This window comes from Nicotiana attenuata, chromosome 1, assembly GCF_001879085.1.
Source record: "Nicotiana attenuata strain UT chromosome 1, NIATTr2, whole genome shotgun sequence".
Classification (NCBI taxonomy): Eukaryota; Viridiplantae; Streptophyta; class Magnoliopsida; order Solanales; family Solanaceae; genus Nicotiana; species Nicotiana attenuata.
In genome coordinates, this window is record NC_031989.1 from 32,190,847 (window position 1) to 32,262,935 (window position 72,089).

At 39.0% G+C, this 72,089-nt stretch overlaps 2 protein-coding genes across 2 annotated transcripts; one reads left to right on the top strand and one right to left on the bottom strand.

Annotated features, from left to right (window-relative positions):
* Positions 1,105-7,357, top strand: LOC109224039 (vacuolar protein sorting-associated protein 36). Its single transcript, XM_019388582.1, has 9 exons — positions 1,105-1,878; positions 2,221-2,424; positions 2,679-2,772; positions 2,956-3,013; positions 3,209-3,278; positions 5,082-5,217; positions 5,286-5,370; positions 6,654-6,707; positions 6,815-7,357. Exons 1-9 carry the CDS (start codon positions 1,282-1,284, stop codon positions 6,816-6,818), a joined length of 1,302 nt encoding a protein of 433 aa, XP_019244127.1. The 5' UTR covers positions 1,105-1,281; the 3' UTR covers positions 6,819-7,357.
* Positions 40,655-59,257, bottom strand: LOC109224049 (DNA gyrase subunit A, chloroplastic/mitochondrial). Its single transcript, XM_019388591.1, has 27 exons — positions 58,630-59,257; positions 57,565-57,634; positions 57,380-57,445; positions 56,551-56,652; positions 55,630-55,674; positions 55,436-55,534; positions 55,229-55,315; positions 54,545-54,615; positions 52,309-52,417; positions 52,153-52,215; positions 50,470-50,535; positions 50,234-50,322; positions 49,086-49,134; positions 48,710-48,796; positions 47,458-47,551; positions 47,205-47,275; positions 47,023-47,112; positions 46,299-46,424; positions 46,056-46,213; positions 45,673-45,754; positions 45,433-45,597; positions 45,252-45,353; positions 44,399-44,535; positions 43,444-43,564; positions 43,245-43,299; positions 43,042-43,141; positions 40,655-41,113 (listed from the first exon to the last, which is right to left on the bottom strand). Exons 1-27 carry the CDS (start codon positions 59,061-59,063, stop codon positions 41,002-41,004), a joined length of 2,850 nt encoding a protein of 949 aa, XP_019244136.1. The 5' UTR covers positions 59,064-59,257; the 3' UTR covers positions 40,655-41,001.

Here is a 72,089-nt window from a genome sequence, read left to right on the forward strand (position 1 = left end):
CCTTCCATATAAAGGGGACCCCAATCTTGGTAAAAAATGATCTGAATCACTGCAATAGAATATTCTACTCTGCTTTTCTCGTTAGCCGTGCTCCCTAATTGTTCTTCAGCATTATTATTTTTACTTTATTGTCCATACTTTGCTTACTCTTAGCTCACCTCGAGGCCCCCGAGATAATCGAGCTCGAGGTCCCCATTGCCCCAACAAGCTGGTTTGGTTCATCAATTCTTACTACTTTAACTTAATATAACTTATATATTCGCTGGTATTAGAATAAATCACATATCTTTAAAATCACAAATCATCTTTAATTGTTACTGACGTTTTCCGAGGTAAACATAAATCACATTAGCTTGATAGATTAAAAAAATATGTACATACACCCCAATCAAGTAAAAAAGTAAACTCATCTATAGATAGCCAATGGATATTAGGTTTTCAAAACAAAAACAAAAAAAATTCGCATAATAAAAAATTGATCTTTATTTACATTCCCGTTTCAATGCTCTACTATTTATTCATTCTCATAATCTCCTTTTGGTAATTACAATTGTGTATTCAAATTTCAACACCTTATTTTTTATGTATCATTAATTTGATGAGGCATCTTATATGTCATTTTGTTATTATTATTTTTCATTAGGTATCTACTACTTTCCATCGGTAAATGTACCAAATAATTCTTATCACCAATAATTAACTTTTTATCTATTTTTGATCACATTCTTAAGTGCTTAGTCATTTTATCATAACTATCAATTATTATTTTTATTTAATTTTTATAGTATTTGTTCGTTTTAGTTAAAAATGACAACATCATCCATTCTTCTACTTTACACAATAATTTCCATTAAATTTTTTAAGCTATGATTATTTTGTCCATGTATTCCAATTTGTTTGCCATAATTTGTCTCTACACAAAATTGAAGAAATAATTTTTTTTTTAGAACTTATAATTTTATATATACCATAATATTTGTATGGTTGTGAGACCTTAAAAAGGTATACCATACTATTATGTGGCTATAAAACATTAAAAATATAACATTCTATTTTTTAATGAGCTACAACTTTTAACATGGCTTGTAGTTGACTTGGAACAAAAAAGGAAAACATTTTCTAAAAGCTGAATCAATTCCAAGCAAGTACACTACAACCTGCTAACCGTAAAAACACGTACATAAGCATTTGGAATATTATTATTATTACTATTACTACTTGTTTGGAAGCAAACGACCGAAGTGAGTTTGGTCTGAGTTCAAGTTTATTCAGTTTGGCAGTATGGCCGGGAATTGGCTACCGGCGGCAAAGCTAACCGGAAGTGGGCGGCCGGTGCTTGAACCAGGCGAAGTAGAGTGCAGCCTTCTCTCCTCCGCAGACCTCCTTTCTGAAGAAAACCCAAACTTCCCTCACCTTAAATCGGGCCTCCTCATTCTCACAACTCACCGTCTTATTTGGGTACAAGAATCATCCACCACCTCCCCTCCTATTGCCGTATTCATCCCTCTTTCAGGCGTCACTCACATCTTCCCCCTCAAAAAATCTATCAAGTCAATGTTTGCAAGCCCTAGATTCCGATTTCAGGCTTCACTTAAAGGGACGATGGTTGTAATTACTTTGATTTTTAGGGGTAAATCGGACATTGATTCGTTTTTAGAGAAGTTTTGGGAAGCATGGAGAAGGAAAGGTTGGGAAGATGGGGTAGTAAAATCTGGGCCGGAGGCTTCGGGTTCGGGTCATGTGTCGGGTGGTAATGGAGGATTTGCAGTGAGGATGCCGGTTGTTGGTGTAGCTGGGATATTGAGGAAAGAGCAGGAGATGTGGGAGAATACTGATAAGAGCTTGCAGGATGCTTTTCAGGATTTGAATGCTCTCATGGTATGCTAAAGTTCATGTCTTTTTATTTTATTTAGTTATTTTATGTGTTGATTTCAGTGATTTTGTGGATATGTAACAAATGAGTGCGATAAATTTTGGTATTAGCTTTAACATGCTCTTGTCTTGGCACGAATAGAACTTCCCTTTTTTAGTTTTCTGATATGTAAAGCACTGAAGGAACTTCTAGTGTTTACAAGTTGGATCATATGCCATTTAGTTTCTGAAATGAAGGGTGAAAGAGTTCGTCTGTGTATAATTTGGTTTCAATTATAATACTAGTGGTAGATAAGTTTGTTACGTGTGCATCTCTCCACTATCAGTTGATATAATTCTCATACACAGGGTAAGGCTAAAGAAATGGTGATACTAGCTGAGAGAATGAGAACAAAGCTTCTCTCTGGCTCAACTAGTCAGGCCACTGGCACAAATGATGAGGAAATTGGCACCAAAGAAGAGATGCAAGAATTACTATTAAGTGTTGGTATTGTGTCTCCAGTTACTAAAGAATCTGCTGGTGCTTTGTATCATCAACAATTATCTCGGCAGGTATTTCTTCCTGGTAGCTATACTAGTAAGTGTATCCATTTTTACGAGCTAGCCTTGATTGTAATCGCAACTAAAGGGGACACCAATCTTCACAAGCACATATGAGGCATGGGTAGAAGAAAGCAGACTTATCAGTTTCTTAATTTCTTTATTATTCTTGTCAAGGAAATGTAATATTTCTAATTGGCTTGTAATCTTGCAAATATTTGCTTTTCAGTAAATTTGCAAAAAAATAATAATATGTTGGTACTTAGTTGGCAGATTTTGTCAAAATTCCACTGGAGAGATCTGGAGGAATGATTAATCTCATTGACATCTATTGCCTTTTCAATCGGGCTCGTGGAACAGGTAATCCTGGAAACTTTTTCCTTTTCCATTTTTTTTATAACCGTGGTGTCCGGTCCAACTTGTGTGCACCTGACCTATTGACTAATTAGTCTTCAACTCAAAAGTCTGTCACTTTAGTTTCTTCTTCATTCTTTTGGTAGTATCATTACAACCTGTTATAACTTTATTGTTGCGATTTTACAGAATTGATATCACCCGACGATTTGCTGCGTGCTTGTTCTCTCTGGGAGAAGTTTGACGTGTATGCCTTCCTTTATTCCTTACACATACCCGTGCTGCAGGCACACATGCGCACACACATATTCTCTCTCTCAATATGCACACACGCACATTCATCCTTGAACTAGTTCTTAACCATAGGTTAAATGTAACTTGGGGTTCGTCTCGACTACTTGCTTGCATTAAAGAAAAAGGAAATAACATTTTACTTCTACAGACCAGTTATGCTTCGGAAGTTTGATAGTGATGTCATGGTCATCCAGAGCAAAAGCCACAGTGATGATGAGGTAAAACTTTCATATTGACTTCACTTGAGCATCTCCTTTTTGCCAATACAGTTCTTGCTTTCTCTGGTCTTCTCTAATCTCTCTTACTACTACCTATTGCATTTCTTGAACTTAATGTAAGGGTCCATAGTCTTCTAAGTAATTCACTGCCATTGTCCTCCTTCTGTATTTTGGTCATACCGAGTTCTTGTGATTATATCCGTCATCAATCATTCTCTCTCAAGTAGTAGATTTCTGGTTGTATTCATGATGCAACTTATGGATATTTAATCCATCGTCAAAAGTAGAATTGCTATACAAGTGATTGCTGAAGGAGACTATTATACTGAATAGGTAAACAGGTCTTGTTTAACGTATTAGACTGATAGGGTGTTGGGAGTGTTGAGTTATATAATAGTATAACATAACGGTAATAATGGCATTTAGAGAGGAATTTATAGGTCTTGGGACACACTATGCATTGCTTTAAGGTTATCGGTTTAACACTTAGATTCTAGATTCTTCCTGATGGTATTGAAGACTTAACAATCTTGATAGAGATATAAGTGGCTACTTCCTACTGATGGACAGCCTTGTGCCGCCTGTCAAAAGCCGTCTTCCAGGTCAATAGTCTTCATAAGTTTATAATTCTTGTCCTTTCTGTCTAAGTTGCTCCGACACGGCAGTTTAGGTGCCGCAACCGTGTCGACATGACACTAGTATGGGTGTGGGTATGGGATCCGTACCGGATTTGGTCAAACAGTTTTGGGTACTTTGACCACGACGAACAGAGAAATTCGAGACGAGATACAATTTGATTCCCAAAATCAGAACCAAAACTAGGGTAATTCTGAAGAAAATAGTATACCTTATCTAAAAAAATCAATCATTTACTTATCTACAACGTGAGAATAAAAAGGAAATCCACACTTTACAAGCTATACCTAAGTATTCCACAAAATTTCGAGATATTTTTATTTTTTTGAAATTTTTCGCCGGATCCCCGCACCTATATATGTATTAGGATCCGTACCCTAATCTTAGAATTTACATCTCGAAGGATGCAACCTCTAGACTAGCACCCATGTTGGACACCCGCACCCGTGTCTGAGCAACTTACCTTTCTGGTGACCATTCCAGTAGCACCACTCGTGTTTTTCAGTATCTGCTCCGCTGGCATGATGCTTCCTCCCCTGACCATTCTGCGGCACCAACCTTTTCTCAGTGGTCATTCTTACGGCACTGTTTCTTCTGGCCACTATGCTGGCTGTTCTGAAAACCTAGTCCCCAGAACTTCTCTCTTCTTTCATTGTGGTATCATAGACAACCTAAAAAAATCAAACTCACACTTGTAAGTCCATATGTTATTACATGTGTGAACCCCAAAGCTTAGAGGATCTTAAATTATATAATGTCCAATGGCATCTAATGGGGTACGAGAAGGTCTTAGACCATTCTACATTGGACAGCCAGCCAGCAAGAGGATGATTTAAGGAAATAATTGTTCAACCAGGAGAAAATAAGTTACTTAGCAATCTCAAGAAGTAGTTAGTTATTCATAACGTAGGACACGGTTTTGACATCACTATATGATCACTTATGTCATACTGAGATCCATAGGTGATGACGACTTTTCATGCCTTAAAGGGCTCCTAAATGAATTCCAAGAGTACCTCTCCTTAACATAACTAAGAGGACAACTACAAAATAGACTTTTTAATAGTCATTTGAAGTTTGTCCTTTTTCAATTTCCTATTAAATAGACCTGGTGTACAATATTTGTTTCTATGCCCTTAATGCCCACAATTCTGCTGTCAACTGCAGGTATTTACTAGAATAAGATCTTTGGTTACCACACCGGACACTTTACGAGCAGGGATCACTGCTAGTGATGCTGCAATGACTCTGGGAATTGCTCCAGCTATGGCCAAAGAGCACCTTCTTGCAGCCGAGGCCAAAGGTATGTTCTGCAGATTTTAATTCTTAACTCATAGAAAGCGGTGCTTAAGTTGTGATCTTATTTTGCAGGACTTCTGTGTAGAGATGTTAGTCCAGATGGATTCCGCTTTTTCGTCAATTTGTTGCAAGAAATTGATGCTGATGATATATTCTTGTAAGTGACTTACAGATGCAAACTGTTCTAGTCGACACATATAATGTTGGTGTTATTTCTGTTGGGGATGTAGTTAGGCCCTTTTTTTTGTTTGGGCCTTGATTAGAGCTATCCTTAATTACGTTATATATGAATGGGGCTGCCCACTAATCAAGATGTTGTTTTACTAGAGTGCTTTTTGTTCATCGTCTGGGCACCGAAAAGTTTTCGGGACCACTATAGGAATCCATCTTGGTTTCCTGATCCCGAAGGAACCTATTTCTAGAAAATTGTAGGAGGATATCTGTTGAAAGATATAATTAAGTAACTAAAAGTGTGTTCTCTCTTACAACTTAAGCTTTTGATAAGATTGTCGCACGATTCAACAATATCCGATAAGGTCTGATTGGTCCAATAACTAGTGTTTGTGATGGTTGGTTCTCTAAAGTGTGGTATTAAATTGGGTCACATGGGAAGCTGGAGTTGTTATGATGCTATCCAACTAAAACTTGGTGCCTTAACTCCTACTGTGTTTTGATTTCAGCAAACTGTGATGTTGATGGATAACCAAAGGATGTTTGTATAGCCAACAAAAGTCGATCATTTTCTTATTAGAATTCTAGGTAATTTGTTGTTATGTGGAAAATCTATGAATCATGATCATCTAGATGGTAGAACCCTTACATATGTTTGATTTTAGCAAACTATGATTTTGAGGGATAGCTAAAGGATGTTTGTGTAGCCAACACAAGTTGATCATTTTCTTATTAGAATGTTAGGTAGTTTGTCATTCTGCCGAAAATCTATAAATCGTGATCATCTAGCTTTGGTTATATGTGTAAACGATGATAGTTAAGTTGGTTTTAATTCACTATTCGGATAGTATTTAGTTAATTCAATTGTAACATTTTAGTCAACTATGTGAGGTCGTGTTTGTTTTAACTTGAAAACATAGACAAAATTCCATCTAGCTTGTGTTAACTTAACTTAAAATGTCTCATATTGGTTGAGGGAGTGTGTTGTCTCCGTATATGGTTTTTGGGCAATCCTCATCTCATGACTAGCTTTCGGGTTTGAGTCAGGTCCAACATCTATTTTCTTACATGTTATCTGAGCTTTGGTGAAAATCTTCACCATGCAACTTACTAGGGTTTCCAATTTCTGCTTTTGTATGTTATTAGAAGTTCCTTGACATGGATACGTATTGTTTTACTTTTTATGCTGTCAAGTTCTTTCTTCAGTGTTCTCTACTAATCTAGGAATAGTTGAGAAACTTGAGGTAATCCTCGATTGATCTGTTGCAGAGTGAAAGAATATGGAATCTATCATACATGGATCAAAGCTATCTCTGCTGCCAGGTTTTCTTCTTGTAACTTCTGCGTTTAGTTTTTAAATTTGTAAAGAGAACAGCAACATAATGACGCGCTTCTCACATTTCCCTTTTTAAATTCTGATAATTTCCCAGGTGAAATAGAAGCAGCATGATAAAGAACTTCATGCATCAGGATGCTCTTTCAGGGCTAGTTTGCTGCTTTAGGTGCCTCGTGGAAATTTATTTACTGCAAAGCTTGAACGGGAGACTAAAAATAGGATGAATAGTCCCCGTCCCCATTTGAAGAGCCGGAAGGGGAGATCACAAGGCTGGAGGTTTCCCTAGATTTTGCTTGTTAGGATACTCGTGGTGGAGGAATTGAGTTGAAATTACATACTTCAGCATGATAAGGACAGAGAAATCCACATTAGGTGCAGGCATTACAAGGTAAAGGCAATATATCGTGGCACATGATTCTAGTTACCTTTCTGCAGAAATAAAGAGTTGATCTAGTCTGTATTATAGTTATTTAAGCACATTAGCATTCCTTTTGTTTTGAGTTATCATTTTGTATGCAAGGCACGAAGATTCTTTTCTGTACATTTGGTAATCGAAAGCACAATGAGTTCATTGCAACCAACCAGATCTCTAGTTGTGTGTGGCTCATATGCAGTTTAGCCGACGAAATATTCAATATCTCCAGTTATTTGGAAACAAAGATTGAGCTTTTAATTTTTGAGCGAGTCAAAACTAGTTGTATGGATAACTAAATGAGTAAAGGACTTGAGTAAGGTACCGTCTGTTTCGAAACAAGGTGATTTTTTTGGCTGCCATTGTCTTTTGTAAGTTTTGTTGTGTTTGCTTGATAGTATAAGTGTGCATTGTATAATTTATGTATACTGGTTAGAAAAAGTAAATAATGAATCTGTCCAGCTATTTGTGTAAAGAAGATATATTTACATCCAATGATACCGATTAAGTTGGAAAGAAAACTCGATATCACTAAATTGAATATTTTTGTATCAATATAATAATACCATTTTGATAAGATGGCTAAAAAAAGTACCAACAACAATTTCAGAATATTGTGATACTGGGTAAATAAATCCCAACAAGAATTTCAGAAATGATTTTGATACGTGGAATTCTACCAAATGTGAATATCAAGTTTTTAGCAAATTCCATGTTAAATACGCATTCCTAATATATCCAACATCTAATATGAGAAACAATTGCTTTTTCCAAACGTTCATGTTACCGGGAAAAAGCTCCGAAACCTCTCAAACGTGAATTCTAAGGGAAAATTTTCTGAAAAACATACTTTGATAATTGATAACTAATAACAACATATGCAACAGTATACGTAAAACTGTTCTTGTATTACACAAATTACAGACTCTTAATTACAATCGTTTCAGGTAGAGGTAATCATTTCACGATAATTTAAACTGCTTAAATATTTAGCTCTCCCTAACTGCCGTCTCCAATCTCCTCTCATCTTTACTCCACTATTCAACTTTATGCTACGAAGTACTAATAACATGAAAATAAAGAACGAATCAAAAACAAACCACACTAGAAAAGTAGACTAGAATATGCGAACTCTTTAACTACCAAGAACTTGTAGCACCGATGATCATCAAGAGTTCTCTTTCGGCTTGCATATATCATCAAAATATCAACCGTCCTTTTTATGCTTTCAATGGCAATCCGAGCCGCTTCTTTATCTCTTTTCCGTTGTGACTTGGCTTTCTCTTGCAACTGCTTTTCCCACAGCTCAGTTTTCTTCTTCATCTCTTTTTCATCTCTTTCCCGAGAACTTGTTGTTGGGATTTCAAGATCACATTGGCGCGTAGCGTTTCTTCAACAGGGGCGGCTCAAGGAAATCGGAGGCTAAAGTCAAAACTTAAGAAGACGTGTGGAAATAACATTAGTAATGTGACAACGATTTGACAAAGATACACGATTAATTTAGATAACTAAGAAAAAATTGTGTGTTTTTAATAAATTTTCTTTCAAGGTTCGTTTTCTTTAGTATTCCATAGTATAACATTATCTAATATTTTAAAATTTTTTGTTAAATTATTTAAATATTTATATCTACTAATAAAATATTTGATAACTAGAACCAATGTAGGGCATTGGAACAAAATGTTAATATTTTGTGAACTTAAAAAAATCTTACTAGTATAAATAATTATAACTAATAAAAAAAGTTTTGGGGGCCTAAAGCAAAAGCTTTAATGGCCTTACCCTAGAGCCACCCACGTTATTCAATGCTGCAACCCGCAATTCCTTGATAGCCTTTTCCCACTTCAGTCTTACGAGGAGAAAAACACGTGATTCGAGAAAAATTTTGAAAAAAATCTATGCGTTTTGAAGGTGAAGCTTGGAAATAGAACAATTCCTTCTGTCGTGTATCCTCGATTAATGCATAACATCAATCATATCGTTGGCGGTATTCGAGATGTTCCTCTTCTTGCAACAAGCCAATTTATATTTGACTTGGCCAAAAACTTTTGGCTGAGAACGACAAAGCAACGCCATGAACCCTAAAGAGAACGTATAACTATGAACCCTAAAGAGAACGTATAACTATTGACGTCGAAGAAGTAAAAGCCCTAAGCTCTACGTTGGACGAAAGAAATTATAGGTATTATGGGTACTAAAGACACTAACGAGGGGCATTATATATACATAGGCAAATTAACCATTTCCTATGTTATATGGGAAAAAGGTTTTTCATTATGGAAGTTTCTAAACCAAAAAAATTAATTTCTTTTTCGGAAAGTATGAAAACTTACAATGCAAAATTTGTTTTTTACCATTTTTTTTTTCACCTAGTGCCATTAATTTAAGTTCTAAGTAAATTATAATTTAAGTAATTTTATTAAAATATAAAAATAAAGTACTATAGTTCTTTTATAAATTTGCTATTAAATCGACCATTATTTTTATGATTACAACAGCAGCCCAGTGTGGTCCCACAAGTTAGGTCTGGGGAGGGTAGGATGTACGCAGCCTTACCCCTACCCTGGAAGGGCAGAGAGACTGTTTCCGATAGACCCTCGGCTAAAGAAGGTGAGAGAAGCCCTGGTAGCAAGTAATAGCAAAACAATAATTAGAAAACTAAATCGGAGATAGCAACAGATAATATGAAAGGGGTACTGATAACAAGTAGCAGCAAGATAACATATTTAGAAAACTAATTCCAAGGCAGCAGACGAGAATATGAACGAAGTACTGCTAGCAAACCACGAAATTACCAATGGCAAGTAACAACGAAACGAGACACGCGAATATAGAAAACTAAGGAAAAAAAGGGTACCGAACTAGCGCTAATACTATCGAGCTAGAGAAGACAAAGGGAGATGCAGGACTACCTACTAACCTTCTACCCTAATCTTCAACCTCCACACCCTTCTATCTAGAGTAATGTCCTCGGTTAGCTCAAGTATCGCCATGTCCCGCCTGATCACCTCTCCCCAAGACTTCTTTGGCATACCTCTACCCCTCCTCACACCTCCTAAGGCCAACCTCTCACATCTCCTGACCAGGGCATCTGCGCTTCTCCTCTTAACATGCCCGAACCACCTCAACCTTGCCTCACGCATCTTTTCCTCCACAGGGGCCACTCCCACCTTGTCTCGAATAACTTCATTCCTAATTCTATCCAACCTAGTATGCCCACACATCCATCTCAACATCCTCATTTCCGCTACCCTCATCTGCTGGACATGAGAGGTTTTGACTGGCCAACACTCTGCCCCATACAACATAGTCAGTCTAACAACTACCTTGTAGAACTTACCTTTAAGTCACAACGACACATTCTTATCACACAAGACACCGGAAGCGAGCTTCCACTTCATCCACCATGCTCCGATACGGTGTGTGACATCCTCATCTATCTCCCCATCATTCTGAATTATAGATCCCAGATACTTGAAACTCTCTCTCTTGGAAATGACTTGCGTTTCGAGTTTCATATCACCGTCCGCCTCCAGGGTAACACCGCTGAACTTGCACTCCAAGTATTCTGTCTTGGTCCTGCTCAACTTGAAACCCTTAGACTCCAGGGTATGTCTCCAGACCTCCAGCCTCTCGTTAACGCCACCTCGTGTCTCATCAATCAGGACTATGTCATCCACAAATAGCAAGCACCAAGGCGCCTCCCCCTGAATGTGACGTGTCAAAGAATCCATCACCAGGGAAAACAAAAACGGGCTAAGTGCTGATCCCTGATGCAACCCCATCTCAACCGGAAAGTAATCCGAGTCTCCACCTGCTGTCCTAACCCGTGTCTTAGCTCCATTATACATGTCCTGAATCATTCTAATATACGCTACAGGCACTCCTCTAGCCTCCAAACATCTCCATAGAACCTCTCTGGGGACTTTGTCATAGGCCTTCTCTAGGTCAATGAACACCATGTGCAAATCCTTCTTCACCGCCAGTTATTTCAATTAAAGTGACAATAACCGAAACAAGATTATTTATTCAAATTTAGAGTCGCCACTTGGGATAGTTTATGGTGTCCCAAGTCACCGGTTTAAAATCCCGAATCGAGGAAGTTTGACTCTATTTTACAGTCCACAAAACACAGAAATCCGGGTAAGGAATTTTGTTAACTCGGGAGAAGGTGTTAGGCATTCCCGGGTTTCGTGGTTCTAACACGGTCGCTCAACTATTATTAATTGGCCTAATTATCTAATTTAGTACAGGTTTAGAACCTATTGTGCATTTTTAACTTTCTAACCGCTTTTAATTATTTATGGAATTATTTCTAGAACAAGTTACGATTGTCGTACACTTGTTTGTTTTGGAAAATATCGTAAACCATGCTACATGAAATGCACCCGTGGTTCGCGACATGTTTATTTTATTAAAATTGTTAGATATTGTGGTCGTATCACATGAAATGTACACCCAGATATGGACACAACTACGTCACGGAAACCGTACCCGTATCTATGATGATTTATTATAGCGCGCCTAAAGAAAACTACGAAGGTTCATATTCACTTCTTAAAACGATTTGAAGTTTGTGATAAGGCCACGAATTGTATATATAGCATTGGAAAGATTGTGTGCTTTTAACTATTCTGGAAAGATGGGCCCAGCAGCAAGCCCATTATGTTATTTAATAAAAAAACTCTTTAAAGAACAATAACGCTGATGTTGCTTGGGCTCGAAATAGAGCCCAGAAATGGGAAAAAGACCTCAGAGACCTTGCCAGGTCTGATTTCGACCGGGCTGTCTCATTTTGGGCTAACACCAGGCCCAACAATTTTAACAGGAAGGCCTTTAATATGCTAAGGCCCTAACTGAAGTCAATCTCTTCAAATCCACAAATAATAAATCACTATATTAAATTCTGAAAATCAAGTATGCATAAATAATCATATTATGGACTTTAATTTACTGACACACCATTAATAACAGTGACATTAGCTTGAACTACTTTAGACTACTAGCTAATCACACTAACATCAGATGTATAGTCACTTTATCAATACCGGATTCATAAGATAATAAATCTGGACATCATTTAGCAGTTGAACCATGAGTTTCTTTTGGAAGTGTATGAACTTGATCTCAAACTTAAAAGATGCACCATGGCCAGTACACTAATCAACACACCTTTTTTAAAATAAAAAATGATGCTAATGATATTACATACTCATCCTGAACTTCCAAACAAATCCAACACATGAAAGATTAACTATTGAGAACATTCAATATTGGATATCCCAACATGCTTATACATCAAGATCTATTTACATCAAAATTTCATGTCTACTTGGTAGTAACAATAGACTATGATCCCGTGATTAAACAAAGATGAATATGACTCAACAATGGAGTGATAGGCAAACTTGATCTAAATTGTCAAAATAACTACCCTAATGACTACAATTGAAAATTCAGTAATAGTCTTTCAGAAGGCTGCCAGCTCTTCCATGTATAATCAGAATTCTGTTCTAGCAAAACTCAGTTCGGACCAGAACGGACAAAAATAGTATACATAATATAAAATAAACAAATGACTACTGTTGTATTTAACATATACAAGAAACATATTTTTCATGGCATAAGAACACTGGATTAACAAGGAGTCACATGTTCAAGGAAAACTCAAATGTTGTTGCATTTAGGAGGATGAATCACATCACAAAATGACACATCATTAACAGAAATCACTTACATTTATCTTCAAATCAGATTTACAAATACTTAAGCATAAGGTGAAGTGTGTACCTATTTGCTTAAGAATTGATCCAAAATTGCTAAGTAAAGACAGATAGTTCAGCAGCCAAGAAAAAAAACAATATTAACCAGCCAATAGCTTCAGTATCAGGTCAGATTTCAGCTTAAAAACCCACAAAATCCAAAGTAAAAACTGCTCCAAACTTCGAGTGAAAATAGAAGAGCTAATCCCAAAGGAAAGCAGGATTTTCAGAGGTTTTTTGGGTCTGATTATTTTTTCGTCCCTTGAGTGGGTGGGGAGGAGGGGGGGGGGGGTCCTATATATATAGGGAATGAAATATCCCATGTGCTCCTAAAGATAAGGGAATTATTCCCTCAAAACAGCCCTAATTTTCAGGAAAAAATCATTTTTCCTAACAGAAAATGGACATGTGACGACCCGACCAGTCGTCTCATGAGTTACCATTCCGTTTCTCCCATTTCTGCTTCTTTATGCTTTGATTATCCGTGTTTTGTGGTATCGGGTTGGTCGGATCGAATCCGGAATGATTTTGGTGAAGTTTGAGACACTTAGTCTCTTTGGAGTGAGTTTAGGTTGGAAAAGTCAACCGGATGATGACTTATGTGTTAGAGGGCTCGGATGTGAGTTCCAATGGTTCAGTTAGCTTCGAGAGGTGATTTGAGACTTAGGAGTGTGATCGAAATGGGTTTTGGAGGTTCGGAGTAGATTTAGGCTTGAATTGGCGAAGTTGATATTTTGGTAATTTCCGTTTGTGGGTGAGATTTTGATCTAGGGGTCGGAATGGAATTTTGAGAGTTTCAGTAGCTTTGTTAGGGCATTTGGGATGTGTGTGCAAAATTTCAGGTTATCCGGACGTGGTTTGGTTTTTGATCAAAAGCGGAATTCAGAAGATTTTAGAAAGTTTGGCTTGAATCCGATGTGTTTTGAATGATTTGATGTTTTTTGAGGTGTTTTGAAGATTGGAACAAGTTTGAATAAGGTATTAGGATATGTTTGTGCTTTTGGTTGAGGTCTCGGAGGGCCTCGGGGTGATTTCAGATGGTTAACGGAGAAGTTTGGACTTTGTTGTAGCTGCTGAATTTGCTGCTTCGGGTATTTTCCCATCTGCGGATTGGGGACCGCAGGTGCGGTGCCGCATAAGCGGAGGATTCGAACGTAGAAAAGAAAAGGGCTTGAGGGGCAGGAAACGCAGAAGCGGTTAAGAGGACCGCATCTGCGGAGTCGCAGATGCGGATAATAGATCGCAGGTGCGGAAAGGGGAGTTTAAGTGAGGACCGCAGATACGGTGATTTGTACCGCATGCGGTACCGCAGAAGCGGTAAAAGGGCCGCAGATGCGAAAATGTCTGGGCAGAAGGTATAAATTGTGTCCTTCGCGAATTTTGAGTTATTTCATCATTTTTATCTCGGCTTTGGAGCTTTTTGGACGATTTCAAAGAGGGATTTCAAGGGAACATCATTGACCTAAAACTCGTTCCTATGTTATTATTTCATGGATTAGAGCTAGAAATTATGGAAATTAAGGGTGAAAATTGGGGAAACTAGGTTTTAGTATTGGAGACCTATGATTGAGGATTTGATTGACCATTTGAGGTCGGATTTTTGAACTTTTAATATGTATGAACTCGTGGGGAGATAAGTAATCTATTGGTGTAAAAATTATCGAATTCCGAGACGTGGGCTCGGGGGTCGAGTTTTGGTAATTTTGGGATTTGTGTTATTTATTGATTGTTTTCGCTTGGGCTTCGTTCCCTTAGCCTATTTTGACGTCCTCGTTCTAATTTTGGATAGATTCGACGCGAGTGGAGGCCGATTCGAGGGAAAAAGGCGTCATGAGCTAGAGATTTGACCGGTTCGAGGTGAGTAATGATTCTAAATGATGGTCTGAGGGTTTGAAACCCCGGATTTGCACAATGTAGTGCTATATTGAGGTGAGGCACACGCTTAATGGCGAGCGTGGAGTCGTGCACTATTGGGGATTGTGACTTGGTCCGTCCCGATTGATGATTTTACCGCGTATTTGACTGAAACCTATTTGCTATCATCATTATTTGGGCTGAATGCCATATTTGGGCTGAATGCCAACTATTTGAACCCTTCGGGGATTTTTATTGATATTTCTTCACTGTTTCGACTTTATACTTGAACTCAGTCATGTTATTTTCCACTGTTTTCATACTCAACCATGTTTACTCCGTTTTAATACTTAAATGATATTTTTAAATGATGTTTGGGATGAGAAACACTGTTTTACTATTGCTCGATTGGCTTGTGAGGATTTTTGACTGAGTAAGGCCGAGGACCTATGTTGTGAGGAAATGGTGATATTTATTTGAGGCCGAGGGACTGAGATATGTACGCCACGAGGTGGCTTGATTGATATGAGGCCGAGAGCCTAGTGATGACGCCACGAGATGGCGTGATATTGTGTTTGGGCCGTAAGGGGACCCTCCAGGAGTCCGCACACCCCCAGTGAGCGCGGGTACCCAGTGTGATGTGAGATTGAGCCCGTGGGGCTGATATTGTTCTAAGATGTTGCCCGAGGGGAGGATTTGTTGATACTGTGCCCAAGGGGCAAACTTCTATGTGTTTATTTTCCTTAATTTCTTGTCAATTACCTGCTTACTTGTCGAAAAAGGATTTCACCTATCTTTTCACTGGTTTACTGTTTTTAAATGGTTTTACTGCTTCATTATAGAACGCTTTGTGCATTTCGTGTTTTCTTGCTTTCAGTCGTCATTTACATTTGTTACACACTGAGTTGGAGTATTCACTTTACTCCCTGCATCCTGTGTGCAGATTCAGGCGTATCTGGTCCCGCTCTCGAGTGCTGATCATTTCCAGCTTCAGGCGGATCCGAGGAGTCTTTAGGTAGCTGTTGGCGTTCGCAGTCTGGAGCTCCTCCCTATCTTATTTCTTCATGTCTTTAGTTTTGTACTGAACTCTGTAGTTGCTTTGGAGTATTCCGTGTTGTTAGATGCTCGTGACTTGTGACACCCCGGTATCGGGCTGTATTCCGCATATTATACTATCTTTTGCTTAGACTTTGGCTTAATTACTCATGCTTCGTCTGTTTATTACTGCTTAACTGTTTAAAAAGGTGAATTGGGTTTAATTGGCTAGACTTGTCTTCACGAGAGGAACCATCACGACCGGGTCCGGGTTTAGTGTCGTGACAAGTTGGTATCAGAGCCTAGGTTACATAGGTCTCACGAGTCATGAGCAGGTTTCGTAGAGTCTCGCGGATCGGTACGTAGATGTCTATATTTATCCTGGAGAGGCTGCAGAATTTAGGAAAACTTCATATTCTTGAAATTTTGGTTGTGCGAATTTGTTGATCCGAGTACTATACTTCTGTTATTCTATTCTGTCACAGATGGCGAAGACACGCGCTACCGGTTAGGATGGACGACCACCAGTACCACCAGCTGGGGCCACTAGAGGCCGAGGACGCGGTCGTGGTCGTGGTAGAGGCAGAGCACCGAGGGCAGCACCTGTAGATCCACTAGTTGGCCCAGGTCCCAGCTATGGAGCTCCAGCAGCACCAGCTGTGCCCATTGTGATTCCGGGTCTTCAGGAGGCCTTGGCTCAGATCTTATCAATTTGCACTGGCCTAGCTCAGGCGGTTTCAGCCACTACAACCGCAGCTACTTCTCAGGCCGGGGGACGCAGTCAGACTCCCGCCGCTCGCACACCTGAGCGGGTCGTGCAGGAGCTTCAGACGCCGGGGGCACATCCAGCCCAGCCGGTTGCAGCTACTCAGGACTATGTAGTTCCTGCCATGCCAGAGGACGAGCAGCGTAGGTTGGAGAGATTTGGTAGGCTTCAGCCTCCGACCTTCAGTGGTGCAGAGGGCGAGGATGCCCAGGGCTTTTTGGATAAGTGTTAGAGGATGCTTCGTACAACAGGTATTCTGGAGACCAGCGGGGTCGCTTTCACGACTTATCAGTTTTCAGGAGCTGCTTTCACTTGGTGGTAGGTTTTTTAGAGGCGTAGGCCTGTTGGTGCAGCACCCCTTTCCTGGCAGCAGTTCTCCGTTCTCTTTCTGGAGAAGTATGTGTCGCAGTCTCGCAGAGAGGAGCTGTGTAGGTAGTTTGAGTGGTTGCGTCAGAGGGAGATGACCATGTCGCAGTATGAGTTGAGTTTCTCTGAGTTGGCTCGTCATGCCATCTGGTTGGTTTCTACAGATAGAGAGAGGATAAGGAGGTTTGTTGATGGTCTTACTTATCAGCACCGTATTCTTATGACCAGGGAAAGGGTGACTGGTGCTACGTTCGAGGAGGTTGTGGATATTGCCCGAGATATTGGGTCTGTTCATCTCCAGGAGCGAGAGGAGAGGGAGGCCAAGAGGCATCGAGGATCTGGTAGTTACAGTGGTGCTCCTTCGAGGGGTCAGTTTCAGTACGGCTGAGGCCGTCCATTTAGGCCCGCTCAGCCAGCTCGCCCAGGTTATCGTGGGGCATCATCGGGTCATGGTTCTCACAGTTCACATCAGGGCCAGTCATCACTTAGTGCCCTTTCAGGTCAGAGTTCATCCCGTGCTCCATCAGTTTAGGGCTCTTCTATGCCGAGTGCATCTGCTAGTCACTTCGGTGCGAGGGGTTCCCTTCAGTCCCCTTCTCCAGCACCTGGGAGTTATTATGAGTGTGGAGAGATGGGTCACATGTGGAGGCAGTGTCCTCATCGTTTTGCTAGTTCATCCCAGCAGAGGGGCTAGTCATCGGCTTCAACGCCAGTTGCTTCACCACCACCCGCCCAGCCAGCTAGGGGTGGAGGTTTGTCAGCTAGGGGTCGCCCAGAGGGGGAGGTCGATCGGGGGGCGGTCAGACCCGTTTCTATGCTCTTCCAGGCAGACCCGATGCTATTGCTTCAGATGCTGTTATTACAGGTATTGTTTCAGTCTGCCACATAGATGCCTCTGTATTATTTGATCCCGGTTCCACCTTTTCTTATGTGTCATCATACTTTGCTCATTATTTGGGTACGCCCCGTGAGTTTCTTGCCTTACCTGTTTATGTATCTACCCCGGTAGGCAATACTGTTATTGTAGACCGTGTATACCGATCGTGTGTGGTGACTATTGGGGGTCTGAGAACCCGAGTGGATCTTTTATTGTTGAGTATGGTGGATTTTGATGTCATTCTGGGCATGGATTGGCTATCTCTGTGTCGCGCTATTCTAGATTGTCATGCTAAAACAGTCACATTGGCTATACCGGGTGTGCCACGGATCGAGTGGCGAGGTGTAACTGATTATGTTCCTAGTAAAGTGATCTCTTTCTTGAAAGCCCAGCATATGGTTGGGAAGGGTTGTCTTTCTTATCTAGCCTTTGTAAGGGATGTCGGAGCTGAGGCTCCCAATATTGATTCTGTTCCAATTGTGAGGGATTTCCCTGATGTATTTCCTGCAGACCTGTCGGGCATGCCACCGGACAGGGATATTGATTTTGGTATTGACCTGGTGCCGGGCACTCAGCCCATCTCTATTTTTCCGTATCGTATGGCACCAGCGGATTTGAAGGAGTTAAAGGAGCAGCTTTAGGAACTCCTTGATAAGGGGTTCATTCGGCCTAGTGTGCCGCCTTGGGGTGCCCCAGTTCTGTTCGTGAAGAAGAAGGATGGCACTATGAGAATGTGCATTGATTATAGGCAATTGAACAAGGTAATAATTAAGAACAAGTATCCTTTGCCTCGCATTGATGATTTATTCGACCAGCTTCAGGGAGCGAGAGTGTTCTCCAAGACCGATCTCTGTTCAGGTTATCACCAGTTGAAGATCAGGGATTCGGATGTCACGACCCGGATTTCCCACCCTCGGGAGTCGTGATGGCGCCTACTAGTGAAAGCTAGGCAAGCCAACTAACTGAACTATTTAACCTGTTTTCCATTTTCATTTTATTTAATGACTTAGCATCAACAATTTATAGCAATATAATTTAACATGCGGAAGAAATAAATTTCAAGTTTAACAGTACTACTAATACCATCCCATAACGAAACCACCCAAGATTTGGCGTCTCCCTCTATCTATTTTCTTGCTTTCAGGACCGGATATGGTCATTATGAGTTCCTGGTTATGTCTTTTGGGCTGACCAATGCCCCAGCAGCGTTCATGCATTTGATGAACAGCGTGTTCCGGCCTTATCTTGACTTGTTTGTCATAGTCTTTATTGATGATATTCTGGTATATTCGCGTAGTCAGGAGGAGCACGCGGAGTATTTGAGGGTTGTGTTGCAGAGATTGAGGGAGGAGAAGCTTTACGCAAAGTTCTCCAAGTGTGAGTTTTGTCTCGGTTCAGTGGCATTCTTAGGACACGTGGTGTCTAGTGAGGGTATTCAGGTTGATCCAAAGAAGATAGAGGCAGTTCAGAGTTGGCCCAGACCGTCCTCAGCCACAGAGATTCGTAGCTTTCTTGGTTTGGCAGGCTATTATCGCCGGTTTGTTCAGGGATTCTCATCTATCGCATCGCCCTTGACCAAGTTGACTCAGAAGGGTGCTTCATTCGTATAGTCGGACGAGTGTGAGGAGACCTTTCAGAAGCTCAAGACAGCCTTGACCACAACTCCAGTGTTGGTTTTGCCATCAGCTTCAAGTTCATATACCGTGTATTATGATGCTTTGAGAGTAGGGATGGGTTGTGTGTTGATGCAGGAGGGCAGAGTTATTGCTTATACTTCTCATCATTTGAAGCCCCATGAGAAGAACTACCCCGTTCATGATTTGGAGTTGGCTGCCATAGTTCACGCGTTGAAGATTTAGAGGCATTATTTGTATGGCGTATCTTGTGAGGTGTTCACTGATCATCGTAGTCTTCAGCATTTGTTCAAGTAAAAGGATCTTAATTTGAGGCAGCGGAGATGGTTGGAGTTGCTTAAGGATTATGATATCACTATATTGTACCATCCGGGGAAGGCCAATGTGGTGGCCGATGCTTTGAGCCGAAAGGCAGTGAGTATGGGGAGTTTGGCATATATTCCAGTTGGGGAGAGACCTCTTGCAACTGATGTTCAGGCCTTGGCCAATCGATTCGTGAGGTTGGATATTTCGGAGCCCAGTCGGGTATTGGCTTGTGTGGTTTCTCGGTCTTCTTTATATGACCGCATCAGAGAGTGCCAGTATGATGATCCACATTTGCTTGTCCTTAAGGACAGAGTTCAGCATGATGATGCCAGAGATGTGACTATCAGTGATGATGGGGTGTTGAGGATGCAGGGCCGGTTATGTGTGCCCAATGTAGATGGGCTTCAGGAGTTGATTCTGGAGGAGGCCCATAGCTCGCGGTATTCTATTCATCCAGTAGCCGCGAAGATGTATCAAGATATGAGACAGTATTATTGGTGGATGAGAATGAAGAAAGATATTGTGGGATTTGTAGCTCGGTGTCTTAATTGTCAGCAGGTGAAATATGAGCATCAGAGACCGAGTGGCTTGCTTCAGCGGATGGATATTCCAGAGTGGAAGTGGGAGCGGATCACTATGGACTTTGTAGTTGGGCTCCCATGGACTTTGAAGAAGTTCCTATATGGGTGATTGTGGATCGACTGACCAAGTTCGCGCGCTTCATTCCTATATGTACTACTTATTCTTCAGAGCGGTAAGCAGAGATATATATCCGGGAGATTGTTCGGTTGCATGGTGTCCCAGTTTCCATCATTTCAGATTGGGGCACTCAGTTTACTTCACAGTTTTGGAAGTCTGTACAGCGAGAGTTGGGTACTCAGGTTGAGTTGAGCACAGCTTTTCACCCTCAGATGGACGGGCAGTCCAAGCGCACTATTCAAATATTGGAGGATATGTTACGCGCTTGCGTTACTGATTTCGGAGGGTCATGGGATCAGTTTCGGAGGGTCGTGTAGGAACTTCAGACGCCGGGGGCACATCCAGCCCATCCGGTTGCAGCTGCTCAGGACTATGTAGTTCGTGCCATGCCAGAGGACGAGCAGCGTAGGTTGGAGATTTAGTAGGCTTTAGCCTCCGACTTTTAGTGGTGCAGAGGGCGAGGATGCCCATGGCTTTTTGGATAAGTGTCAGGGATGCTTCGTACAACAGGTATTCTGGAGACCAGCGGGGTCGCTTTCACGACTTATCAGTTTTCAGGAGCTTCTTTCACTTGGTGGGAGGATTTTTAGAGGCGTAGGCCTGTTGGTGCAACACCCCTTTCCTGGCAGCAGTTCTCCGTTCTCTTTCTAGAGAAGTATGTGCCGCAGTCTCGCAGAGAGGAGCCGTGTAGGTAGTTTGGGTGGTTGCGTAAGGGGGAGATGACCGTGCCCGAGGGGCAAACTTCTATGTGTTTATTTTTCCTTAATTTCCTGTCAATTACCTGCTTACTTGTTGAAAAAGGATTTCACCTATCTTTTCACTGGTTTACTGTTTTTAAATGGTTTTACTGCTTCATTATAGAACACTTTGTGCATTTCGTGTTTTCTTGCTTTCAGTCGTTATTTACATTTCTTACTCACTGAGTTGGAGTACGCACTTTACTCCCTGCACCCTGTGTGCAGATTCAGGCGTATCTGGTCCCGCTCCCGAGTGCTGATCATTTCCAGCTTCAGGCGGATCCGAGGAGTCTTTAGTTAGCTGTTAGCGTTTGCAGCCCGGAGCTCCTCCCTATCTTTATTTCTTTATGTCTTTAGTTTTGTATTGAACTCTGTAGTTGCTTTGGAGTATTCCGTGTTGTTAGATGCTCGTGACATGTGACACCCCGGTATCGGGCTGTGTTTGGGCTGTATTCCGCATATTATACTATCTTTTGCTTAGACTTTGGCTTAATTACTCATGCTTCGTCTGTTTATTACTGCTTAACTGTTTAAAAAGGTGAATTGGGTTTAATTGGCTGGACTTATCTTCACGAGAGGAGCCATCACGGTCGGGTCCGGGTTTAGGGTCGTGACAGGACAGCTGGCCATTTCTAATTAGTTTCAGCAATTTTTATTAGCAAAATAGAGCAAGTTGTCCACACTCTAGAAGCTTCTAGATGCTCTATTTGAAACCCTTATTTTCCATCTTTCAAGTGACCCCCTTAAGTTTTTTCTTTGTTCAATTACCCCCTACAAGTGTCTAATGATTTAGAAATCATGGCAAACATCAACAAAGCCAGCAATTATCCGAAATCAAATCAAAATAACAAACAAGCAATAAAATAGTGCAATTAAATCCTACAATATTAAGCATCCAAGAAAAATCCTAAATTAAACTATACCCTAACATGAACCAAATCGTGATGGAATCAACAGGAATTTTCATGCAAGGAAACTGCTAAGCTCAGAAGTAAATATGCTAATTCATATTAACATAGGCAAGACGAACAAACACATAACAATAGAACACTGAAAATCCTAAAGCATACAAACTAAATAGGAAAGCAATTATGAAGAAGAAAAAGGGAAGAACAACAAAAGAAAGAATAGAAAATACCACAAAGATCTGTTCGAAACAGTTACGAGCTCAGATTGAACTTGGCAGGGTAAAATGAACTGAGACTAACATCAATCGATTGCTTTCATCAAGAGCAATCGATTGATGTAGGTCTTGGGTTCAGATGGACCAAATTCGCATGGCCAAATCAGCAATAGAAATGAATCTAGGGTTTTAAACTCGGATCTGGAATTAAAGAAACAAAGATGGGGATTTTGGGAACTCAACAATGCACTAAGGTTTAAGGGCATGTAAGGAGTGTGGGGTATTCTTTTAATTTTGGGGTTGTCTGGGCGATCTAGGGTTTTGGGTTTGAATTTTCAGATTTGGAATTAATGGAATAGGTGGTGATTTGGAGGAAACTGGTGATGGAATAGTGTTCAAAGGGTAGTGAGGAGTGTGGAGGGTGAATTTGGGGTTGTTTGGTGACCAGCCGCCGCCGGTGGGGCGATTTTCGGTAGGCGACGACTGGTGGTGAAGAGAAGGGGAATCAGTGCGGCTAGGATTTGTGTTCTAGTGAGGGAGACAGAAGTGAATGAGGGCTCTAGGGTTTGGGGGGGGGGGGCTTAGGATAGTTATATGGGGATGGGGTGTTGAGTTCCCAGCCGTTGGATCATCGAAGATCAACGGGTGGGATTGGAGGACGCAAAACGATGTCGTTTTATTAAGTAGGAGGCTGGACCGGGTATGGGGATTGGTCTAGGCGGATCTTGGGCTAAAAGATTGATTTTGGCCCAACTTTTTGGGTCCAAACCAAACCTTTCTTTCTTCCCCTTCTTTTTAAAATTGATTTGATTTTCTTTTTAATCTTGAATTTTAATTACTAATAAAATTAATTAAACCTAAATTAAGTCCTAAAAGTATATTTGTGAAAATAACTTGATTATCTATTTTACCAATTAAATAACTAATTAATTAAAACTAATGAAAGAAAACTACTAATTTGCAATTAACAATAAAGTGCAAGAATGAAATAATATTTTTGTGATTTTTGTTCGTATATTAAGTGCAATTGAAATCTAAAATGCAATGCGTGAAATATTTTTTGTATATTTTCATGATTTTAAAATATTAAATATGTAATTAAATGCAATCAATAATTATCAAGACATTCCTAAAACTTCTATAAAAATTAAAATAAATTAGAAAAAATTTATTTTGACTTTGTAGGATATTTTGGTCGGGCAAAAATCACGTCTCATAACATGCACTAAATTCTTAGTTAAATTTTACATGTATTACAATTTAAATTAAGAATAATTTTCAAACATATCTTATATATTTTTGTAAAATCAGTATTTAAATTTATCCGACTTATCCCGCCTGAGAGCGGTGCCGCTGGAAATTTTTAATTTTGTTTTGGTCGCCATAAGTGTAAAGTGCTCTAGCTGAATATATAATGAACGATCAAAAAAGTTGAACGATTGTAGTTACGGTGTTCATGGTTCGGTTTGGATCGGTTTTTCCCTAAAAAGAAACCAAACCAAGTAAGTCGATTTTTCAAACATTTGAACCAAACCAAACCAAGTAGACTGTCGATTCAGTTTATGTCGATTTTTAAGTTTTTTCGGTTATTATCGGTATTTTCTTAAATATGAGACGTACACTACCAAACACATATTCCGGCGACTATATTTTCAACGCAACGCTATCAAACCAATTTCTCTTTGAGAAATCTATCATTTACCAAGATTCATTGATGATAGTTGAATCAAAAAGCGATGAATAATTTAAGGACTCAATTAAAAATATATTATTTTTAACAAGAAATAGTTCTTGTACTTAGCAAATAAAGTGATTACGCCCAACTATGTCTTATAAAAAGCACTAAGCGGTCGTTGCAATATAATCCGGTTTACAAGTCCCGAGTCGAATCCCACAGAGAACTAAGGCTTTGCTACATTTGTTCAATATCGCTAAGAAACACAAGTCCAAATAATTTCCTAATCATAAAGATTATAATATTTATTTTTATCTAATTAACTAACAAATACTAGCAAGCAGTAAAACTATCAATTAACAAGGATAAGGATTGGAGACAAGATTACAGAGGTCTAGAGTTATGATTTCTCTTATTGTCGGAATCTTTTCCGCTAAGTTTTCTATAAATTTGCCTAAGTCTTCTCTACCGATCATGAGCGCTCTGAGTGTTGTAATTCTCTCCCAAGTAACTACCACAATTTACTAGACATATTCTCTCGAATTACGCTAGCTGGCATTAAGTACGTCTCACTTGGATCGCACCAAGTTTTCGTTATCCCTAATCCCACCTTTAAGCCCTCCGTAGTGATCCCTCATATACGTTAGGAGTGATGCTGTTCAAGAACTACCTAAATATGCACTCTCCCGAGTAATACACACTAAATAGGCACAGTCAATTGAGAGCTCTTCAACCAACCACAATATAAACGTAATTGAACAAATAGAGAAAAAGCTACAACAAATCTATATTAACGTAACAGGAAGATTATCCTCCAATAGGTTCCATCAAAACCCTAGATAACAATTAGCTATTCATAATAGTATGCATAACTACAATACTAGAATTCTAACCAATAATGAAAATAGAAAGAAGGAAGAGAAAAACTCGTAGAAGAATTCTCCGCCTTGCTCCTAGTGTGTTCTTGCCTCCTTAGGTCGAATCTTTGGTCTCCTTAGCCTCCTTAGATCTAAATTCCCTAAAAAATGACGTTTTTTGGTCTATTTATATGTGTAGGAAAAGACCTAAACGTGTAAGCCAAGTCCTAGTCAAACCAGGAGACGAAATAAGTCTTCAAAATTCGTAATATGCACGCCCCAGGCTTGGCTTCACCAGGATAATGCCTGGTTAAACTGGCCTTTGCCTAGCCTCGCCAGGATAAAGCCTGGTTAAGCTGGCCTTTGCCTGGTCTCTCCTTTTCACTGTTCTCGAGCATACTTTCAACGTTTAATATTCCCTTTTGTTCTACTTTCATCTCTAATTCACTTACACATAAAATAGATTCCATTACGCGCAAATAAAGTGTAATTTATCATTAAAGCATGTAAAATGCAACGCACATAATGTATGAAACAATAGAATTATAGCCACACATCATAAAACTATCAATCAAACTAGAATGTAAGGACAAAAAGCTCGGTGCATAAAATATCTCGCTTTCACACAGGATCCAGGGACGGCAAAGCACAAGATTATAATAATAGCAAGAACTAAATAAAAAGTGCAAACAATTAACATGCACCATAAAATTTTAGACACTTTATATAAAAATATGCACGCATAATTAAGTATATTTGTCTGTATGTATGTAATAATAAAATTTAACTAGCTACCTTTATAGTAGGTTTGCTTCAGTTTTTTCGGTTATTTTTTATAAAAACCAAAACCAAACCAAATTTGATCAGTTTTTAAGATTCAAAACCAAAACCAAAACCAAACCAAACAAAAAAAAGTATCATTTTTTTGGTCGGTTTGGTTCGGTATTTTGGGTTTTTATGAACACCCCTAACTATAGTAGTATAATACATGAGATTAAAGAGGTGATTATATATTATGCCAAGACAAACATCAAAGATCAATCAAGTTATCTGAATATTATAACAAAAACTACATGAATACCTGCACAACCACATAAAAATTATTACGCTGATTCCAGCCACTCTGTATTAAATTCACTTAACATATCTAAGTGGAACTTGCACCGAAAGGAAGTCAATTAATTAGTCCGAACAACAAATTTTTATTATCTCTCGCTTAAAGTGGTCAAATTCACTATAGCTTCACTCCTCATGATCACCAACAAACAGGAAAATTAGAAAAATAAAATAGTAGGTATTGTATATTATTCAACAAATATCAATTAATCCAGTGAATTGCTAATTTAGATGTAAACCACAAATCTCATAAATTTCTACACGTGATATTCTGTTTTATAAAAGCAAAGAAAGAAACTGAAGTGCTAACATACATCCTGAAAGAAAAATTACTCGAGAATTAGGAATCAAGAAGTCCAACTCTATAGAAAATATGCAAACTCTTTTATCAACAACTAATTGTAGAATCCACGATCGTCAAGAGTTATCTTACGGCTTGCATATTATCATCAAAATCAACCATCCTTTTGATACTTTCAATGGCGATTCGCTCCACTTCTCTATCTATATGTCGTTGTGACTTGACTTTATCTTCTGTCAATTGCTTCTCCCACAGCTCTATCTTCTTCTTCATCTCTTTACCATTTAACACTTTCTCGAGAACTTCTTGTTAGGATTTCAAGATCACATCAGCGTTCCTTTGCTTAAGCATCACATTCTGAAGTTTTTTGTCGTCCTTTTCCAACTCATTAGCATCAACAATATTATAGGAGTACCAAGAACTTGTAGCACCGATGATCATCAATATTTCTCTTTCGGCTTGCATAGTATCATCAAAATTAACCGTCTTTTTTAGCTTTCAATGGTAATCCGATCCCCTTCTATATCTCTTTGCCGTTGTGACTTGGCTTTCTCTTCTAGCAATTGCTTCTCTCACAACTCAGCTTTCCTCTTCATCTCTTTTCATCAAACACTTCCCCAAAAAGTTATTTCTAGTATTTTTAGATCACGTCCGCGAAGTGTTTCTTCAACATTGCAGCTCGCAGTTCTTTGTTAGTTTTTTTCCAACTCATAACATCAATGATATCATAGATGGTATCGGAGATCTTGACCATGCCTAGTACTTTTAAAGGACGGCTCAATGAAATGGGAGGCCTAAAGCCAAAACATAAGAAGATGTGAGGAAATAACAAAAGTAATCTGACAACAATTGGACAAATAGACACAAATAGTTTAGATAACCAAGTGTGATGACCCAAAAGGTCATCTCTTATTTTAGAAATCGAATACGTATTTCGAGGCCTTAAAAACCTCCTTTTGTCTCTCCTCAATTTGCGTGTACAGTCCGGGCGTGTATCCGAAAAGCCCTTATGTGAATTTTTTTAAGAAATAATGAATTTTGGCTTAAAAGATAATTTTTGTTGACTTCGGTCAACGTTTTGAGTAAACGGACCCGGACCCGTATTCCGGCGGTTCCAAAGGGTCCGTAGAAAAATATGGGACCTGGGCATATGCCCGAAATCTAATTCCGAGGTCCCTAACCCGAGAAATAAACTTTTAAGAAAATTGTTAACTGAAAATATAAGGAGTTTATGGAAATTGAATAATGTTTGGACTTGTTAGTATCGTGCTCGTATTTTGGTTCCGGAGCCCGGTACAGGTCCGTTATAATATTTAAACCTTATCTGTAAAATTTGGTGAGAAACCGAGGTGATTTGACATGATTCGGACCTTTGGTTGAGAAAATAGGAAGTTTGAACTATCTTGAAAATTTCATGAGTTTTGGTGTTAAATTCGTTGTTTAAGATGTTATTTTGGCGATTTGATCGCACGAACAAGATCGTATGATGTTTTCAGACTTGTGTGCATGTTTGGGTTGGAGCCCCGAGGGCTCGGGTGAGTTTTGGATAGGTTAGAAAATCTGTTGTTGCATCTGATACCTGTAGCAGGCCTTTGATCTCGTAATTGCGAGATCAGGCTTCGCATTTGCGAGGTTCAAAGTCTTGAATTGTGAGGTCTTCATCGCAATTGCGAAGCAGACCTGGGCCACCATTGTTCGCATTTGCGAAGTAATCAGGGAGGGGGGATTTCCTCGCAATTGCGACGGTAGCAAAAATGCAGCAGGTTCGCATTTGCGATGCCTGTCTCGCATTTGCGAGCTTCGCAATTGCATTGGTCGCAAATGCGACATCTGCAACTGATCAAAACATGACTTAGACGGGATTTTCAATTCATTTCTCAACTTTTCATACCTTAAGCTTCCATAGGCAATTTTCTAAAGAGGAGTTCTTCCCCGAATCAGAGGTAAATGATTTTTAACTTATTTCCTTTAATCTATTACATCTGTTTACAAGATTTCATCACAAAATCTAGGGATTTTCATGGGGAAATTGGGTGTTTTTGGTAGAATTTAGGAATTCCGAAATTTAGGTATTTAGACCTCAAATTGAGGTTGAATTCCAAAACGAATTACATATCCGAGCTTGGGGGTGAATGGATAATCGGGTTTCGGTCCGAACTTTGAGTTTTGACCAAGCGGGCCCGGGATCGGTTTTTGACTTTTTGGGGAAAATGTTGGGAAATCTATAATCATGCATTAGAATTGGTTTCTTTGGCGTTAATTCATGTTGATAAGTTAATTATGCATAGATACGAGCGGATTGGAAGTGGAAACTAAGGGAAAATCGGTATTTGAGGCTTGAGTTTGGCCGTGGATTTGAGGTAAGTGTTGTGGCTAACCTTAGCTTGAGGAATTAAGTGTTGTTGCCTTATTTGTTACTTGTTTAGTTGTTAAGTACGATGTATAGGTATGGTGACGAGTACCGATACGTTGTTGTCGGGTCATAGCATGTGAGTGAGTCTTATACTTGTGACCGTTGTGTTCCTCTATACGTATTGTTCCTGCTGAAACTAGTTATTACTCATGATAAACAAGTCTTACTATGTTTTTCCTGGCTTTGGATATTGGTTGAGTATTGGCTCAAGTTGAGATTTTTGTTGTGAAATTAAATGATGAAATGAAGTTATTTGATTGTGATGCCATTGCCGGGTTGTTGTTGTTTCTGTTGATGCTTATGGTAAGAAAGAATGAAAAAGCACGAAGGGTGATGCCATGCACATTCATATTTATGCATATGGTGAGGAAGAGTGATAACGCATGAAGGGTGATGCCGTGCACATTTACATTCATATTTATGCATATGGTGAGGAAGAGTGATAAAGCACGAAGGGTGATGCCGTGCACATTTACATTTATATTTATGCATATGGTGCGGAAGAGTGATAAAGCATGAAGGGTGATGTCGTGCACGTTTCTATTATTGATTGCATGGTGAGGATTGAGAGTAAAAGCACGAAGGGTGATGCCGTGCATTTTCTGTTTGCCGTGTTTATTTGTTGTTATCGGTTCAAGTGCACTAATTGTTTAAATTCTTTTACTACCGTGATTCCTTATTTTTGTACCCCCCATAGCATGTTGCCTCTTCCCGTTAATTTTCTTTTAGCTTCTATTACTTGTTATTCTGTTAGTACATTGTTTAACTGCACAGCTTTATGTTGTTTGTCGTGTCCTAGACTCATCACTACTTCGCCGAGGTTAGGCTCGGCACTTACCAGTACATGGGGTCGGTTGTATTGATACTGCACTCTGCACTTTCTATGCAGATCCCGCTACTGGACCATACTGATCAGAGTTCGAGGTTGCTGCCTTAAGTCCACAGGAGACGAAGGTAGATCTGCCGGCGTTCGCAGACCCTGGAGTCCCCTTCCCTCTATCTTAGTTCCTATTTTCTTTCATTACGAAAAACAGATGTATTTTCCTTTAAACCAGTATTTGTAGAAATTCTTAGACGTTTGTGAATTGTGACACCACATCATTGGGGTAGACATGTTTTAAGGTTTGAGCTATTATAAAACTTCCACACTTCATATCTGTTTGGCTTAAATTATTATTTATTATTGTTTTGGTTAACGTTTAATGTGTTAGACTCGTATGTGTTGGCTTGCCTAGCATTCAAAGAGGTAGGCACCAACGGTGGGAAATCAGGGTAGTGACAAGTTGGTATTAGAGAACTAGGTTGCCTAGGTCTCACAATTCACGAACAAGCTAGGTAAAGTCTGAGGGATCGGTACGGAGACGTCTGTGCTTATCCCCTAGAGGCTACAGAGTTTAGGAATAACTTCACATCTATTCTTCTTTGTCGTGTAATTTGATTTCTCAATGCTAATTGAACTTCTACTCTGTTCTTTCGCAGATGGCGAGAACATGTACCGCTTCATCAGCCGATCAGCAGCCCGAGCCCCCAGCGGCAGCTCCTACGAGGAGTAGAGGACGAGGCCGTGCTAGAGGCCGAGGTAGGGGCAGGGCTCAACCCAGAGCAGCAGCACCAGCGGCGGAGCTTCAGGTAGATTTTGATGATGAGGTTCCGGCCCAGACCGATCCAACAGGGCCAGCTCAGGTTCCGGAGGGGTTCATCGCTACCCCGGTACTTCAGGACGCTTTGGTCCATCTGGTGGGACTTATAGAGAGTGTCACTCAGGCCGGCATACTTCCTGTAGCACCAACCGTCTCTCGGGCTGGGGGAGGAGCATAGACTCCCGCTACTCGCACTACGGAGTAGATGGCTCCCCAGTTTCACACTCCAGCAGCCCAGCTAGTTGGGGTAGTTCCACCGGGTGTTGTAGCTCAGACCGGTGATGGACCAACTATGTCTTCTGATGCTTTGTGAAGATTAGACAGGTTCACCAAGCTTTTCACTACTACCTATAGCGGTGCATCTTCAGAGGATCCGCAGGATTATTTGGACAGTTGTCACGAGGTTCTACGGAACATGTGGGTAGTGGAGACCAATGGGGTCGACTTTGCTGCTTTTCGTCTGTTAGGTTCCGCCAAGAAATGGTGGAGAGATTATTGTTTAGCTAGACCAGCTGGGCCACCAGCTCTCACTTGGGACCAGTTTTCGCAGGTATTTCTCGAGAAGTTCATTCCCGTCACCCAGAGAGAGGAACCGCAGGCTGTTCGAGCGTCTTCAGTAGGGTTGTATGACTTCCATTCAATACGAGAAGAGGTTTATTGATTTGGCTCGTCATGCTCTTCTTATACTCCCCACCGAGAGAGAGAGGGTAAGGAGGTTTATTGAGGGACTCACTCAGCCTATTAGATTGCAGATGGCTAAGGAGACCGGGAGCAAGATTTCTTTTCAGGATGCGGCCAATGTGGCCAGGCGCGTTGAGATGGTTTTAGCTCAGGGGAGTGGTCAGGGGTATGACAAGAGGCCTCGTCATTCTGGCAGGTTCAGTGGTGTCTCGTCTGGAGGCAAGGATTCTTTTGGTAGAGGCCATTTTCCCAGGCCGTTTCATTCAGCACTTCAGGCTTCTCACGGCGCTCCGGGTTGCCGTGGCCCTCATATGCAGTATTCAGATCAGCTACCCTACAGTACACCATCGAGCATATTGCTAAATTTTGCCCTCGAGCCTTGATCAGTTCTCATCATCAGGGTTCTCGTGCCATGGTTTCAGCACCGGGTGTTCCACCCCCCGCTCAGCCAGCTAGAGGTAGGGGTCAGGCAGCTAGAGGTGGAGGTCGAGGTGTTAGAGGTGGAGGTCAGGCAGCTAGAGGTGGAGGTCAGCCAGCAGGAGGCCGTCCTAGGGATGTAGTTCAGAGTGGTGGGGCCCAGTCCTGATGTTATGTTATTCCAGCCAGGCCTGAGGCTGAGTCCTCCGATGAAGTTATCATAGGTACGGTTTCAGTTTGCTGTAGAGATGCTTCAGTTCTATTTGATCCAGGGTCTGTCATCTTATTTTTGCCCCATATTTGGTTGTGCCTCGTGATTTTGAGTGCTCCCGTGTATGTGTCTACGCCAGTAGGAGATTCTATTGTTGTAGACCGTATCTATCATTCGTGCGTGGTTGCTATTGGAGGTTTTGAGACTAGTGTAGATCTCCTACTTCTTGATATGGTCGATTTCGATGTTATTTTTGGGATGGATTGGCTGTCACCTAATCATGCTATACTGGACTGTCATGCCAAGACCGTGACATTAGCCTTGCCAGGGTTGCCTCGATTGGAGTGGGGAGGGACTCCTGATCATTCGGTCAGTAGGGTTATTTCTTATATGAAGGCTCGACGTATGGTCAAGAAGGGGTGTTTGGCTTATTTGGCGTAAGTTCGTGATTCTAGTGCTGAGGTCCCTTCTATGGATTTTGTGCCAGTTGTTCATGAGTTTTCTGAGGTATTTCCTGTAGACATGCCGGGGATGCCACCAGACAAGGATATTGAATTTTGCATTGATTTGGCTCAGGGCATTTAGCCCATTTCCATTCCGCCGTACCGCATGGCCCCGCCAGAGTTGAAAGAATTGAAGGAATAGTTGCAAGACTTGCTAGATAAGGGCTTTATTAGACCTGGTGTCTCGCCCTGGGGTGCGCCGGTGTTGCTTGTTAAGAAAAAAGATGGATCGATGAGGATGTGGATAGATTATCGGCAGTTGAACAAAGTCACCATCAAGAACAAGTATCCATTGCCGAGGATTGATGATTTATTTGATCAGTTTCAGGGTGCCCAAGTGTTTTCGAAGATTGATTTGAGATCTGGCTACCATCAGTTGAGGATTAGGGCATCTGATGTCCCATAAGACAACTTTTCGCACTCAAAATGGGCATTATGAGTTTTTAGTAATGTCATTTGGGTTGACAAATGACCTAGCAACATTTATGGATTTGATGTACCGGGTGTTCAAGCCCTATTTGGATTCCTTTGTGATTGTTTTCATTGATAATATCTTGATCTACTCCCGCAGCCGAGAGGAGCATGAGCAGCATCTTCGAGTCGTCCTTCAGACTCTGAGAGACAACAAGTTATATGCTAAGTTTTCGAAATGTGAGTTTTGGTTGAGTTCAATTGCTTTCTTGGGTAATGTTGTATCAGCAGAGGGCATTCAGGTGGATCCTAAGAAGATTGAGGCAGTCAAGGACTGGCCTAGATCCATATCAGCTATAGAGATCCGGAGTTTCTTGGGCTTGGCGGGTTATTACCGTCGATTTGTGGAGGGGTCTCATCTATAGCAGCCCCGATGACCCGGTTGACCCAGAAGGGGGCCCCGTTCAGGTGGTCGAACTAGTGTGAGGCGAGCTTTCAGAAGCTCAAGACAGCTTTGACTACGACACCGTTGTTGGTATTTCCCACAGGTTCAGGGCCATATACAGTATATTGTGACGCATCTCGTATTGGACTTAGTGCGGTGTTGATGCAGAATGGCAAGGTTATTGCATATGCTTCGCAACAGTTGAAGATTCACGAGAGAATTATCCAGTTCATGATTTGGAGCTAGCAGCCATTGTTCACGCGCTGAAGATTTGGAGGCATTATTTATATGGCGTGTCATGTGAGGTGTTCATGGATCATAAGAGAGTGCAGTACTTGTTCATGCAGGAGGAGCTAAATTTGAGACAGAGAAGGTGGTTGGAGTTACTAAAAGACTATGATATCACCATCTTGTATCATCTCGGGAAGGCCAATGTGGTGGCCGATGCTTTGAGTAGGAAGTTGGCTAGTATGGGTAGCCTTGCATATATTCCAGTCGGTAAGAGACCCCTTGCTATGGATGTTCAGGCTTTGGCCAATCAGTTTGTGAGGTTGGATATTTCTGAGCCTAGTCGTGTTCTAGCTTGTACAGTCGCTCGGTCAACCTTCTTTGAGTGTATCAGGGAGCGGCAGTATGATGATCCTCATTTGCTTGTCCCTAGGGACACAATACGGCACGGAGGTGCCAAGCAAGTTACAGTGGGAGATGATGGAGTTTTGAGGATGCAGGGTCGAGTTTGTGTGCCTAATGTGGACGGACTTCGTGAGTTGATTCTAGAGGATGCCCTTAGTTCCCGGTATTCATATCATCCCGGTGCCACCAAGATGTATCACGATTTGCGGCAACATCATTGGTGGAGGAGGATGAAGAAAGTCATCGTTGCATATGTAGCTTGGTGTTTGAATTGTCAGCAGGTAAAGTACGAGCATCAGAGACCTGGTGGTTTGCTACAACAGATTGAGAATCATGAGTGGAACTGGGAGTGTATCACTATGGACTCGTTGTTGGACTCCCACGGATTCAGAGGAAGTTCGATACAGTGTGGGTTATTGTGGATAGGCTGACCAAGTCAGCGCATTTCATTCTTGTGGCGGTTTCCTATTCTTCGGAGCGGTTGACTGAGATCTACATCCGGGAGATCGTTCATCTTCATGGCGTGCCCATGTCTATCATTTCTAATCGAGGTACGCAGTTTACCTTGCATTTCTGGAGGGCAGTCAGCGTGAGTTGGGTACGCAGGTCGAGTTGAGCACAACATTTCATGCCCAAACAGACGGACAGTCCGAGCGTACTATCCAGATTTTGGAGGACATGCTCCGCGCCTGTGTTATTGACTTTGGAGGTTCTTGGGATCAGTACTTGCCGTTAGCGGAGTTTGCCTACAAAAATAGCTATCAGTCGAGCATCCAGATGGCCCCTTATGAGGCATTATATGGTAGGCGGTGTCAGTCCCCGGTACAGATTTAATATAGGATTCCTTGGATAAGGTTAAGATTATTCATGATAGGCTTCGTACAGCTCAGTCCAGGCAAAAGAGTTAAGCCGACCGTAAGGTTCGTGATGTGGCATTCATGGTCGGAGAGCGAGTGTTTCTTCGAGTGTCGCCCATGAAGGGCGTGATGAGATTTGGGAAGAAGGGCAAGCTAAGCCCTAGGTTCATCGGGCCTTTTGAGATCCTTGATTGAGTTGGGGAGGTGGCTTACAAACTTGCGTTGCGGCCGGGTTTATCAGCTGTGCATTTAGTGTTTCATGTGTCCATGCTTCGGAAGTATCACGGCGATCCATCCTACGTGTTAGACTTTAGCACTATCTAGTTAGACAAGGATTTGACCTATGACGAGGAGCCGGTAGCCATTCTAGACCGGCAGGTTCGACAGTTGAGATCGAAGAGTTATCCGTCGTTCGTGTGCAGTGGGGAGGTCAACCTGTTGAGGCAGCTACTTAGGAGTCCGAGTCCGATATGCGGAGCCGATATTCCCATCTTTTCATCGACTCTGGTACTTTTCTATGTCTGTTCGAGGAAGAACGATTGTTTTAGAGGTGGAGAATATGATGACCCAAAAGGTCATCTCTTGTTTTAGAAGTCAAATCTGTGTTTCGAGGCCTTAAAACCTCCTTTTGTCTCTCCTCGATTTGCGTGCACAGTCTGGGCGTGTATCCGAAAAGCCCTTATGTGAAATTTTTTAAGAAATAACGAATTTTTGCTTAAAAGATGATTTGTGTTGAATTCAGTCAATGTTTTGGGTAAACGGACCCGGACCCATGTTCCGAAGGTCCCGGAGGGTCCGTAGAAAAATATGGGACCTAGGCGTATGCCCGAAATCGAATTCCGAGGTCCCCAGGCCGAGAAATAAATCTTTGAAGAAAATTGTTAACTGAAAATATAAGGAGTTTATGGAAATTGAATAATATTTGGACTTGTTGGTATCGGGCCCGTATTTTGATTTTGAAGCCCTGTACAGGTCCGTTATAATATTTAAACCTTATCTGTAAAATTTGGTGAGAAACGGAAGTGATTTGACATGATTCAAACCTTTGGTTGAGAAAATGGGAAGTTTGAACTATCTTGAAAATTTCATGAGTTTTGGTGTTAAATTCGTTGTTTAAGATGTTATGTTGGTGATTTGATCGCACGAACAAGTCCGTATGATGTTTTTAGAGTTGTGTGCATGTTTGGGTTGGAGCCTCGGGGTCTTGGGTGAGTTTTGGATAGGCCACGGAGTGAGTTTGAACTTAAAAATCTGTTGTTGCATCTGATACCTGTAGCAGGCCTCTGATCTCGCAATTGCGAGATCAGACTTCGTATTTGCGAGCTTCATAGTCTTGGTAATTGCGGCATTGTTTGCATTTACGAACATATCTTCGCATTTGCGAAGTAATCAGGGAGGGAGGAATCCTCGCAATTGCGACCAAAGGTTCGCAATTGCGATAGTAGCAGAAATGCAGCAGGTTCGCATTTGCGATGCCTGTCTCGCATTTGCGAGCTTGAGAAGCTCTGGTCACTAATGCGACATCTGCAACTGATCAAAACATGACTTAGACGGGATTTTCAACTCATTTCTCAAATTTTCAAACCCTAAGCTTCCATAGGTGATTTTCTAAAGAGGAGTTCTTCCCTAAATCATAGGTAAACGATTACTAACTTATTTCCTTCAATCTATTACATTTTTTTACAAGATTTCATCACAAAATCTAGGGATTTTCATGGAGAAATTGGGTGTTTCTGGGTAGAATTTAGGAATTTCAAAATTTGGGGAGACCTCAAATTGAGGTCGGATTCCAAAACCAATTACATATCCGGGCTCGGGGTGAATGGGTAATCGGGTTTCGGTCCGAACTTTGATGTTAATAAGTTAATTATGCATAGATACGAGTGGATTGGAAGTGGAAAATATGGGAAAACCGATATTTCAGGCTTGAGTTTGGCCGTGGAATCGAGGTAAGTGTTGTGGCTAACCTTAGCTTGAGGGATTAGATGTTGTTGCCTTATTTGCTACTTGTTTAGTTGTTAAGTACGACGTATAGGTGTGGTGACGAGTACTGACACGTTGTTGTCAGGTCATAGCATGCGAGTGAGTCTTATACTTGTGACCGTTGTGTTCCTCTATACTTATTGTTCCTGCTGAAACTAGTTATTACTCATGATAAACAAGTCTTACTATGTTTTTCCTGGCTTTGGATATTGGTTGAGTATTGGCTCAAGTTGAGATTTCTGTTGTGAAATTAAATGATAAAACGAAGTTATTTGATTGTGATGCCCTTTCCGGGATGTTATTGTTTCTGTTTATGCTTATGGTGAGGAAGAGTGATAAAGCCCGAAGGGTGATGTCGTGCACATTTACATTTATATTTATGCATATGGTGAGGAAGAGTGATAAAGCACGAAGGGTGATGTCGTGCACATTTCTATTATTCATATGGTGAGGAAGAGTGGTAAAGCACGAAGGGTGATGCCATGCACGTTTCTATTATTGATTACATGGTGAGGATTGAGAGTAAAAGCACGAAGGGTGTTGTCGTGCATTTTCTGTTTGCTTTGTTTATTTTGTTATCGGTTCAAGTGCACTAATTGTTTAAATTCCTTTACTACTGTGATTCCTTATTTTGGTACCCCCATATCATATTGCCCCTTCCCGTTAATTTCCGTTTAGCTTCTATTATTTGTTATTCTGTTAGTATATTGTTTAACTGCACAGCTTTATGTTGTTTGTCATGTTCTAGCCTCGTCACTACTTCGCCGAGGTTAGGCTTGGCACTTACCAGTACATGGGGTCAGTTGTACTGATACTGCACTTCTACACTTTCTGTGCAGATCCCGGTACTGGATAGGGGTGTGCATTCGAATCGGTTTATCGATAAATCGAATCGATTATTTATTATCGAAATCGAAATCGAAAAAATCGAAACCTTATTGAAACGATAACAATAAGCGTATGTTCAAATCGATAATCGATAAGTAATTATCGATAAGGGTCAAAATCGAATCGATAAATCGAATGCACACCCCTAGACTGTAGACACTTGTTAAATGAGTAATTACCTATTTGTGTAGATTAAAATAACATACAGAATGTATATATATTCAGCTAATATTTTGAAAGCGGCTATATAATATTATTTTCCCTAATCTATACCCTTTCCTTTACCCTAAGTCCCTTACCCTATTATTTCCTCTACCACATTTAAGGAATGATCATATTTAAAGATCAAGGGAATGAAGTTCAAATTAATGGAAAATAGAATTAGCCACGATGATGTGTTTTGTTTTGTTTTGTTTTTTTTATACCGTTGGAGTGTTGGTGGCATACATTTGATCCCTTACTTTAGTTTTGTTGCATGTGCTTGTTGACACAATTTTTATATTATAAATGGTGTTCGTCTTATTTTAGCTTCTTTTTGTCCATATTAGTTAGGCACGTTAATAGCGATATACTTTTCGTGGAATCCCGCAAATTTTCTTATTGGTGTAATCGATAACCGAATTGATAAGCCCCCAAAATCGATAAATCGAAATCGAAAAAATCGAAACCTTATTGAAACGATAACGATAAGCATATGTACAAATCGATAATCGATAAGTAATTATCGATAAGGGTCAAAATCGAATCGATAAATCGAATGCACACCCCTAGTACTGGACCATACTGATCAGAGTTCGAGGTTTCTGCCTTAAGTCCACAGGAGACCAAGGTAGATCTGCCGGCGTTCGCAGACCTTGGAGCCCCCTTCCCTCTATCTTAGTTCCTTTTTTCTTTCATTCCAAAAAACAAATGTATTTTCCTTTAAACTAGTATTTGTAGTAATTCTTAGACATTTGTGAACTGTGACACCAGATTGGGGTAGACGTGCTTTAGGGTTTTGAGCTATTATAAAACTTCCGCACTTCATATCTGTTTAGCTTAAATTATTATTTATTATTGTTTTGGATAATGATTAATGTGTTCGACTCATATATGTTGGCTTGCCTAGCATTCAAAGTGTTATGCGCCATCACGATCCCGACAGTGGGAAATTCGGGTCGTGACACCAAGAAAAAAGATTTCGTTCAAGGTTTTAAGTTTTTTTTTAAAGTATTCCATAATATAACATTGTCTAATATTTTAAAATTTTGAGTTAAATTATTCAAATATTCATATCTACTAATAAATATTGTGATAACTAAAACCAATGTAGCGTATTGAAACAAAATGTTAATGTTTTGTTAACTTAAAACCTTACTAATATAAATAATTATAACTAACAGAAAAAGTTCTGGGGTCTAAAGCAGACGCTTTGGTGGCCTTATCCTGGAGTCACCCATTGTATTTTTGGCTGAGAATTACAAAGAAGTCACATAACTAAAACCATAGAGAGAACGATTGATTGCAACTAGAAGTAGTAAACCCTAAACTCTGAAAGGTGATGAGTAGGTATAAAACTAACTAGGACGAATAAAGAAGAATTTATATTACAAAGGTTTATAATCCCGTCTTATATGGGAAAAGCTGCATTACGAAAGTTTGATCATGAACTAGCAAACTTAGTTACTTTTGGACCAATTATGGAAACCTACCAAAACATAATTTGTTTCCTAGTAGCTGAATTCATCTTCTTATATTTTATTTGTTTCACCTAGGTGTATTTAAATTATATGTTATTCTAAATTGTAATTAAGTAAATTCAAAGTATAAACAAAATAGACTACAAAAATATACTAATTTTATGATTTTTATTTCAAAATCATACTAAAAAATTCAGCAAAAAAATCTACTAAAATCTACTATACAAAATTTACTACTAATTTTTATTTCAAGCAAAAAAAATATTCTAAAATATCTTACCCTAGTAGAGTTTAGATTGTTATTTTGCAGTTGTAAAGTTCTTGACCTAACAACTAGTGGCATTTGATTCTGCAGTGCTGTATAACTCTGTAGTGGATCATAAAGATGGAAATCTAAGCCGTAAAAGGATTGCTGATAGAACTGGAATGAAATAGTTGGGTTCCTTCCCCAGAAATTAAGATTTTAGCAACATTGAACTGTAGAGTTAATTGGAATTTGGAATTAAAGATCGAGATTTAATGTTTTATTTAAGTCAAAACTAGTTGGATAGATAATTAAATACGTCACTTGGGGATATCATATTAGAGGGGAAATGAATATTTAATACCACATTCAAAGACGACCAAATACATAGACAACTCCTTAAAGTTGGCATCAAACTTGCTTTAGACACTTTAGCTTACCCATGTTACTATTAGACACTCTAACACCACAAAAATGTACATTATGAGCACCTCATGCACGTATGGCACAAAAAGTGATTCTCACTTTGGAGTTGGGCTTGAAAGTCAATTGTTTCTTCTCTTTCCTATTTCTTCTTCACAGAACTCCATCTGACGGCATGAGAGCTCCTGGCTCATCCCCTCATCCCCATCCTCCATTTTCTTCATTCTACTAATTTATTGTATTTTCCTGTCACTTTTCTCAAATTTTCATGCATTAATTCAGTGAGTATATCTGAAATCTCTTTTATAAGAAAGTAGAAAATACAGATTGTTCCCTGCAAGTTAGGAAAGTTTGGATTTGCATCTGAAATCATATACTACCTCTAAGCATATAACAGGAAATGAAGAGCAATATGATATGCGTGTTCTATATTCTTTATATTTTATTACACGAAGATTGGTTCTAGCTAGATTCTTTCTTACGGTTCCCTCCCAAATCCAAACAAAAAGAAGATAAAAGCAAGAAGGAACGAAAACGAAAAGTGAACAAAAATGGAAGATTATTCGACCAGATTCAAACGTCTGAAACATTAACCTTTAGATCTCAAAAGAAATAGTAGTCATGTTATCCATGTCAGCACGATTGATTCTTTTTAAAGATAAATTGTGACCAAGTGTTCAATTGGCACATTTTTGTGGGTGTTGGAGTATGTTGAAGTGTCTAAATGAAATCTGGTACAAACTTTAGGGGGTATGTATGTATTTGGCCTTCAATGACATTGTTTTGGACATGCCTGGCACTTGAAACCATGACTTTTTATTAGTTGGCGTGTCGCTAAGTCTATCAAACGCTTCGGAAAAAGACCAAAATTTGTCGTCCAGATTTAAACATAATTCTAAGCCTGTAGTATTACCAAATGGCCTTAATATGTTTTATCGAAAATTTTCTGAAATGCCCATCTGTTGATAACTAAGAACATGAAACGCTATGCAAAATTGACTTCTGTATACTCAACAAAATTACAGAATCTTACAATCGTTTCAGGTAACCATTTCATGATGATCTAAGCTACCTAAATGTTTGGCTCTCCGTATCTGCGACGTTATATCTTAGCAGTGGGTAGACTAGAACAATTGGCACACAAGATTAGATCCTCCCTATTGGGTAAAAAAATGATAGATCTCCCAGCAACTGTCAAAGAGGGATATTTAGGGAAGTATAGAATTTGTATTTACAAGATTCATCGTCAGCTGTACAAAATGCTATCCATCCTACAGCTACTGATGCTGCAAATAACCTGCCTCTATTTTGGCAAAATTGCAAGGACAGGACACTATGCTGCTACTGCTGTTGCATCTTCATCTTCAGGATCTGCATCGGCTGCTGAGATCAATGAGGCCGACTGAATCTTTCCGGCATGCTCAAGACGCATCAAAATTACTCCTCTGGAGAGTGGGAAAAGTAAGAATATATTAAAGACCAAGTAGCAGCTGAGCTTTAGATCAGAATCCAAATGTACCTCATTGTATGTGTCGTTCCCCGTAATACAGTCATTTTATTTCTGTTGAAAAAAGCTATTCAACAGAATACAGTCGCTTCGGAAGTTAAGTGCGACTCAGAGCTACTTAAGGAGATCTACTTTAATTCCATTTATGAAACAAAGAACATATAATCCTTCCCTAGCCCCTCTATGCTGCATCTTGTTTCTCTTCCATTAGATACAAGGGAAAAACAGAAAACCACAGTACCACAGAACTAATTCTAGTTGCTTGTTACTAATGCAGTTTAGCTGATGACAACAACAACAAAAAAAAACCCAGTGTATTCCCATTAGTGGGATCTGGGGAGGGAGTTGAAATATTCTAATATCCAGTTATTTATATATGTGTGTGTGTGTGTGTGTGTGTGTGTGTGTGTGTGTGTGTGTCTTAGACTAAAGTATTGTGCCTACTTTTACACATTGAATCAAATTCTATTCACAGATATATGTCTTTTGAGTTGAATCCTTAGTTGGATTTCTTCCCTCTCCCCATCTCTTCATATTTCTTCCTTCCATTTGTCTTCTTTTTCTTTTTGATAAGGTTTCCATCTTCCTATTCCAACTGCAGCAATTGTCGCTACTATTATCATCAAACTGTAAAGCTTAGAAATTTGCTGTTCTTTTTCGCTTTCGTAGATAGAATTGCTGAGGATCTACTGATTCTTTTTCTTTCATTTTCCTTCTTTCCTGGGGATTTTTACATAACTCAACTGCTCACTGATATGCAACGACCAAGTAGTTATTATTTTCTGGGCAATATCTTGCAAATTTCTTTAGCTTATAACCAACCAAAAGGTTCAACTTGACAAATATTTTTTTTTTTTGAGAAAAGAGTTCTCCACTGCCATTGACACCATCAAATGCTCCATCACAATCTTCATCTAAAAGTCAGAAACCTAAGCCCGTTAAACCCTGTAGTTACAATGGTCTAAAACCTTACTATTCATGTTCCTGATATTTCACTGACGGATATGTTCTAAAACCTTATTCATTATTCATGTCCTTGGTATTTTAGTGATAAGTAAGCATTTTGCAATTTTTCTCGTCCTATAGCAAACATATATATTCATAATGCATCAAATCCCAGTTGGTAAATGGTATCTGGAACTGATTTCCACAGGATCTTGGGACGGTAACCACAAAAACCCCTAATTCTCAACCACTGCTTTGTGGATGAATACGATCATGTTTATTTGTCAAAACGAAAAATGAACACAGCTCGTGACATCTTTTTGTTTGTTTTCTCATTTTCCATTTTTCAACTTCTTTCGAGCCCAAAATGGTGAAAGGGTAAGATGCCACGGGCCTTTCCCTCCTGAAGTTCTTTAAGATATTATTAGCTTTTCTGCCTTTTTCCCTAAAGTAGCCCCCTTTAGCATTTTCTAGTTGCCCAATTTACTTCAGTTTCTACCCCCCCCCCCCCCCCCTCTGTTTAACTAGTCAATTGAGTAACTTCTTAGTTTCCATCATTAGTACTCCCTATGCGCACAACTTTTTTCCCCCTTTTTCTCATGAACTTTTCTGGAGTCTTTTGTTAGGCTGAGGTTAAATCACTCAAGTTTTAGTTTTCAAACACGCCAACTGACCCAAGCTTCTAACCTACTTGATTTTGAGCTTTGCCGGAGCTCAAGAAGGTATCAAACTATAGTCAAACTATATCCCTATGTAAGAACAACAAGACTCCTGCAACAATGATAAATAGATCTTTTAGCCAATAGGCTCCAATAAAAAGGTAATCAATTTTCAAAAAATGCAGAAATTGGTATTACTTGAAAACCGAACCTATTGCACTACAGACCAAAGAAGAAAAAATGTTACAAGGATATGACATACCTCGCATACCGGGACTGTATTGAGATGTCCCGAACTTTTATGCGATTCACAGTTCCACTCTGGCTCACAAGAACAACTTGCTCGTCACTCTCACCATCTTCTGCTTAAAGCATTTCAATTATGTATTGTTACCAGAATTTCCAAAGTCCAAGTCAGTAGTTAAAACATTCAAACCATGCAGAAGAACATAAAGGTTATGGTACCTCCTAAAGAGAATCCAACTACGAATACTGCTGCCAGGCGATCTTCAGATGAAAACTGAATAAATGCATCGGTAGTATTAGTTGACTAAAGCTGGACAAAGATAATGACAGCTAACATCCCTGTTCTCTGAAGGGAGGACGGGCAGCAATGAGGATTTTTATATTTGTTTATACTTTGGCTTATAGAATGATGGTGTACCTTGTAACCAATTAAACCGACTCTATTCAAAGGTGATGTGCGGAATCTGCTAACTGGAACTCGTTTCCCATAACCACTTTCTGACACAAACAGCAGCCATGGGCCATTCATGCTCCTACTTCTGGTACACGGAATATCAGAGATGAAGAGATAAAAAAGTAACAGAAAAGTAGGCAGGCTTTCAAATTCATTTATGCAAGACATATTGGTATAAGAATAATCATTTTTGGGAGCCGATGGTGTTCAAATAAGCAGCCTTAAAGGGAAAAATCATTAAAAATGAGGGTCTCTCAAGCTAGCATAAAGTTGACTAAGTGCTGTAATCTAAGTTGAGACATACGCGAAAAGCATAGGAAAGTACCAGTGGGTGCTTTAAGCGCAAGGCACAAGTAAAGCTTGAGCTTTAGAAAACAAAGGCACTAATGATGAAAAATAAATAAATAAATATATGTATAATGCAAAAAATAACTATTAACACAACAATTACTGAGAAAAACAATTTTAAAAAAAAACTATAGGTAAGTGAATTATATGATGTAAAAAGCAGGTCAATCAAGCTAAAAACCACTTCAAATATCTTATTCAAATGTGAAGGTGTAGTTTTCTAGTGACTAGTTTTAAAACAAAATTTCTAATTATTTATACGTAATCAGAAAAAGATCGTTTTCTATTATTAACAATTAATACATCATTTAAAAACTAGATTTACTGTCTAGTGCCGTTTATTCACAATGAGTATATCATCTGCCCACTAGATTTATTGTCTAGTGCCTCCCTCTTAAAGGCAAGTCCATGGGTGATGAGGCAAATGCTTGGGTACCTACAGCAAAGTGCCAAGCAAGGCGAAGCAGCCTACCTGATTTTCATCTAACTTCAGGGCTTAACCGGGTCTCAAGAAGGCCTTAAGCAACAATCAAAACAACTAAGATACACAGAGTGATGGATGAGAGATTACTGTCGTTGATGAACTTCCAAGGTCTTGTCCAGTTCCTTCTGCAAAGCATCTGGTATAATGTCCATGCTAGCCACTTTATCCCCCTCTTTCAGTCTCATGGCAACAGAACCTCTAGTATTTCTTCCAAGTGCTCTTATCTGAGCAGAAATTTAACAGTAAAAGAAGGAAAATAAATTATCAGAAGAATGAGAATAACTCCAGTAACACAAGTAGATGCAAAAAAAAAAAAGGCACCAACAATTTACCTACTTCATTATGGAAATAACTACATAACACAATTAGAGTTAGAAAGTGTACACATGTGAGCACTTACCTGAATAGCTGAACATATATTTGTTCATCCAAATCCAAAAGCAAGAAAAACGAAAAAAGAAAAAGGGAAACCAGAGCTCTGAAGCCAACTACAAAACAAATTCTAAATATGCAATCCCTCATTTATCAGATATTTATCTTTTATCTTCCATGAGAAGAAAGCAAACTTTCTACATTCTTTGAAACCTGTAAAGACAGCACAGACAAAGCAAGCTGCTAAGAGGCAGACCATTAGCTGGTAGATTGAATAATCTCTCACTAGCAGTTGCGTATGTATCTCATCTGTTTAAGCACAAAAACTGCAGACATGTAAGTGAGATAATCTCTCTCTCCAGATTAAGTAACAACCAGTTTGCTGATTAGCATTGAGGTGCAAAAATTACTTGATTCAGATCCTATAATCGAATCTTATGCCAAGAACAAACTTGTTTCTGCATGTAGCCAAGCTCCCATTCTTTTTGCATTTGGCAGAGCAACACAAGAACCACTAAATGAAACTGAAAATAAGGTACCCATGAAAATAAAGAAAAAGAGAATTTACATTTGCACAAGGTGTCAAAATAACCATTCCATTTTGTGAAGCCATCGCAACAAAATCATTATTTGAGCAACATTTCACCCATTTTAATTCATCACCTGGGACCTGTCAAATGGAAGCATCAAGCCTGAGCTAGCTTTGGGACCAACAATGCAAATTCAAGGGAAAGAAAGGGCTGACTAACCAATTGAATCGCAATAATTCCTGTACACCTGATAGACGCAAAGTAGTTCAATGATACTTTTTTTATATATCCATTCACAGTAAGCATCACAAGATACTGATCTCCCGCAAATTCGCTCACAGGAATAATAGAAGTTATTCTCTCGCCATCAGACAAGGACAATATCTGGATCACGGGAAAGAATGAGTAATTAGAAGTGAAGGCAACAGGCCAAGCTTTCTGTAGATGGAAATATAGTACCTGGACCAGAGGAGTGCCAGCAGCAGTTCGGCTGCATTCAGGGATCTTGTAAGCCGGAGAAGAATACACAGTACCTTTATCGCTGCCAATTAGAATAAAAACAAACAATGAAATAAGAACATCCGCATGCTCAATGGCAAAGCCACCCCCTTACACATAACTGAATAAAATATATCGAGGGCTTACAATGATGTAAATAATGAGATAATATAACGGGATTGTCAGGATGCAATCAGCTCACACCAAGTACCTCTTCCATAAATATAAGATGGGAAAGCAAAAAAATCGGGAAAAACATTCCATATTTTCTCAATGTCTCAGCATATGGCAGCATGTTGAAATAATCTGAGTCAACGTAGAAAAAAAAGTGACCCCAAGTTTACCTAAAATAGAGAACTTTGTCGTGTGCCCGGCAGACAAGGAAATCAGACATCGAATCATTTACTCTCAATTTACCAACTGATTTACCAATTGTCCCGCGATTTTGTAGATTAAATGTGTCAGGTTTCATCCGTTTAACATAACCCTTCTCACTAATTGCCTGGAATAAATGAGCAACGAAAATTAAAAGAAAAAGGAAGGAATAATGAAACGCAAAATTTTGAAACCTAGAAAGCACATATTACCAGTAGCATTTCTTCATTCGGAATTACGTCTATATCTTCAAGCTCACCGCTGTCTGTATCCTCTAACATTGAACGCCTTGGAGTGAAAAACTTGTTCTTGATTTCAATTGCTTCTTCTTCAATCAACTGGTTGTTCATGTTGCAGAAATCAGAAAAGCAAGTAGGCTAATGTCAAATGACAAAGTAATAGATGTATCACTACATTATATCAGAATGCCATTATTAAGGAGGAGAACAATCAGAACAAGGTAACAGATCTATCACTACAATATATCAGAATGTCATTGTCAAGGAGGTGAACAATCAGAATATCAGTGTACTGCATACAGAAGCCAGCCCCCCCCCCCTCCCCCACACACACAAAAAAAAAAACCGCCAACAAAGGAAAACGGGAAAAGAAGAGCAATATCAAAAGGCTGTTCCAGGAAAAGAACTCACTAGACAGCAGTAACAGGTTGCTTCTATGGTGTACTATCTAAGTTGGGTATCTCCATTAGATTAGCTTTTTTTTAAATTGTTGATGAGCGAAACGAACACAAAGTTGAGTTGTGGAATAATAAAGGTACATAATAACCAACAAATTGACAAACATTTGGCCATCGAATCCTTAAAGAAGAAAAATTAGCAATATGATGATATATATTAAATTGGTACAAGAATATTAATTCGTATCTAAGCTTGACAAGATGAAGAAAAAATAGGGAAAAGGTTCTTATGAGGCTACCTGGAGTATTTGCTTCTTACTAGACAAAAGTTCCTCTAACTTGGAAATTTGTGTTCTCAAAGATTTTCCCTCCTCGACAAATTTATTTCTCTGCATTACCCATACAGAAAAGCACAATGTCAGAGAGAGTTCAAGAAGCTAAAACACCCACCAAACTTTAAAATGAGCGCACCATGCCATACCTCAAGTGCAGTAAGCCTTCTCAGGCTTATGTCCAGTATAGCTTCAGCTTGTTTATCAGACAATTCAAATTCTGCAGGTAAAGTTGATAAGAAATGGAATTGGCAATGTTTTCCTACTAGTTATTTTATCACTAAATATAAAATACTGTTTGAAAAATAGAAGAGAAAGGCTAATGCAGTTTCCAACACAAATATGAGCAGGCAATAGTGAAAAATCAAGCAACATTTAGGTATAAGTGAGTAGTTGTGCTACCTTTTCTCAAACTAGCAGCTGCGAGCGCATTGCTTGATGCTTTTCTGATTGTATTGATGACCTCATCCAAATTATCAAGCCCAACTATGATACCCTTAAGTCACAAAAGTGGATGGAGAGAGGGAGAGAGAGAGAAGAGGGGATATCAGCAGCTTTATTCATAAACTCAACATATTTCACTTGAGCTATGCCCCAGAACTTTCAAAAGAGAGAAGAAATCCAAATTACAAATATACCTTATGTACATAAAAAAATAAAAGAGATGCATAGATGACTTGGTGAATACAAGACATACCTATTTATACGTGTCAAACACAAACTCATATGGCATTTGTCTGATATAGGACAATATCTAACCTAACTCCTTCAATCTTCTAATATTCTGATCCAGCATCAAAGGTTTACACTTTATTTCTAACATGCTTGCTAAAACTGCCGGAAAATTGCCGTAATTGTTCTTATTATAGACAAATGCTTAGCGAGAATGTCGATTAAAAAAAATCATTGCCAAAATCTCGCAGGAAAATTTGTTGCCGGAACAGAGGTCAGGAAGAGGCAGTATCCCGAAAATCGTCATGGAAAAAAAGAGTTGTGGTGCCAGAACAGTATTCAGAAATAGGAGGATATCTTTGAAAACGGTCAAGGGAAAAGGAAACGGTCACATGGAAGGAAATTACGAGCTAAAAAAACGACGGCCAAGTAAGTAGCGTAAGGCTGCTTGCCAGTAGGCAGAAGCTATTAAGGTCTACTTTAAGATTGTAAAGGATTTGATACCATGTATATAGATTAGAAAGGAAAATTAACATATAGATAAAATGGTGAATACAAGTCACGCCTATTTTTCGGTGTCAAACACAAGACTAACCATTTTATTTGCTTAATTTGAGACATTATCTAACTTAAAAACTTGCCCCAGGGCTTTGGTCTGATGGTAAGTCCGCAACTTGTGATGTATGGGATAGGCAGGTGCATGTCATGGATTCGAACCCAACTACAGACAAAAAGACCGGTATTTAAGTAGAGAAGGGTAGAAGGACGGGCCCATTATCCATTGAATTTTGAACCGTGGGTCACTAGTCCTCGAGGATTTCGTGGTTATCAAAAAAAATTCAACTTAAAGAACTTGAATTTTTTAATCTTCTAATTCTGACATTCTAAGACTACTGATAAGAAAAAGCATTCTACGACTAATAATTTTTTCTTATTTTGAGAATAATAAAAGTATTCTAAGACAAAAATTCTTCTAACACACCTCAACAATATGGTTTCTTTCTTGTGCTTGTGAAAGTTTAAATTTCGCACGCCTTTCAACAACAGAGCATCTGAAATCCAAAAATGCCTGCAAGATACAAAAAAGTATAACAATTCCGTGCCTGATGAATGCATGTCAAAGATAAACCTTGATGGAGAAGTATCACAACCACCAAATAAATAACACCAAGATATAAGAAGACATGATTTAGGTGAAATAAAACAATTTTAGACATATAAAAAAAAGGAAACCAAAAGAGAAAACTAGAAGGTGATTACAGAAAAAGCAAAACTAGCAATAATGCTTAAGCATAGTATTTAATGGAAATTGAAAAATAAATGTACAGAGTATTCTTCATATAGAAACAAGTTGTCACCTGAAGTAGTTCCTTTAACCCCATCAGCTTTGGTTGACCATTAAGAATACTGAAAAAAAATATTGAGTGATAACTAGTTAGTTAGAGGTATGATAATAATCGTGGATATGGCATGTGAGCAATGTAAAATTCATTACACCAAGCAACATATAGAGAGTACTAAATTAGACATAAAAGAGCTTTCTAAGCCTCCTAAGCAGAAAAAAACAGCACCTGAAATGATCCAAGGCCCATCGTATTGGAAAATTATAAAGCCAATGCACCAGCAGTACACATCTTACTATTAAATAATGTCAATAAGAAAATGTCAATTTTGGAAACTCGGTTGCAACCTACTTCATTTCTTGTGCCAAAGTGCCATTAATAGTCTATAAGCTTAATGATAAAATGGCATCATCAATTCTATTGCCTATAGAGGACAAATAAATACAAGTACAGTGAATACTTGACTATTCAAATACCATGACAAATCCACATGGTCTCAAGCTGCAACATTAAATAATTACATTATGACCCCAAATTCCTATAGATTTACCGAATCATAGCTTTTGAGTTGAAAGAACGTCATACAGTTAAATAGAGGTAAAATTTAGAACTTCCAAACTCCAAAATCTAGTTCCCTTTAACTCATGGAGAGAAGCTTTCAACCATGCAAGTATGTCAAGAGAAAAAAAGATTATAAACTTCTAATTGAAGAATAAAATGTTGGAAGGCCATTATTCTTCTTGATAAAGTGATAACAACTGGAGACTGAAGATGCATCTTGCAATAGATCGCAGTCAATCAGTACTCCAAAACCTTGGGAGACAAACTAAAAATTGTCTGGTCTCCTGTTCAATCAACTATAACAACAGATGTCAGGCATGGTAAAGAAATTTCAAACAGAAAGCATAAGATTCTAGAGCGAAAACAGAAATCAAGAGGCACAAAGCTATTACTATATTTCTTCAAGAACAAAACTTTCAACACTTCTGATATAGATATCAGAGAACTGTGGGGCAGTCTATGCACAAAATAGGTCTCTAGCATACAATTGATTACTGCAGGGGTTAACCTTGTGATGTGGTAACAGAGTGATCCAGAAGTGGGAGTCTCCTTCTTTTGCAAACAAAGTCTATAGCTCCCAAAAGGGGTCCATAATCACTTACCCAACCATGTTGCAACTAAAACTGGATTGCAGAGCAGTAAGACGGTAAAGATTGTTCAATACGATGGCTGGATCTGACCCTCGCTTAAGCTGGAAAACATTAGGCAAAACTAAACGATCAATCAGTGCTAAACTTTGATGGGTTTAGAAGAACGCATGCAATCATTGTCAATGAGTCATGGAATACGATAAAATTGACAAATTTTGGGGAACAGGGAACATCAATTATTTCACTACCTCAATGACTATACGCATTCCAGATCGATCACTCTCATCACGGATATCACTTACTCCTTCCAAAATCTGGCAAGAAAGGGAATCAAAACATCAGGTGCTGTGATTCAACTCTTGACCAAAGCAAGATATTGAGACAACAAAATTCAGAGATCAAACTTCAAAAAATAGGAACAACATAGCAGAATCAGTATATATCAAGTGGAAATGGTGTGGATTTTGATATACAACAAGTGTAGATGGCATGTGTATTCCGCAAAAAGAAGAAGAAAATCTGCACTCCTCAAAAGATATTAGATTTTGTTCTCCGTTAGAAGCCACATCATAGAGTGAGGGCACTTCTCCAAACATAGGATCCTATCACCGAAGGAGATCCTTTACTCCAGAAAAAATGAAAGCCACACCAGCTACTACAAAGCTTATTCATGTTCTGTAGACTGTCCACTTAAAAATGGACCCATGGTGCTAATCATATGAAAATGCAACCATTAGGTGCTTTAGCATCCCAGAGAGTCTTCAATGGAATTTCTCTTCAATCATTTCTGCAGAAGGCTGATAAAACATCTAAACTTGAACTTACTGTTGGATGTTCTGTCCCTTCCATCTTCGAATATCCCTTCACCCAGTCAATAGTTGTTGCATACAATTACAGCATAGGAAGTCCCTGCCAAAACTTCCAATTTACTAATCCTAATCGCCCCTTAAATCCCAGAATTCTTAACACATTATCTGCACATTCCCGAAGCACCTCATTAAAAGAACAGTTTCATATATAAATGTACTAGGCAGTGGAAAACATGGGATGGAAGGACACTATATAAGCACAATAAGTGGCATCTAGGTGACCGCGTAGCCCGCTTCGTAGTATCATTATAGGCAGCGCAGCAAGCATCGTCTCAGCAGGCCTAAATTATGGGTGAAGGTTAGTTGTTTGAGCCTTCGTCTATTGAAGTTTATGTATCCATTTTCTAGTCCCAAAATTCTCTACTTAGGGTTGAATATGTACACAAATAACACAAATCAACATTTTGTTTAAATTTAAGGCAGAATAGCCTGATAGACACCTGTACTTGTTTGGTTTTGACATCCGGGCCCCCGCTACTCCAAGAAGTTTCAACCAGACACTTGGGAAGTGTGTTTGGGTGGGTGGGGGGGCCAAGATGTTTTGACCAAGTTCCTCTACACAATCAACTCATGTTTTGACCAAGTTCAGGTGTCTGATTGAAACTTCGTCGAGTAAGGGGCCAAGATGTCAAAACCGAACAAGTACAGGTGTCTATCAGGCTATTCTGCCTAAATTAAATAACCAAATATATCCGAAAGGAGCAAAAGGGTATCAACACAATAAGGGTGCATAAGAAAAACACAACAGAACATTTTTTCCCGGAAAGAAGGGTTAAGACACTTGATAATATATGCTACTCAACGGGTAAAGTATGTTATTGAGTGTCTGTTCACTTCATCCAGAAGGAGCCTGGTATTTAAGTGGGAGCAGCAGAGTACAGTGGTGGCAATGAGAAATGTCACTCAGCAGAATAATGTATTGAGTATTTTAATAAGAGAAAGTTATAATGGCAGGCACACACTCCGAAATTTCAAACATGTGGACAAACAGGGATTGGACTAACTCACAAGGAACTTCGCAGTTATCAAAAGAAGATTACATGCTACTCCTCAGAAAGGTACCTTATTTTCCACAAGATCAGCAATTTTCTCGACAAGAGAGGCTTTGTTTGTTTGATAAGGAATCTGTTTCAATTATAATCAAATATTAACACAGATTAAAATTAGAAGAGTAATCTACTTCTAAATCAAAAATACTGAAAGGGCAGAGATAGGAACCTCTTGGATGATTATTGCAGCACGTTTCGTCTTGGAGTCAAGTAATTCAATATCAGTCTTCCCCCTAATTACTACTCGTCCTCTTCCAGTCCTATATGCCTCCAGAATTCTGTAAAAATGATGATATTTATCAAAAAAAAATTACAAACAAAGAGGTAGTGTAAAGAAAAACAAAAATAAAATTTTATCTCAGAGAGGATGCATTTTTAGGAGGGGGATGAGAAAAAAACTAATGTGTTCAGTAGATATTAGTGTCCAGTTGTTCCGAATTCTCTCTTTCCGTATGAGTTTATCTCCAGAAATTTCCCAAAGAAAACAAATTTCCAGCCTAAAATTAGAGAAAAGGGAAAAGAATCAAGCTGCCAGTGCCACTAAACATACATGATTTGTGTGCATTCTGAAATAGAGGAAGAAAGATATACTCGACACAGGAGCTGCAAGTATCACATACTTGATCCAGACTCACTGAACTTACTCGGGCAGAAGAGGTAAAGGTTTGTACCAATTGAAACCCCTGAACGGGATAATTCTAGTCTCTAAGCAAAAATACAGGACATTAGGGTGCTTAGCCCTAGGCATATTAGTCATCATTGTTCAATCTTGCATAAATCAAAGACCATACACTTTATTTTGACAGGGGTCTTAATTTTCCAAATGGAAGGGGATAAGAGAAACTCTCTAAGAAGATAGACTCCCACAAAACATAAAAAAACACAATTTCATGGAAACGCGCCGCAAGCTTTTCGGATCAAAGAGGAGAGCAATCAGGTAAAATTCTATCACGAGCTCAAAAGGATACACATCTCAAGAAGTAGCTCGCTACCAAAACTTGGAAAAGCAGCGGAGCGCCATGCACAAATCAACTCATATAAACTAAGAATTTTTAACAAGGGACTGCCATATAAATAAAAAAAATTTATAAGTACAATTTAGGCTCCTCCTTCAACTGCGTAGCTGCGCAATTACCAAACTAATGGCTTCCCACACAAGAAAAGGTGTATCACCCTAGCCGGCCTATTTGAGGATAAAACTTGTTTTAACGCTTTTAAAGGCATAGGGAAGGATTAAAGCATCTTTCTAGCTGAATAATGTTTTGAACAAAATCACACCATAGCCAATCATAAATTGTTAAAGAAAAAATAAAAGCCAGATGGTAAAACTGAATCCATTTTTGGCAGTGCATGCCACAAATTTATCATCTTAAATTATATGGCATACCAAAGACCAGAGATTGGATACATATAAGACCCATTTATACATTACATACATCAATGGCGTAGCCACCCTATGCCAAGGGTGGTCAAGCGCACACCCTTCGCCGAAAACGTATACTGTGTATATAAGTTAAATACTACTTTACATGGTTATATATTATATCTTGAACACCCTTAACACAGTTAAGTGAGGCAGTCTAGCGGTTCAGGGTGTTCAAAGCGATGTGTTGTTCACGAGTTCAAAATTTTTGCCCATTTTATTTGCCAAAACTAAACAGAGATCACCATGTGTGGTCTATTTGATTCTTTTTTAATCTAAAAAATTTCCTAACAAAATAACTCTTAAAACTTAAAATTTCTGAAGAAATAAACAACTAATCTTAAAAGTAATTATATAACTAAATGTTATTTCTTAAATAAATTTTATAATTTAAAATACCAAGCTCTACAAAAATTTATTCAACAAAGACTCTTTACAAACTACAAATCCTCTCGACTCACACTTTTGGTTTTATGCTTACTTTTATCAGTAAAAATTCTAATGTTATCTTTTTATTATTTTAATTTTGATTTATAAAATTATAGTTGTATTATTAAAAGTATTTTTATTGTTTAGCTAAATGTTGAGTAGTTTGATCCAAAAATTTTGACACACCATTCATCGACAAAAAAATTATGGAATTCTTTAATGTTCAACACCCTTGACGAAATTCCTAGCTACGCCATTGACATACATGCATCCATGTGTCACCTGTGCTTTCCAACAAAAAAAATTAGTCACACGACAGACACCACATTCAGAGGGCAAGAGTTACAGGATTTTCTAGAAACCTGCCTCAGGAAAGAAATTTAAGAAGTAAGCTCATCCCCAAGTACAACAACAAACACTTCTTTCCTGTTTGGGCACAAATATGCACACTGAGGGAGCCACTGCGTCTACGACTCTATGTTATGTTCTCTTCAATCTTTACGAGCGAGTGGGAAGTGGGAAAGAGTAAGAAACAGGAGCTAAGAAAACCTACCCAATGTTGCCCATAATTATTCCACCAGTTGGGAAGTCAGGTCCAGGCATGTACTCCAACAGTTCTTGCAGCTAGATATGAAACAACAGCAGTCATCACAACCTTTTTACAATTAAGCATATGAAAACTCTGATTCATAAACAATGGCCTAAGCTAAAACTGGGAGATGATTCAATTTCAGCAGTCAACCAAAGCTCCAAATAGGTGTGGGCGTATGGCACATGAAATAGAGAACTTAGAAACTATTTGAATAAAAAAGGTTTACATGTTAATATAAGTATAAGTGAATACTTGAAAAACAGAAAACAAGTATGTGCAGAATCCTCCTTTTCTACAGGAAAATAAAATTCACACATGAAGTACGTGGGAGAACAAGAAATCCAAATGTATAAAATCAGAATCTTTACCGCAAGCCCATAGAGAGGTTGCATTTTAGCATTTGAAACCAAGATCGTTGCCAAAGAAACAATAGATTGTGAAGTAACTGACCATGGTTATAACACAAAAACCAAACATGGAAACTAATGTAAAATTGGTATAAGAGCAGGAAACAAACATTTGGAACATGTATATTCTCTCCTCTTCATTTCTTCAATGCAAAGCAAAGCAATCAATGATTTCACATAAAAAGGTAAGGAGGCAAGAGATATATTCATAGACATGTCTTAAGAGACAAATGTCTACCGTGGCTTCTGGATTATGAATCAGTGCAGATAGTGCATCAACGAGCTCCCCAAGATTATGGGGGGGAATATTGGTAGCCATGCCAACCTGAAAACAGCAGAATATAAATAAAACTCATCATATTTAGAAATATTTCTGATATTATTTGCCCTAATATCGGGGCATAAAAAGCTACTAATTAGCTAGTAACAGAGTCAAATGGGTCACCGCAATCCCGGAAGCACCGTTTAACAACAAGTTCGGAACACGAGCAGGAAGCAACGATGGTTCTTTCTGAGAGTTGTCGAAATTTGGGACAAAATCTACCTGCAACACATCAAACATAATGTAAAGAACCTAAGACAGAGCTTCCATCCAGCTGTAACTTATTACAAATTTTAATTTAAAGGAGGGAAACTGACTGTATTCTGCTCCAGGTCTGCTAATAGCATGGACTCAGTGAGTGCCTGAGAGGAATAATGATGAGCTTAATATGTTGCTTAAATAATGTTAAATAAATTATACAGACAGCAATAAACTTAGCCGTATAGGACACACTTCAGGTACTATTCTTTACCCAAAAGGAATTTTTTTTTTTTGATTTGCACCGGGTGTCCGAGTCTCTAAGAGCCCCGACTAATCCCGGGGGTGCACAGGCCCTCGGCAAGGAGTTTCCCCAAGTGCACCACGGTTAATTCAGGTTTTACCCAGTCCGATGGCCCTCAGAAATTGTTTGCACCCAGTGGGTTTCGAACTTGAGACCTTGAAAGGGAGCAAACCCCAAGGCTCAAGTCTATTGCCACCAGGCCAACCCCTGAGGGTTTTACCCAAAAGGAATTTATATCAATAACTTAAGCATAATCGAAAAGGTTAGCAATAATGTGATCAAGACTAGGATTTATTTCAGATAAAGATTCTTTTGATGAAACAAATAAGCAGGTCAGGAACAACAGTTTCACTATGACATAAGGACAACTACAAACTTCCTAACGTAAAACAGAACAATAGAGATCAGATACCAATGTTATGACAAAACTTGCATGTGAACTTCTTGCTCATTCAATGTTATGACAAAACTTGCATGTGAACTTCTTGCTCATTTAACTGAGTTTTAACAAAATTTATGACAATCTGAATGGTGATAAAACCTACATATCTGATTAGATTCAAGAAAGGATAGGAGATCCTAGTTATTATTGTTCTCCCCTATCAACACAAACTATATTAATCACATTAATACTGGTAGCCTAAGGATTTGAACCTGAGCACTTGTTAAGAAGCAACAGTTTCCAAAACATGCACTCAAAGATTCAGAAAACACAGAAAGGCTGGGTTTAACCTACTTCCAGTCGACATTCAGTATACCGCATAGCCGCAGGAGGATCTGCATCAATTGAACCAAAGTTTCCATGCCCTCGAATAAGTGGAGATCGCAAGGAAAAATCCTGGAAAATATTATATCATGAAAAGGTTACAGAAGAACTCAATAGTACCCAGTAGCCAAGCACACTACAAAATGCAGCGGAAAGAATTCAGACCAATTTAACTACTCAACAATCAGAATTGGATCTGGCCCTAGAGTTTGATAACGAGTTCTATGACAAACTCGTGATCTAGATACTTGGCGCTCGTAAAGCTTTTCAGTTCTGCTGTTTCATTTTTATTGAGAACCCCCAAAACAAAATTACTAAGAGACTTTCTCCAGCCAGCTCTAAATAAAGTTTTCTTGACAGGGAACTACCTTTTTACAGGAGGGGCTAAAGCAGTTTGTCACTCATTTCTCGAAATTTATAAACACATATCCATCACCAGAGATAAATCTACGTAGTAACTTTTTGAAATCTCCTGAATTCTTTCCCTGCCAATGATTCTCTACAACTCATGAATTTTTCTCAAGAGTTTCCTTTAAAAACTTATAGCAGACAGAGATGAGCTTCGAGCCTGTGATTCTCACAAGATATAAGTTCTTCGATATCTCTGTTACCACATTTAGGAATGAAGCGACATAAAATGGAAGTACTTATTTTGGTTCTACTCCTGTTATTCTTCTGCTGGGTCCATCTATTTGCTAACAACTCGTACTTGAAAGCAGTTAGAAAAGTGCCATACTGAATCAATTTAAAACTACTGACATCGACACCCCTTTTGTAAGTGTTAATCCTTTGATATTACCTGGGCCATTCGAACCAAGGAATCATAGACTGCAGTGTCTCCATGGGGATGAAACTTGCCAAGCACCTAAAAAATGAGAGGAAACACAATAAGATACTTGCAATAGATATGGCACAAGAATACTTGCAGCAGATAATCATTATTTTATCACGTAGGCATAGGAGAAAACAAAGATGGGCTACAACCTCTCCAACAACTCTTGCACATTTCTTATACGGTTTCTTGGAAGAAAGCCCTAATTCATGCATCGCGTATCTGCAGCCAAAATACCAATAACTTTTATAAATCCAATACAGATTCAAACGATAAGTAGAGCAGATAGTACAAAAACAACTAGTATAAGGCGAAGAAATCTCTACCAAAATGTTAACCTCTGGTGCACATTTTCAAATTGAAAGTTAGTTCTACAACACTCGGTCGTGATAAACATGAATCAGATGGCATATAGGCCTGCTTTTGGCTATTCAATCTTTCTTTTTCTTTTCTTTCTTTTTTCTTTGGGGGGGGGGGGGGATAAGAGTAAAAGTTTATAAATAGTAGCAAAATGGGATCAGATGTAAAGGAAAAATCTATTACAGCTATTTAGAATTAAGCAAGCAACACGCAGTCGTGACTTGCAATTTAATTACATTAAGATTTATGGTCTGAGAAATTAACCAACTGCCTAAGTCTAGTGGGTAGAGATACCCAGTACATGGATTTGTGGAAAATAATAGATATCCGGTGGAATATCACGTGAAGAAGTCTACGCATAAAACATTTTAACCATCATTGGCATTTTCTTAATTTACACTGCAATATTCTATGTGTAAAACACTTCTATTTATTACTATGTGCTTTGCAATGCTAATCGGAGTTTTTTGGACAGAAGGTCCGATTAATTTGATTATGTAGATTATAAAGACTAAACTTTTCTCCAAATATCCTATTGCTCCCTCTATCCTACTAAAACGATTGCAGCTTTTAAAGAGCCAACAAAATAGTGTTATAAAGTACATTTCCTTACTTTGATAAAGAAAAAAATGCTTTAAGAGTACACCTTTAGTATAACTTCTAGATATTTACTGAATTTTGTTCCATAAATAAAGTGACATAAGCTTGATATAGCCGTGATAATCACAAAAAAGAATAAGCAATAGTGACTAGCGAAATCGGAGTTATTTTTTTCATGCCTCCAATTGAGCTTTAACACCAATATCCCTTGGGTTACTTCCCATTTAACCACGCATTTCTCAAGTAAGAAAACTCACAGTATTCGCCTATGCACCGGCTTCAACCCGTCCCTGACGTCGGGCAAAGCGCGACCGAGCAGCACTGACATGGCATAAGACATGTATGCCTCGGTCGCCTCCTTGTGGAGCTCGGTAAGTACAACTCTCTCGCCTCCATTTCCGCCCTCATTTTCGCCTCTATCTCTCAGAATAACACTCCCATTGCCTTCATCCCCAGCCTCCTCCTCCTTCCGCCGGGCACTCACCGGTCGGAGTTGCTTCTTCGGCGGCGGAGTGACTGAGGAAAGGAACCGGAGCTCCGACGAGGTTTTCCGGAGCCCCGAGAAGCGGGATGGTGTTGCAGTGAAAGTGAAGTGGTGGTGGTAGCAGCGCAGTAGACGGATTCCGGTGGAAAAAGCCATGGGATTGGATTGTGTTAATGGGGTTTGAGGGTTAAGAGTGTGTAGTTTCATGCCATAGAAGCTGAAGAAGCTCAGCTATGTTGGGAGAAGCGGAGTTATCGGAAACTTTGTCGGATTGAAGTGCTAAAACCCTAGTGATTTTGGAGGAGGGGTTTAATTGCGCGCCAAGATTTTGCTTTAGTGGTTCAGTGACACGTGAGCGGGCGTATCTCCTGGCTCCAGAGCCTATCCGTATGGCTCTTTGCCCAATATTGGGTTCCACCCCAAATTCAATTAGTATATGTCCGCTTTGGACCCTCACTAATTCGAATTTGTGCCGAAAAAATTCAATTTTGGACTTGGTTCATATTAGGGCTCAAATCGAAACCTCTATTTAAGTATTTTTGTGTAGACATCGAAATTTTAAGGATCAAGCCAAATCCTAAATTAAAGATATTACAGGACTCTAGAAATCCTAGGAGTCTATTAGGGTTTCTTGGAGGCTACTCTACCCTAAACCCTAACTCACACCTGTATAAAGGGATGCATGTTACCTTGAAGAGGTGTCTCAAAATCCCATAAACTCTTGGGATATTCACAAAGAGATCAAAATATGGTCGGATACTTCTTGACAATCAAATAGTTCAAGAAGCTGGATATCAAATACATCCCCAGGAGGCCTGCATCATCCTACATTCGAGAAATACGCGGCTTAAGCCCTCGAATCACGGAGATTATCAGGAGAGAAGAATTAAGGGAGAAACAGGATTGTACCCGCATCATTTTATCAATAAAATTATGTTTCTTCATATTTATTTTGTGATTGTAATTATTTTTGTATCACATATAATTTGTTGCAAACAAATTGGCACGCCCAGTGGGACCAGTTTGCAACAAATTATATGTGATACAAAAATAAATTGCAATCACAAAATAAATATGAAGAAACATAATTTTATTGATAAAATGATGCAGGTGCAATCCTGTTTCTCCCTTGATTCTTCTCTCCTGATAATCTCCGTGATTCGAGGGCTTAAGCCGCGTATTTCTCGAATGTAGGATGATGCAGACCTCCTGGGGATATATTTGATCTCCAGCTTCTTGAACTATTTGATTGTCAAGAAGTATCCGGCCATATTTTGATCTCTTTGTGAATATCCCAAGAGTTTATGGGATTTTGAGACACCTCTTCAAGGGAATATGCATCCCTTTATATAGGTGTGAGTTAGGGTTTAGGGTAGAGTAACCTCCAAGAAACCCTAATAGACTCCTAATAGACTCCTATAATTTCTAGAGTCCTGTAGTATTTTTAATTTAGGATTTGACTTATCCTTAAAATTTCGATGTCTACAAATGCCCCCTACTTCAAGGTTTGTCGGGGTGTAGGCTTGCCGAACTTCAGACGAGACTTGAAGTACTCGACAATCACAACAAATGGTTTTGAAACTTGGAGTTTTTGATTTACAGGAGGAAGAGATGAAGGGCAGAACTGGTCCCACTGGGCGTGCCAATTTGTTTGCAACAAATTATATGTGATACAAAAATAAATTGCAATCACAAAATAAATATGAAGAAACATAATTTTATTGATAAAATGATGCGGGTACAATCCTGTTTCTCCCTTGATTCTTCTCTCCTGATAATCTCCGTGATTCGAGGGCTTAAGCCGCGTATTTCTCGAATGTAGGATGATGCAGACCTCCTGGGGATATATTTGATCTCCAGCTTCTTGAACTATTTGATTGTCAAGAAGTATCCGGCCATATTTTGTTGTGAATATCCCAAGAGTTTATGGGATTTTAAGACACCTCTTCAAGGGAATATGCATCCCTTTATATAGGTGTGACTTAGGGCTTAGGGTAGAGTAGCCTCCAAGAAACCCTAATAGACTCCTAATAGACTCCTAGGATTTCTAGAGTCCTGTAGTATCTTTAATTTAGGATTTGGCTTGATCCTTAAAATTTCGATGTCTACATTTTGCTCTACTATGACTTTAATAGTTCCTCAAATTCAATATATGAATTTTAGGTCAGGTCATTTCTGAGACTGCGAATTGACTTTTAGCTAGCATTTCAAAATTAATGTTTAGCTATTTTTTAATGCATGAATCAAATTTGAAAAAAATACTTCTAGCTAAAATAGAAAATCTTTTGTTTAACAAAAATTAGGAGCATTTGAGGTAAGTATGATTTACATTAATGGACATACTAGATGAGTCATGCCCGTGCTAAAGCAAGGACCCAACACTAAGATGATTAAATTTTTAGTCGGCTATTACATTACCATTGTTCCTAAGTGACATCAAATTGAATTTATATCAAAATGCTTGAACAAAAAGCTCTGGGGCTGTCGAGACCATTATTGCAAAATTACACTCCACTCCATAGTGGACTTCTATTAGTATTGTTGCTAGATACACGTAAATGCCATTATGTGTATCCACATGTTAAGCATAGAGGCTGTTGACAAACGCTAAATGCCATTCTGCAAATGAAATCTGATACTCCCCACGGTTAAGCATCTAAATTCATCTAGCACACAGCAACCTTCACATTGGTGCAATGGAAGTTACCAATAAGCCATAACTTTTTACATGTGAAAAATAGATACCATAAGAAAAAGATCTCTATGTGCATCATTGTGCTCAATATGATACATTTTCTACAATGCGTAAACAACATATACATTGTCTAGTAGAACTTTTTTCAAAGTATATAAAATATTTGCATCTTCAAGACATTTTGATTAACCATTTCACATGAGTTGAAGCTATAGTCTCCAGCTTAGTAGCCAACCTCAACTATTCCAAAAGTCATGGCACGGGATGGCGTTTTAAAGTACCTTCAAAACCAAGTTAAACACCAATCAACAAAAGTGAAAAGAGTACATAGGAATTAGAGGACTACGAAGTAAACGTAACATATAGAGCCTCATATATTTAACATGTCTACAGATTATTCAAGCCAGTAATTATTCTTTTTCTTTATGGTCATCTTTCCTTTTTCTCCCATTATAGCTTATATCACTATTATAAGGATATAATCTTGTATTATTCTTTCATTGGCAAAAAAAAAAGAAAAAAGAGCTTAAATACCTAGAAGCATGTTTAGAATTAGGTAAAAAGGCAAACCTGAATTTTTATAAGATCCACAATGGTGCCAAATTAGAATGTCAACAGCAAAGGCAGGCTTCATCATCAAGATACATGACATATAGTGATGGTAATTGGGCGGGGCGGGTGCGGGGCCGGGCGGGTTTGGATGTATGCGGGTGCGGTGCGGGTTTGAGTTTTGCGGGTGCGGGGCGGGGCAGTGCGGGTTAGAAATATTATTATTTAAAATTAAGCGGTTGCGGGTTGAAGTCATGAATTGACTACATACTGCTTCGGAACATAGCAAACTTGTCCTAAACTCATTTATTTTGTTGTTTTGTCCTACATTATAAAGAACTAGTTTTATTGAAACTTTTTAATCCAATCTTTTAAGTATTATTTTAGTTTCTAAATATCCCATTTCTTTTTCTTGTTATACCCAAATCAAGCAATGAAAAGTAAACAATTTCCTCCGTCTTGGTATATATTCTTCCTTCCTCTTCCTTTTTAGACTTCTAGTTTTCAAATAAAATAAAATAAAACTTAAACATGGAGTTTGCTGGAGTTTCTGGTTTCACAAAATTTTTTCCATGTACATATGGAAGTGCATGCTTTCTTCTGGTATTAATACTAGAAATTTTTGTTAAAGGAATTAAAATTTGTTATGCCCTTTCAATTCAATTATCCAAAATGTTTGAATTCTTCGTTAGTTTATTAGTACTTAGATCATCTTATCATCTCTCTTATAGTTTAATGCATAAGAGTTCAAAAAATTGCGGGTGCGGGGCGGGGCGGGGCAGGTGAACGCGGGTGGAGTGCGGGGCGGGTGAATGCGGGTTTAAATCCTATGCGGGGCGGGGCGGGGCGGGTTTAAATTTCGCGGGTTCAGACATAACTCGCCCCGCACCGCCTGCCATTCCTAATGACATATAGATGTCGAAAGTTCATGAAGATTTAGTAAATGATATAAACTGATATATAACTAACTACAAGGAGCTTTTCTGAGAACAAAGAGCACAAAAAATATAATTGAAATACCTGAATTGTTTTACACCCCTGCTGCACATTTGAATACCTCTTTTCTGCAAATTTATTCGAGTCAGACAACCATCATGAGCCAATACCAACAGAAGCATGCCACTTCAACTGGCACAATGGATCATAATATTCCAAGGCCGAAAGGAAAAATCGTCAGTTGCAAAGACCAAAAATTTGCAGCAAGATTACACTGAAAGATTGTATAATTAATTAGAGAAGTCATCGTGTAAATAATGTATAATTTAATAATCAAGCAAAGCAATGTTTATTATATAATTTAATAATCAAGCATAAAGCAATGTGTATCAGGTCCTTGATGCCTCGTCTATGTACATGGAATGTTGAACTTTTGAAACTCAAAAGGTTACTCACAAAGACACATGAGTACACTGTATCACTGTAACATTAGATATACTTTTCCTAAGTCCATCCTTCGATAATATGATAACTAACAGGTTGAAGCTCCTTTTTGTTAAATACAAAGGTAATTGCAAGTACATCGGATACATTACACTTTTCACTGTCATGCCTAAAGTTGCCAAAAAAATCTCTCGAATGAACGGTATTTGTGTATCAAAAGTTCAGGGGTTGCAAAATGAAGATTTTTATGTTATAAATATCACCTAAGGAAAAAAATAAAATAAAATATTATTCGATTGTTTGTGCTAGATGATAATTCAATGTGCCTAGTATTGTCGAAATTTGTGCACCTTGAGGAGGAAATTCCCCCAGTAGCGTTTTGAACAAATAACTACATGCATAAAGAATTCACCCAAAATAATTTCTCAAAATAAATAAAGCACAAATGCGAAAAGAACTACATAGGCAAATGAATATACTAAATCAATAGCCAATAAAAATAGAATCAAAGGATTACATGCTCACCAAGAAAAGAATACATGAAAATTTAGCAGGATTCAGAAATGTTCTGCTTCCTCCATTTTCGTGGTTTTTGATTGAATCTCGACGATGCATGTAATTTTGGAATGTACCGGTAGATTTTTTTTCACGTACACAGCAAACCTGGAGGACAATTAACACAAGGGAACAAAGTTGAATACCATAGAAAAAATACAAAACAAATTAGAAAATGACAGACAAAGGAAAATACCGAAGCGAAAATACTCAACAGAACACTGTCACACCTCCTTTTTTACACCTACCCCGAAGGATAATGTATAAGGGAGTTTTTCCATTTAAAGTGACATTATTCGAAATGGGATTATTTATTTAGAGTCGCCACTTGGGATAGGATTGGCTTTTGGTGTCCCAAGTCACCGGTTTAATTTGAATCCCAAATCGAGGAAAATTTCGACTTCTCAATTGGAGTCTGCGAACCAGAAATTCTAAGTAAGGAATTCTGTTGACCCGAGGGAAGGTGTTAGGCACCCCCGGGTCCCGTGGTTCTAGCACGGTCGCTTAAACTATTATAATAGGCTAAAAATCTGATTTTTATACATGTCATCCTATAGTGCAATTTTGAAATTATTTACCGCTTTTAATTAAATTTTTAAGAAATTGAACGTCGTTTAAAACATGTTTTCGGATCACGTCACATGAAATGCACCCGGACCCTTGACACATTTTATTCAACGTTTTGGGATTTGAATTTGGGTCGCATGAAATGCACACCCGTATTTAAGAAGGTAAAATTATTAAAAGCGCGCCTAAAGTGGCTAGCGTCTTATTAACTTTGCGGGAGGCCATGAAAATTCGCTAAATGGCACGTCCCGAATTTCTAAAATATTTTTAATAAAGCATTTAATGAGGGCCCCGCAATTTATGCATTTTTGTTTGGCGAGGCTCGTCTCATTTTTATTATTTAAAGGCCAACCTAAAGCAAACTAAAATTTTCTATTTTTTCTCTTGTCTCTAAAGAATCCTAATTAATTAATTTTATCAATTGCTATTATTTAAAGTGATCGCGGAATTAGAGCCTCAAGTTCGAGTCCACACTTGAGCAAAAGGAAACACCTCTCAACTCAAGTGTGCCACTCAACTCAAGGGCACCAAGGACCTATGATTAAAAGATGGAATTTTAACAAATCATGAAAAAACAGCCTAATAAGAGGCCCAGACTTTGATTGCAGAAGGTTAAGCGGCCTGGGCCTATGATGAGCCCACTATCAGACGCCAATTTCATTTTTTTGGGCTAATTAGCACTTAACGGGCAACCACATATATGGATTCAAATCAAAGACCAATTCACCCAAACGCTGGGTCTAATCTTAAGAAGCAGCTAACTTTGAAGTTGATTCTATTAATATTAACTCAGATTGACGTGACACAATCAGTTATGCTAGTGATCCAACATATCATTCTATATTATTCCCATTTAATCCTCATATTCATATGATATCAATTTGACCTTCTGTTGACATGCTCATAACAATCAAATATCTAATTATTGCTTACAAGTGGAAATATATGATCTCGAAGGCAATTCTAGGTTCAGAACACTTTCAAATCTAAACTAACACAAGGAATTGACTTATATTACATTAAGGCTCATGTTAGACTAGCGAGCACCAATCCAATAACCTCAAACATTCCAACCCCTGTTTATATTAATAAAAACCAAGGCTAAGCTATACTAGATAATTGCACATCAATTAAACATCTAACTATGATCGATGTGATAATCCAGCCCATAAGGGGACTTAAACATCCATGGGTCAACTAAATAGCTCTACTCAAACACACACTGAAGTTCAAAAAGTCCTGAATAATTCGAACTAACACAGAAAGTCCATTAACAGTCCTAATTGTTCAAATCTATTTACAATAAAGATATTAATGAATCCTGGAATACTATACGAAATATAAACTATCTAACAGCAAATTCATAACAAAATCATGCAACAGGTTTCATTTCATCTTTCAACTGGGTATGCACATGGCTTTAGAGTCAAAATATGTACCTTGGAAGTTGCAAATAAGAAGGAAAGGAAAGATCAGTAGCAATAGACGACAAGCAGCAGTTGTAGCAGCAAGAGAGCAGTTTAAAACCCAGACACAGCACCAAACAACCCAGAATGAACTCAGATATTAACACAACCCAGCAATAACCAACAACTAACTCGAATAATCAGATCCAATTCACAAGTGACTCCAGACGCTTTAAAATTCAAGATATCGAACAAAACAGGGAAATTCAAACTGTTTGGGATCCTAAATAAGCTAGGGATTTGAATTAAATGCTGAATTCAAAAATGATTAAAGGAAAATCAATGTAGCAGTATTTTTTTTTTTGGGTTTTTTTATTGTTTTCTTTTTGTTATTGGTTTTTGAAGAACTAGATCTAGGATTTTTTTGAAATTCAAATCTTCAGCTTTTTTTTTTTTTTTGAAGACTTGTGGAAACTTGGGGGAAATTTTTCAGAGCTGAAAAACTTGTTAATCAAGGCACTAGGGCTGCCTTTTATAGGCCAAGAAAGGGGACAGAAGGTTCTGGAAGCATTTTCCTATTTTCCCCCCTTTTTTATTTTTAGAAATTGGTTATTAGACCCTAATTTTATGACTTGTTACCCAAGTTACTGCATTAAAATGCAGAAAACCTACACTAAGGCCCCCTTCTAGAAGGCCCTAGGGTGTTCTTTTAGCTATGAAATTCCTATACTACCCTTGTTTGGGTCTTCAAACTACTATCCTTAACAAACTGGGTCATTTTCAACGCCCAAAATACCCTTGAATGCTCCCAAAATTGCTAACCTTAGTGTGAACTATAACCCAGCCCCCTTTTATCTTAGTTAAAAAATTAACTATAGCTAATCGTAGTGAGTCTAAATCAGCTATAACCAACCATCACTAATTATAATAAGAACATCTAACAATCGAACTAATTAACTAAATCGAAAATAATTCTAATTAACACTAAAACCCTAAGGCTAAATTGAAACTGAAGCAAGTAAAAATGCCATCAAAATCAAACATCAAAATTAAAGACAACATCATGTTTCAGCCATTGAATCAGTAGAAAGTTCAAACTCAAACCAAATGAGATCAACATGAACCAAAACACACTGAAGAACACACAAAAAAAATCAAACTAAAAGCCTAAGTCAATCCTAAAACAAAACGAAAGACGTACTGAATATGAACCGAAAGAAAATAAATCAGAAAACTACACATTAACGAAAAAATCTACAAATATCTAAGCAAAGTGGTTTAAGAACAACTCACTGATTAAACTAACTACAAATATCACCACAAAAATTAAACCAAGATGAACAATCGCAAACCAGAATAAAGAAACAATCAAATAAGGAGAAATTTTTGTCTTTGATTTGGGCGGACCTCGAATTTGATTTTCAGTTAATGTTATATGTTTATTTTGCCCAAAATAGACATATAACATTAACTCAACATCAATCGAGCACTTGGAATCCCCAAAACAGGTTGAACTTCTGAACCCTAGATTTGGAATTAACGGAGCTTTGCCTGGATTTGAAAGATTTTGGCTTGAAATTCAGGACGAGGGAGTCCGGGAGATTGTAGGGTGTAATTTTGACCGGATTTGGAAGAAATAGGGTTTTGGCCGGATTTTCAAATGAAGATTCGAGAAGATTGGTTATGATTTGAGAGAGATGGTTTTGGGGGTTGGAAAGGGGAGAGGGAGAGGATTCAGGGGTGTAATTTTGGGCGAATTTGGAGCATCGCCGGCGGGGATTTCCGGCCGGCGGCGGCCGGCGGAGCGGTGGTGGTGATATTAGGGATGGTCTGAGACGACGATGAGTGGGGGGGGGGGGGGTTGTAAGGGAATCCGACAATTATATATCACATTTACCCTAGTTCTAAGCCGTTAGATCATGTATCCTCGACGGCTCAGATCTTATGGCTCAAAACGACGTTGTTTTGGATTTTAAAATGCTGGACCGGATCGTGTGGGTCTTGGGCTAATTGGGGCTTGGGTTTAAGACGGGTTTATTTGGGGATTTGGCTTGGGCTGGGGGCTGGCACGAAAACTGGCCCAAATAACCTGGCCTGGTTCTTTTGTCAGTTCTCTTTTTTCATTTTTTTTCCTTTTTTATTTATTTGTTTTATGTATTTCTTTGAAAAAAATTAAAACTAACAAAACCTGCCTTAACTCCCAAATTTAGGCTAATTAATTTTCTAAAAATAAACTAAATCCTAATTTAAAAGAAAACTAAACAAAATGTAAAAATGTAAAATTAAAAATTGTAAAAGGACTATTTTTCATTATTTTTCTCTTATTTTAGTAATATTAATTAACTAGTAAAACTAAGAATATAAAATCAAATTCTAAATGCAAATGCACTATTTTTTGTTCTTTTTAATGAATTATGACACCTAAAATGCACACAAAAAATGCAAACAAGGCACACAATCATGCAATTAATTCAAATAATAAAGAAAAATCCTAATTCTAAGGAATTTATAGGGGTAATTTAAGCGTGGCAAAAATCACGTGCTCACAGCTGCCCCTCTTTGCTCGAAGACACGAAGGGTTTTCGGGCAAAGATAAATGAGCACCATGAAAGATTTTTGCCTGCTCAGCACTCCATGAGAAGCATTTTGAAAGCCGTCCGACCGAACCCTGCTTCAAAGGTTGCCTACATATCCTTGGCTGTAAAGGAATCAGGTCAGTGTAGTTTTGGAAAGTTTGGTAGCTGGGACTACCAGGAGCTGTGAATTTCACTGTTGTTGTTGCTGCTACTGCTTGCTGACCCCCTTATTACACCAAAAAGGAAAATCAAAGCTAAGCCAGCTATGCCTAACAACTATGAGTTACAAGATTCCTATCTATAAATCTCTTGAAGCTTGATCTTGAGTCTTAGCTGATTTTGCTGTGGACTCCGATCTGAATCTAGATGCTCGCAAGTTGTAGGTGTTGTTTCCTTCTGCAGCATTGGGTCAAAACGGGGTCGGCGGAGCTTGTGACTACAATCAGATTTTGAGCCATTCGCACCCTTGCTTGCTTCACTTTTGAGTTCATTTCTTTTTGTTCTCTTCTTGTTTTCTTGACTCTGGATTGAGATTCATTCCATTGGTCATCTCGCACCCTGTGTTTTGAGATCGACCTGCGTAAGATACCAAAACAAACGAACGAAATTTTTCTGCCCCAGTTTTCACTAGGAAAATTTCGTGAGTTAGTTGTGACACATATCTAAGCGATCAAATCAGGATTGTGTAGGGAGATCCTCGGTTTTTTGCCGGGATTTGGAAAGAAAAAGCTCCTCGATTTTTTGGCCGGGAGATCCTCGGTTTTTTGGCCAGGATTTGGAAAGAAAAGGTTCCTCGGTCTTTGGGCCAGGAGATCCTCGGTTTTTTGGCCGGGATTTGGAAAGAAAAAGCTCCTCGGGTTTTTGGCCGGGAGATCCTCGATTTTTTGGCCGGGATTTGAAAAGAAAAATCTCCTCGGTTTTTTGGCCGGGATTTGGAAAGGAAAAGCTCCTCGGTTTTTTGGTTGGGAGATCTTCGGTTTTTTGGCCGGGATTTGGAAAGAAAAATCTCCTCGGTTTTTTGGCCAGGAGACCTCGGTTTTTGGCCGGGATTTGGAAAGAAAAGGCTCCTCGGTTTTTTGGCCGGGAGATCCTCGGTTTTTTGGCCGGGATTTGGAAAGAAAAAGCTTCTCGATTTTTTGGCCGGGAGATCCTCGGTTTTTGGCCGGGATTTGGAAAGAAAAGGCTTCTCGATTTTTTGGCCGGGAGATCCTCGGTTTTTGGGCCGGGATTTGGAAAGAAAAAGCTCCTCGATTTTTTGGCCGGGAGATCCTCGATTTTTGGCCGGTGATTTGGAAAGAAAAGACTCCTCGGTTTTTTGGCCGGGAGATTTAAGGAATAGGGATCCTATGCTACCATGATTTGTTTTTCTTTTGGGATTTTCATTTTTATTTCTTTCCTTGTTTCTCTTTTTTCCTTTTATTTAGCAAAACGCATGAAAGAATTTGGGGGAAAACTTCCTTTTTGGTCATTTTCCTGCTGCAAAACTCTTTCAGCGCTTGCGCATTTTATTTCCTCTTGGATTGCACCTGCTTTTTGCATGGTTGTTTTGAATTAGACCTGTTTTCAACAGAGAACAATTTGTTAGTTTGAAACGGTGGTTGGATTTGTGGCCTTGATCATCTCAATTGCTTGATCCCGGCCCTTTTTCCGTTGAGAAGTTTGCTGCTTGTTGGCCTTGAGGGTGAATCTCTTTTCGAACCGACCGGGTTCAACTCTTAGGGTTTCATTATGACTCGCCCGTGTGGGCACTCGCTAAGGCTGGGCATTTTCTCCGGCTTTTTCCAGGCGGAGCCCGATGGAACCAATCCTGCCACCTTTCTTTATAGTAATTCGGAATCATTGTTAGACCGAAAGGGATTCAAAGAGAAGTATGCAAAAAGGCAAGCATATGAGTTTGAAGAGAAGCGTCCCTTTCGGGGGAAAAGAAGGACTTATCTGGGGTGCATGCTGGCTTCGAATGAACATGACATGCTTCTTGGACTGGACGCCCGACCCACACAAACTTTCCAGCTTCTCGTGAACCCATTGATCCGCATTTCAAAGCCAGGGAACCTTGCTAGGACTCTTTTAGTGATGAGATATCTTCTTTTCGGCCGACAGCGCCCTTTGCGGGTTTTCGCCAATCGACCTCTCTCATTTCTCTTTTCACCGTCGCCCGATAGTGCTCTTTGCGAGTTTTCACTAAGCGGACTCACTCATTTTCAGTTTCTCTACTCACCATCGCCTTATGGTGCCCGAAGGTTTTCACCGATAAGACTCTCTCATTTTATTTCTCTCGATTTGAATTGTATCAGATCCAACAATGACGTTTGCCACTTCCATGCCTCTGTCAATTGATCGGAAGGACTTGGACAGGGTTTTGGGGTAAAAAGAATTTTGGGCGGAACTACAACTTTGGAACCATTTCGACGGATTCATGGCCGAACCATTATATCATCTGCCCCAGTTTCAACTCTTGGGGGGAATTGGGATTTTTGTTTTGGTGTGACTGAACCTCAGGGAGAGGCTGCCTACGTATCCTTTCGGAATCAAGTCAGACGTAGTTCAGAGAAACATTTGTTTTTGGTTGTTTTTGTTTTTGTTTTTGTTTTTGTTTGTTTTTATTTTTTCTTTTCTTTTCCTTTTCCTTTTCATCATATTTTCTTTTCTTTTTTTTTTGTTTTTTTTCTATAATACTTTCGGGTTCCAAACAGGGTAGCCAAAGAAGGGTAACCGGCTCAAATGGGTTTACGAAGGGTTGATAGTGTTTGGATAGCGAGAAGGAAAGCCTTCGTCATCTCAATTGCACAAAAGCCATCACCAAGAGACCTAAACATAGTACCTTTTCACTGCATCTGCATTGGCTGTTGTTTCAGGGTCATTTCCTTCGAGGTTTCCCAGATACAGTGCTCCTCTTGGCAACATCTTTCGAATTATGTATGGACCTTTCCAATTAGGGGCAAACTTCCCTTTTGCTTCTTGGTGATGAGGGAGAATGCGTCTGAGTACCAGCTGTCCCACTTCAAAATTCCTGGGACGCACTTTCTTGTTATAGGCGCGGGCCATTCTTTGTTGGTATAACTGCCCGTGACAAACTGCGGCCATCCATTTTTCATCGATTAATGACAATTGCTCTAGCCGGGTCTTAACCCACTCACAGTCCTCAATCTCCGCTTCAACAATTATCCGGAGTGAAGGAATTTCTACTTCTGCAGGTATGACAGCTTCAGTACCGTAAACCAACAAGTACGGTGTTGCTCCAATTGATGTACGCACTGTAGTACGATACCCGAGTAATGCGAAAGGTAGCTTTTCATTCCATTACCTGGAGCTTTGAATCGTCTTTCTCAAAATCTTCTTGATGTTCTTATTTGCTGCTTCAACGACACCGTTGGCTTTTGGCCGATAAGGAGTAGAGTTTCTATGCGTTATCTTGAATTGTTCACATACCTCTCCCATCAGACGACTGTTCAAGTTTGCAGCATTGTCGGTAATGATAGTTGCAGGAATGCCAAAGCGGCAAATG

What these genes read in the sequence shown, in the direction of transcription:
- LOC109224039 (XM_019388582.1), top strand. Translation starts at nt 1,282, where the DNA reads ATGGCCGGGAATTGGCTACCGGCGGCAAAGCTAACCGGAAGTGGGCGG. An exon ending in CAATCGGGCTCGTGGAACAG is followed by an intron (nt 2,773 to 2,955) that starts GTAATCCTGGAA and finishes GCGATTTTACAG; the next exon opens with AATTGATATCACCCGACGAT. An exon ending in GATGCTGATGATATATTCTT is followed by an intron (nt 5,371 to 6,653) that starts GTAAGTGACTTA and finishes GATCTGTTGCAG; the next exon opens with AGTGAAAGAATATGGAATCT.
- LOC109224049 (XM_019388591.1), bottom strand. Translation starts at nt 59,063, where the DNA reads ATGAAACTACACACTCTTAACCCTCAAACCCCATTAACACAATCCAAT. An exon ending in CTGATCTTGTGGAAAATAAG is followed by an intron (nt 50,536 to 52,152) that starts GTACCTTTCTGA and finishes CTTTCTTGCCAG; the next exon opens with ATTTTGGAAGGAGTAAGTGA. An exon ending in GACAAAGTTCTCTATTTTAG is followed by an intron (nt 45,755 to 46,055) that starts GTAAACTTGGGG and finishes TCTAATTGGCAG; the next exon opens with CGATAAAGGTACTGTGTATT.